The following is a 72,089-nucleotide window of genomic DNA, read 5'->3' as shown; positions in this document are numbered from 1 at the left end:
CGATAGTGTTGATATTAGGGCTGTCAAAGTTAACGCGTTAATAACCCGTTAACGCAAAATCATTTTAACGGCACTAAATTTATTAACGCGCATTAACGCAGCGCGCATTTTCTGTTTGATCTGTGTCGCCCATAGTTGGAAAAAGTGAGAGCAGTCATAGACGCATAGGATGCGCACTTGCGCAGCAAACATTAATAGGGAAAGAAAAGGGTTGACATTAACATTAATATTCTAAACCAAAAGTGCAGTTTTTGCCTACAAGCTACCATATTTTTTGTTTAACTTTTATCAGACTCCAGGTCTATAAGAAAGAAAAGTGCGTTTTTACACTGAGCACATTCTCTGCAGTCCGAGTGCTGCACTGAAGCTCACTCTCTCATATCTGAGGTAAGTCATTAACACCATCACTTACAGTAGGCCTTCATGTGTTTTATTGAACTAAATACATTACATTCCGCTACAAACGAATATGCAGGTTAGTTTTCTGAACAGCGCTCCCGAGTCCGTCTTCTTCACAATATCCAAAGCCCCTTTCACACTGCGATTCCGGCAAATACACGGATAATGCGACCCGGCATTTGTTCCCGGGTCGCTAGATTTGGTCCATTCACACTGCCAGGGAAATACCGTAATATGTGCGCTTTCACACACAACCCGTAACGGTCCCGGGTCGAGTTGACACGTGACATTCTGATGTGACGTATAATGGCGAGCGATCTCAGCTTCAGCGCGGATAGTAAGGAGCTCCGTGGTCTCGACTTGTGTCCAGTTTGCGCTCATTTCTGCTTGTTTAATTTTAGTTTCTTTTGTATACGAACACTCTCTGCGTTTAAAACACCGACTAGCTCTTCTGGCACTGCAGGGTTGTATTATTGAAAAAACAAGCTCTAGGAGTCGCACGATAACTATGTACACGTTGCGGCATTAGTTTCGGCTTTTGTTCACACAGCGCTCGTCCCGGGTCGAATACCGCAATATTACTAGGTCCCCGACCCGGGTCGAATTCGGTAATCAATCCCGGGACGTGGTTGCTTTCACACAGAAGGCGATCCGGCAATGTTCCGGGAATATTGCGGGTCCGACGTGCAGTGTGAAAGGGGCTCAAGTGAATCGCGGCACACACAAGCCCCTTTCACACTGCACGTCGGACCTTTTTTTATCTTAAAAAAACTTAATTTAAGATACATTTACAATTGCTAAAAATGTGCGATTAAATTGTGATTAATCGCGAGTTAACTCATGGCAATCATGCGATTAATATTTGAATCAATTGACAGCCCTAGTTGATATATAAAGAAGTATGCATTGCATTCTCCAGTTTCATCAAGGGGCTATAGTGGACATTCGCATAAACTGTTTTATGCTCATACAGTATGCATGTTGAAGTAGATAATGTGTCTGATCTAAATCTTATGCTATTAAAGTAATTGCAGAGATAGCAATTATGTAAACAACTCCCAGATGATATATGCATGACTGAATGCTATTTTTGATGTGGTCTGTGGCTATATATAGAGAAGAGGACAGGACCAAGTACTGAACCCTGGGGTACCCAAATGCTAGTTGATGTAACATTGCCCCCCTTACATGCATTTACAGACACCTCTCCACTGTAAGATACCCTGATATTTTTATTTTGTCTTGTCCACCTTCACCCAAATCTTTAAACCCAAAATGAACAACCATAATCAATCATTTTAACGTTTATGTATTCAAAATTAAAACATCTCTGCACAAGGTATATATATATATATATTTTTATCATATTCATTTAAAAAAAATACTGAAAAAAATAAACCATAAACTGATTCTGTCATTTCATTTCAACCAGATTTGACTTTTTTGCTCCTCTGTAGATTATACAGTGAAGGGAACATTTGCCCTAATGTGAAATACTTTTATGACAAGGACATCTGGATCACATACACCAGTCCCCTCTCAGGAGCATACTGTGTGAACTGACTGCTATTGTCATGTCATAAATCATGTTAATTTATACCCTCAATATACATGAAGGTAACATTCAATCACAATACAAGCAACGATGAGTGCAACAAGTGCAAATAGTGATAGATGCATGCAAATAGCAGGTCCTAGTAGTGCAAATAGTAGTATTTATACTTAATACTGTAAACTCTGTTCCTGGTGGCACACCAACAGTGCACATTTTGGATGTCTACGTCATCTGGCCTATCTATTTCTGGTTTTGGAGTTTCTACTAAGGACTGACGAGTTGAATCAGGTGTGTTTGATTAGGAAGAGTTCGAAAATGTGTAGTGTTAAGCCATATTCGGACTGGTTTATATTCACATGGGGACGTGGGGGTAAAGTAGGCTATTTATTACCAGAGGTTCTCTGTGATTTTAGTCCCATCCGAATGTGTCATCTTGGTAGTCATTACGGACAATGTCAGTATAGATTACCGAGACTTTTACTTTCTGTAAAAAGGTCCGGAAAAATGACCTGGGGTAATACTAATCCCGTTTCGAATAGACCCGCCGTAAAAATATGAGGTAAAATTCCGCCATTTCCTGTTTAAAAGTTTTTTAAAAAATGCATTTTGCGAGCTTTGAGGCGCTTGCATTCGGTTGCGTTGTAGGTGGTGGGTAGCCTAGAAATCTAGACGCACCCTAGCGGCAGCAAATCTAATCTGCCCGCGAGTGTCGTCTAGCAACTCTCAATACCCTTCTGAGCTGTAATCCCCTAACTCTTGCCGGACCAATCACATCGTGTATAGAGTCGGTGGGCGGGGCCATAATGACGACGGCCGAGTTGCGTTTGCGTGCTTCTAGTAAACACAGAAACTGGCGAACGGCGGCGGTCTTTCGAATCAGCTTTGACTGCGACTCTGGAAGACTTGGAGTTAAGCTTTCCTCTGAGAAAAGAACAAAGAACGGCACTGAAGTCATTCTTAAAAAGGGAAGATGTGTTCAGAGTTTTGCCGACCGGATGCGGCGAATGTTTAATCTATCAACAAGCTCTGTTTCACCTTCGTTGCTCCGGTTGGTGTAGCGCTATCCTATCGCGTGCAGAGGGAGTTTGAAAGACAACCGTTTATCCGCCCCTCGGATTGAGCTGTCTATGGTGAGTTTCCAGACCAAACATCTTGATGTGGGTCTGGCTTGTCAGGCTAGGTGGAGGGACGACTCTGTGGCAAACCTCCAGTATTTTCTGCATATCATTTAAATCAAAAAGAAAATCAAAAGCACTTATTAGAGGCACAACACTTATTTTAGCTCTAGGAAACCAACACAATCCAATCAGAATAGTTCGACTGGACAGAACTGTTTATTAAAACACACATTATATTGTAGACGGAGTTCAGACTGGCACTCATGTGTGTTTGCTCACGTGATAACAGCAACGTCATACACACATGACGACACGGAGGTTACCATGGTGCGTAAAGCGCGTTACTCCTCCCACTTCTGCTAGCTTTACTGAGATGTCTTATCTCGTGCGAATTGACCATTAATATTACAGACGTCCTGAGGTAAAATTACTTTACCCCCACGTCCCCATGTTAATCTAATCCCGTCCGAATAGGGCTTTAGAGTGCTTCCAGGAACAGGGTTGAGAAACACTGGTGTATCTAGAGGCAGATAGTATTTGCACCTCAGTGTATTGTAATACATTATAAAGCAGTATGCAATAATTACAGTGTCACATCACAAACCCCTTACTTTAAATGGATGGCTTATTGGAACCTTACTTATCCTAATCTCTAAAGCCCAACCCTACACCGACCTACCCATAACACTACTGAACCTTGCTGATCATTATCCAAAGATCCAAGAAAGGAGTCTTTTTTTCTTTTTTTTCAACGTGGTAACAATGTAAAAAAGTATTTTATTTACACGCCAAATAAACATCCTTTTGCAAATATTGTCTTCATTTTTATTTAAAACGGGATATGAATAGACAAGGATTCAAACTCACTGTCCATATTGCTGCTCCTATTACTGCAGGGTTTCTTTTGTAATTTTGTTAGTTCAACCAGATAGTGGTGGGTGGAATCGGTGTAAACAGCATATTCCATCAAAATGGACAATGTGACAGTTGGCAGATATTTTTATCTAATGCAACTTTGATTAATTTTTTGATTAATCCCAACCACATGATGAAAGTGTAATATAATAGGTATGCTAAAGCGATCAGTGGGATGATGTGGAAGATATTTTGGCAACTTGTTCATGTTCTACACTTAGTCAGTATAACATTGGCCAGATACATGGCATAAGTGGTTATTATGCCTACTTGGTTTTGTGAACTACAAAATATGACACTTATTTTCAGTGGAGCACATTTTCGCATGAATGATAGTTTTTTAGGAGTCACTCTGCCCATGGAAATGCAAGGCACTGATTAAGGAACTTCTTAAGAAAGACACACTCACATAATATAATGCTTAAGTGGAATGCTTGCAAACAGATTTGGTTATGACTGGTAGGATTAGATGAACCCACTCCTGCCAAACCTTTGTTTATAAGTCCATTTATTATTACTATATCATTAAGCATATAATGTGTTAATTTATTATTTAAAACAACCTTTCACTGAATCCAGATCCGGATCTGTGAAATAGTTTTTGTGCGTAAAAAAAGCTAAATAACGGCATGGCAGATTTCAAAACACCGCTTCATTAAGCCTCGGCGCATTTTGAATCATAGACAGTCCATGCAACTACCACTTTCAAGCCACAGAAATATATAAAGGTACATCATTAAAGTACTCCATGCAACTCCAGTGGTTTAACATACATTTTCATTAAACTATGCAAATGCCGTGCTTGCAAAAAAAAAAAAAATATATATATATATATATTTTATAAATGGAGTTGAGATTTTTTGAGCAAATAAAGCACTTGTTTCATAAAAATGAGGTTAAACCCATGGAGTCACATAGATCACTTATGATTTCCTTTGTACCTTTCTAGGCTTTGGAAGTGGAGGCTGAATAAGCTGTAAATGAAAGGACAGAAATTTCTTAGATATTATTAAAAATATGGAAAAAAAGATGAAAAAAAGTCTTACCGGTTAAGAACAACATGAGGGTGAGTAATTTAATAACAGAAGTAACTTGGATGAAGTAAGCCTTTAATGTACTTGGAAATCAGTCAATTCTAACCAAAATAGTTTATTGGCTGAGTCACCAAAGTCCAAGATGATTGAACTTTTTGCACCATAAACTTACTGTATTTATAAAATACAACTAGTATTAATTGTAATTGGTCTGGTATTGTGTTGTTTAGGGAACCAGGATTCCAGAGAGTTGGATCTACACAGCTTTTCCTGCTCTGCATATGAAACCACAACTGAACTGCACTGTTAGCAACTGGACACACCTGATCCACAGATATCCTGCGACTGTTTTTTTCATCTGCTGAATGTTGTGTTGACTCAAGTACTGCTGTTCTGTTGCAAAGTTGAAGGTACTGAACCAACTTCACTGACACAGGACATATATTCACTGACATGCAGGACTTGAAGTATTACACACTTATAAGTAGCTTTAATAGCTTATGAAAGAAATGCATATATTATGCCTTCATCATTTATTTTAAAAGTTAACCTTCTGTGATGTAAATGGACTTGCTCGTAAATAAAGAACTAGTTTAAAACAACTTTTTGCATTCTTTATTTTTTACTTTACAATGAACAGCGTGTGTGTGTGTGTGTGTGTGTGTGTGTGTGTGTGTGTGTATGTATGCATGTATGTGTGTATACATATATATTAGTTGAGTAGATTGATTTCCATTTTTCTGAAGTGTTAGGTCAACACCAGAACAGTGTAGAATTTTAACTCTGCCAGTGTTTTCTACAAAGCTGCACTTAACTCTGTAAGAGTGTTGTTGTTATCTGCATTGGTGTTAATATTTTACTCTATTAGAGTTTATTGTAACACCGAGTTGGGTGTTGTGAGAGGCAACACTTTTAAAAGTGTTGAATTAACACTTTGCGGGTGGTTCCCATATATACACTTTTAAAGTGTTGAAATTAACTCTATTGGTGTTGATTTCCGGATTTCAAATTTACTGTGTCAAACTGATTTTGAAATTATTTATCGATTTGTTTGAATGTATAGTAAATAATTGTAATTAAAAATAAAATCAATGCCCGGCCAAATATTTTAACCATTAATTAGTTGCCTGACGTCTTAGATTTGTGAGCTTTTTTCACACGGATCACAGTATTCCACTCCTCATATGTGTCATAATCAGCCATTTCAATATACAGATACGCAAGTTGACACTCGGTAAGTCAGTCCTGGTGAGAGCGGTCCCTTTGTTTTGACAACTCCACTGAGGCCTAGTGTTCCCTTACAACTGAACACACACCGGTCTATCGGCGGCCAAATGTCAGCCCGCTGACTTCCAGACATCCAGCAGAGGATCAGGTTTACCTTTCACTACATTGCCCATTAGCCAGGAATAGATCCGTCTAGAGCAACGCCATATGATCTCTTATGTTACCTTAAACAATAGTGGCGATAAAGACACGAGGCGCGTGTTGAGAACTAAATATAACAACATGTAAAGTTATCCAGGTACTATCACTAATGCACCATTTACAAATACATGCCCATGGGAGCCAGAATTCACCTTACAGATTGCCATTATTTAATCAAGTGTAGATGAAATAAAGATATATATTCAAAAACATCGAATGTCTTATTTAACTATTGTCGTATATGTTGTTACTCACTTAAAATGTGTTGGTAATTTTAAAATTGTTGGTCTTGTGAAGAAATGTTATTAGTTAAATGACTGGCCCTGGCCCTTGTATGGCTTTGACGTTTACTATAGGAATCACTGTTTAAAATGTTTAAAAAAATTTAAATAAATAAAGACTATTTGTAAGGTAGGGTGAGAGTCAAAGACCACAGGTAAGACTCAGGAGTAGAAAACCAAAAACAGTTTTTATTTAAATAAACAAAATGCAGCAGATTGCTGGAGAGTAAATAACAGGAACTTGGGAGATTGCATACCAGATAGGGATGCACGATATTATCGGCACGACATCGGAATCGGACGATAAACGCTTAAAATATAATATGAAAAAATTATGCCGATTTGCCTTGCCGATATGATAATATGTTGATATGCGCCTGCAATAACTCATGTGTGCAAGTCCCGTCCGAATGTGCCATCTCGGTAGCCATTACGGACAAATGTCAGTATCGATTACCGAGACCTTTACCTTCTGTAAAAAGGTCTTTCAAACTCCCTCTGCACGCGATAGGATAGCGCTACTACAACCAACCAGAGCAACGAAGGTGAAACAGAGCTTGTTGACTGATTAAACATTCACCGTATCCGGTCGGCTAAAATCCGAACACATCTTCCCTTTTTAAGAATGACTTCAGTGCCGTTCTTTGTTCTTTTCTCAGAGGAAAGCTTAACTCCAAGTCTTCCAGAGTCGCATTCAGAGCTGATTCGAAAGACCGCCGTTCGCCAGTTTCTGTGTTTACAAGAAGCACGCAAACGCAACTCGGCCGTCGTCATTATGGCCCCGCCCGCCGACTTTATAGACGATGTGATTGGCCCGCCCAGATTGAGAGGAATACAGCTCAGAATGGTATTGAGAGTTCCTAGACGACACTCGCGGGCAGATTAAATTTGCTGCCGCTAGGGTGCGTCTGGATTTCTAGGCTAGGTGGAGGGACATCTCTGTGGCAAACCTCCAGTATTTTCTGCATATCATTTAAAACAAAAAGGAAATCAAAAGCACTTATTAGAGGCACAACACTTATTTTAGCTCTAGGAAAGTGTCTATTTCAAACACAATCCAATCAGAATAGTTAGACTGGATCTAACTGTTTATTAAAACACACATTATATTGTAGACGGAGTTCAGACTGGTGCTCATGTGTGTTTGCTCACGTGATAACAGCAATGTCATACACACATGACGACACGGAGGTTACCGTGGGTGGTAAAGCGCGTTTCCATGGTCTGCAAGTTCACTTCGTCTCTAACAGTGAAGGCTTACAGTGCTGCTGGACTGGCCGTCCCCGCCCCGCCCTGCATGCCATAGCCATCCTGCAGGTTCATCAGGCCAAAGCTCTAAAAGAGCAGCACAAGGGTAGTTCTGAGCTGGTATTAATGCAGGAACGGCGCTTGGGACTGACTCCATTCTCCAAGTGATGAAGGTTACGGTGCAGGCTCTCGGACAGGCGATGTTTAGGTGTTTAGGGCTCCCAAGTGTAACCCCTTGTCAAGTCAAGTCAAGCCACCTTTATTTATATAGCACTATTTACAATGCAGATTGTTTCAAAGCAGCTTCACAGTGTTAACAGGAAGATAATGCAACAGAATTTGATTTGGGTTTACAGCTGCTCTGGTGAAAACGGTGATGTAATCAACTCATTCCATTTATCATATAGTGTCAATGTGAAATGTAAGTGTCCCCAACTGAGCAAGCCAAAAGCAAAAGGAGACATTGGCAAGGAACCAAAACTCCTTCAGGCCAGAATGGAGAAAAAACCTTGGGAGAAACCAGGCTTAGTCGAGGGGTCTCTGGCCAACAAACAAACAGTGTATGATTATGAATCTGGCAACATTACAGGTCAGAAGTCATATTAGATCAATAAATATTCACAAGATTATTCGAAAGATTGGAGTCGTCACGCCGGAGTGATAAGGATGTTGATGTAGATGTAGCATTTACAGGGGGGATTACTAGACACGATCTCAGCAGACACTTCAGGGATGTGTTGGTCATGTTTGGGCGTAGCTCCATCATCTGATCTGGACACGGCCCGGATCCGGCCGACTGCAGTAAACCTTGGGATAAACAGAGAGACTAACATTTTCATAGATGCCGTAGTGTCAGTTATTGACAGAGGTTACAGTAAACGAGACATTCTCATCACTTTTAGGTCAGTTAATCTGTAAATTGGGGTGGTAGCTAAAGTGCATGAAGAAGACTCAGTAGAAAAACAAAAACTTTTGAATATTTTTGTAATTTTGGAACCTTTTGTATTTATTTGAATAAAAAAACAGCAGAGCAGGAGATCACTGGAGAATAAATATGACTATATGAAATATGAGAATAAATATATCACTAATTTACAAAAAGGGTGTTTTGCTTTGTTTGCAATTTTGCATTAGTGGTTCTCAAACCTGTCTTGGGGACCCCTCACCACTGCACATTTTGTATGTTTCCCTCAACAGACACACCCAATTCAAGTCTTGCAGTCTCTACTAATGAGCTGATGATTTGAATCAGGTGTGTTAGATATGAGAGACATGCAAAATGTGCACTGGTAGGGGGTCCCCAAGACAGGTTTGAGAACAACTGTAGACTGATGATGGCCGTTTCTCAATATCAAGTACGCGAACTTCTGACTTGCATAGTTCAGACTTGCCAAGTTCAACTCTGGAGAATGAACTCCAGAGGACGGGAGGAATCGTCATCATTCTCAATTGTGGATCGTCATCAGTCGCTGGCCAAGTACTGTTCCAATTCAAAGTTCACATCTAGCCAAGTACAGTTCAAATCCCCGGATGTGTCCTTGATCTTGCCCTTCTTTTGATGATGCACCGAGAGGAGACTTGTGGACTTCAGACAGACCGGTATCCCAGAATGTATTTCGGCAAGTCAACGTGTCACCAAATGTAGTTTTAAGTCATTTTCAGGCGAGAACGTAGTTGTTTAAAGCTCAAATCTGTGGTTTATTTATAAAGAGAGCGGCTTTTTGAAAATTTGATCTGACATAAGAAGGTCTGGCCGAGGAAAGGCTGCTCTCGGCGGGTTAACGAGCGCTGAGCACCCGCTAATGGACTGGATCTCACAACTCTGAAAACGGCAGATACAATTTTCAAATAGGCGCTCTCTTTATAAATGAACCACATATTTAATCTTTAAACAAGTACATTCTCACCTGAAAAAGTCTCAAAACTACATTTTGTGATACATGAACAGTAGTATTTTTAAATTATGCGGGGTCGGTGCGAGATGCATTCTGGGGTACCGGTCTGTCGGCCACAAGTCTCCTCTCGATGCATCCTCGATAAAAGGGGAGGATCAAGGACACATCCGGGAAATGAACTGTAGCCTGCTTGGCTAGACGTGAACTTTTAATTGGAACAGTGCTTGGGCAGTGACTGAAGATGAGAACACAAGTACAAAGTAAGAACGCATATCGAGAAACGGCGGATGTCTTTTCTTTTTCATTGGTGGTGACATCACAAACCCTAAAATTCACATAAACCCTGCCCCCGGGAACACGCAACAAAAGGGCATGAGGCCATGTTGTTCTTTCTTCATGCAGCATATATTCGTTAGCTCTGTGCATTTTACAACAGTTCCCACATGAGCGATTTATAGATTATCATGACAGAATATGCTAACCAATAATTAACTTCACATCAGCTACATAAATTCATCAATTAACCATTCAGAAACGTTCTGTTGCATTCTACATGTTGTCACTTCTTTTTGAGTCTCTCCATCATTGTCCGACTACATTTTGAACAGAAAAGACAGTTTCTGACATTTTCAGTGTGTCTGCGTGAGGTATTCGAAGATGTTAACATGAGCTCTTGAAGCTTTGCCCTCTCCTTGACAGAGGGCCGGGAGCACCAGCTCATTTGCATTTAAAGCGACAGAGACAAAAAACTGTTTTTACTCACCCTCAAAGAGACAATTTTCACATGCTATAAAAAATGATCTGTGATGTATTTTGACCTAAACTTCACATACACACGCTGTGACTTATTTTACATAAAAGGGGCATAATAGGACCCATTTCAAAGAGTAAAGGCACCCTAGTATGCCATCCTATAATACCTGAACCATTGTCACCATATTTGTATGCAGAATTTCTGGCGATCAAAAAACTATCTTAATGAAATATTAGTATGTATTCATACAATAAATAATTTCACACTATAGCACTTAATTTACTAACACATTTGTCATATACCACCATTATAATGCAGGTAACATCTGCCTTTTGTTTTAATTTTATCTGACTTGATTAAACTGTAAACTGTATTTCACTGAGGTAATGAATGCTGACAAGATGACACCCATGCCAAAAACCGAAGAACATTTAAACTCACACAGAAAGGCCTCCCGTGTGAATAAGGGCGTTTCTTGAGGCAATAGAGGTATACCACTAACCTAGCCTGGATGCCAGCCGAACTTAGCCCCCCCCACAAACATTTTAGGACGGGCAGTTCGGTCTGGCCTCGCGCCATAGAGGAGTAATTATCTCTGAACAGAAACTGTTCAGACCAATGAAATCCTCAGGGCGGGCTTTAGACGATGACGGACAGCTGATCAACAGTAACGTAATCATCACGTCATCAAAGGGGCTTGGATTATATTTGTTCGATTCCTAAACGGAGAGCTTGTTTGTATCTGCGTTCACCTTCACAATTTCTCTCAGAAATGATGATCAAGTTGGGTAAGTACTCTGTGTATCAATAAATTATTTTATTTTTTTACAACACCGGCAAAGATCGTGTATTCCAGCCTGATTTCAGCGCGCGTGCAGACAGGGTTGCCAAGTTTTTACAACAAAACCCGCCAACTACTAGCCCTGAACAATAGCTTCTCATGGGGGTTCTCCGGGGGAACAATGGCGTTTGGAGGGTAAAATGTGTGTTATTTTGGCAAGGTTGCCTGCTAAAAATCACACTCATGGGTCTATATATCACATAATAGTCGCTTCAACACGCGGACATAGAAAACAACCCGCGGGGAAAAAAACGCGGACTTGGCAACACTGATTGGTTGTTGGTCTGTCCAATTGATTTCTTTCCTGGTTCGGTTGAAACACGCCCCATAATCACAGCCCAATGGAGCAGTTTCAGACTCATATTCTGAATAGAATTGAGTATGACCACGTCAGGCTACCACTAACCCGTATGTCCCACAGTTTATCAGAATTATTAATTATTAGAAATGCCTATTTCTAGTGTATAAATCATACTTTTTTTTTTAAAGATTGTTATATGGAAATGGGGCATAAAGAAATTATTGAGCCACATGAGGGTACATTTTGGTGTGAACTATTCCTTTAAGTCTTGCAGACGTGCTGTCTCTATCAGAGCGGAGTTGTGCTTGTAGGAGAGAGATGACCTTTGGGACAAGGGCAGATTGACTGAGCCTGACAGGACGGAGACAGTCTGTAACATTATTGAGCTAAAAGTCAGCTCAAAGTCTACTGTGATAAGATCATTTAATTGAGAAGGGTCTCTAAAATCTGACTTTGTCCTTTCATGAATAGGGAATAGGCATTTCATTAGAATAATTGGGAATATTGTTTTTAGTTAAAGGTGAAGTGTGTAATTTCTTTGCCACTGGAGGCACCAAAAAAAAACAGCAAAAAATATCTTGATTTCTATGATTTCTATAATTTCCTTAAAAAAAAACGTGAACATGCAGAATGCTAGGTTGATGCTGTGGCAAAAATACGTTCTTGTCCCAAGGCCATGTGATTTGAGATAAGTTATACATATCATTTATAATATTTTTGTTAGGGGGGTTGTTTAAATAAGCAATACTGTACAATAGTGATGCTTCTCGAGCACTCCTAATGCAAAATGTCCAGGTTGCATTCAGTTTAAAATATACACAATTGTGAATGATGTGCTGCAGTGGGAAAGATTTTTAGTAACAGCTTGATGGTTTTTACACAAAGTTATTTACAGTTTTACAAGAATTGAAAATAGTAGTATTGAATATAAGTCTTGTGGATTGTGTGTGTGTGTGTTTGGTGTCATAAAGAAAGCTATTATTCACCTTTGCTGTATAGAAAACAACAACCTTGACGTTTGTGACATACCGGTATATAATTTAATAAGGATTTAGTTTTTAATAGAATCACCTAGAATATAGCATATAATTTGGTAAACAGTGTTATTTTAGTATCATTAAGATACTTATTTAGTTTTTAATTAACATTTTGAATACATTAGTATTTTTATATTTGCCGTTTTCATTTTAATTGTAGTAGGTATTTTTGTCGTGTGTTTGTATCAAGTCAATATAAATGAAAAAAGAAAGTACAAGATTTTTTGTATTTTATTTCTCTTAATGAAAATGTGTTTTATGTTTTTAGTTTGAATTAACCCTGACAGTATAGCAATGGCTTTTAACGAGTGAGTTTCTTACAATATTCTTGAATGCATCCAGGCACTTTCCCTGCATGCTGAAGACGTACGATGAACCAGCCAGTCAATTTTCCGCTCTCAGCCTCTGTAATGTCTGTTCTCCGCACACATGCCGTCTATTCCTCTCAGGTTCTTCCCCGATGTGACCTGCCACAGTAAAACAAGCATCACACACCCGTGGCAACGACCACCATCCTCAAACACCCCAGCCCCTCGCCCCTCTCCTCCCACTGGCCACTCGCTGCACTGCTGTATGACACCACAGCCCCACCCTTCCACTGCAACCGCTGCTCGCCTGCCATTGGCTGGCCGTAAGGCATGGGGTAGAATATATGTGGCCAACCTTGAAGTACTAAACTAGGGCACTGAGAGGGTTAGAATGCTAGAATGAGGGGAGGAGAGAGAGAGAGAGGGAAATGTTGAGGGAGTGGTGGGAAGGCGGGGTTGGGTTGGGGGGACGAGAACAGAACAGGGCTGTTTGCTTTGTGTTTTTCCCAGTTTTAGCACACCAGCACACTTTAGCAGCATTACAGGGCAATAACTGAATCGCTGTGAATACAAAAACATTTTTTTTGAAACATCCACAGATACAAAAATATATATTTTTTGTAGTGAATTCAATGTAAAATTATCTTAAATATATCTGTTTGTACAGGGGGTTTGTGAGCTAATGATTAATTATATCAAAAATAAAATTTTAATAAATATTTGGGGCTGCCCAATAATCGTGATTCACCTTTTAAGAGCATCATGTTTACTTGATTTACTTATTCACATAATGTCCAACATTGCATACAATTCTAATACATTTACAGCATTTCACCGGTATTCTGCCAAATTAAAGGTTTGAGGATTTAAAATCTCGATGGTTTGAATTTTTAGAAGTGAAGAATTTAAGAAATAAATATTAGTATTTTAATTTGTAATGAAAAATAAAATCATTATATTATATATATATATATATATATATATATATATATATATATATATATAAATATATATTTTTTTACAATGTGATTGTGTTCTACAACAATATTATATAATATTTCTGTCTTAATTTTTATAATTAAAACATTATTATTCACATTATTATTATTATTATTATTATTATTGATAAAAATGATGATGGTGATGATGATAATTCATGAATAACAATACGTCTAAGGGGTTTGTCCAACAAAAAGGTTTGAGAACCCCTGGTTTAGTAAAATAATAAAAATGACTAACTCAAATAATTTAACTGCATACATTGCAAATACAGTGTGAGATATATTTCAGTGTATGTGGTGTTAAAGACTGTATATTACCAAGACGGTTCACTCCAGTTACTGCTGCCACATCAGATGAAACCTTGCCCTCCACAGCAGCCTATTCTGGTAAAATCCCAGTTTCCACAAGCCTATCACGCAGCACTTTCTTAATAGTTTTCTTCGCTGCCTCCCTAGGGACATTAACATAAAAAAGATATCTCACATTCAAAGATCTCTGTGGTAGGCTGGAGAGTGAATGCAAGCAAATCAAACTCCATCTACCACAGTTTCCTCACCCACCAAAAACTAACAAACAACACAAAAAGGAGACTTACCTCATATTAGATGAGTCTCTCGACAATTCCTTTTAAATGAAGAGACGAGCCCCCACTTGTTAAGGGAGCAACTGCACCATGCAATCGAAAAAAGTACGTCCCGGTTCCTCCGAAAGCACCAATCAGCAATTGGTAAAGTCATTACATTACTGCAGCTGCGGTTAGAAGCTCCGGTTCCTGTAGAAAGGCAACGTGTAGAAAGCATCCAGACCACTGGCTGGACCAACCTGAAAAACACTTTTTAATGCTTAAAGAGCATAATAAGATTTTTGAGATATCCGATTTTATTGCTGGTTTGAAAACGTTTTTTTCAGTAAATAAGAGTTGGTCTTGTATGACAGCTGCCAAGTGGCGATGCAATATGGCTGCCAAGAGAACAGACTTTTGAAAGGGATTTTGGTGGTGCATTCTGTTGAATACTTGACATTTTGGCAAAAGTATAGGTCATCAAGTATTCATTGCATAAAGAAAATTCACAAACATGCTGCAGAAATAGCAAGTAATATGTTAATATGCTAATATACTTTTTTTCTATGAAGGTTTCAGCATGAATTTCAAATCACCATGCCTAAATATCTAGAACAAATTAAAAAAGTGAATCTTAGACAAAAGCAAAGAAATACGGTACGTAATGACAACAATACAATATTTCTGTTTCTTGAAAAAGATAAGACATGGTTTCACGAAAGTTAATTTAAATCATCTAATTTACTTTACTGCCATTTTTATTTTTTTCTAAAAAAGTTCCAAATGATAATCTACAGTATGCTGCTGCCAGTAAATGACCAGATCAAGGCAACTCAGTTGACAGGTTCAGGGCTTGACATTAACACCCACCAACTGACTTTTCAAGATACTGAAATAGTTGAAACGCTTTCGATACAATTTTTTCACACAATAGACACACGATATCATCTTTCTCGTTCTCTCATCTCTCCAACAGCGTGAGTGACATCAACCTCACTCACTCGTGACTATTGTTACAGGGCTTGAATTTCGGTGTGGGACTGAACACATTGCACATCATTTTACTCATTCCCCAAACTGTGTGCACATGAAGCCGCCACTCAGCACTAAATTGAGCTTTTATTTGCTTCTTATTGCACTTAAACAGTCAAATACACACAAAATAATGTCAAAATGCCAAACTTGGCAAATTTTCAACTGAACTCAGTCAGTTCTGTTTTAAGTGAACGCAAACAGTTGAGAAGGAAAACACGTGTAACAGTATAATGATCCGTTCGTCTGCTCTTAAAGTGACAGCAGCCTAATATACCTACTGCTTAATTGTTAATAAAATTATGAGATAATTTAAAAAATAAATACATTCCCTATGGTATCAATGTCAAAATTATGGCCAGTGAAAATGCTGAATGGCTGTCAATGTGGGTGATTGCTATAGTGATCATCACTGAATGGGATTTCACCAAGTAGAACATGTTCCTGGATAAACATCCTTGTTGATCCTGGAGCAAAACCCCAATCAACCAATCAGATTTGAGACACAAGTTTATCCGTTTTTGTCAAGTTTAGGCTTACGACCAGGGTTAGGTGCTTCTACGCCATTCACATTCAGGAATGTTGTTCTAGGATTGACAAAAGATGTACATTATTTCGTTTTGAGTTTGGCAATTAGAATAAATGACCAGCAAGTGTGTCATTCAGCTCATGAGCAACTGTAAAACAAATAACATAATAAATAAATAAAAGATGAGTCCAATAAAGCTGGTGAATTTGACTGCTCAGCTTCACAACTCAATCCAATACCGGGTTGCAGTGTTGCCTAGTAACGATGGCACACAACTGACCTTATCTCGTGCGGTCATAAAAATGTATGAAGTCCCCCCTATTTTCCTTCCTCGGTTCTCTATTCCCTGCTCTCCATGCACAATCACTCGCACGCAGCCAAGGGCAAAGCACACTATGCATTTTCTGATTCCCTACTACAGCACTGCTATCGTGTGTGTGTGTGTGTGTGTGTGTGTGTGTGTGTGTGTGCGCGCGCTTTGCCTGGGAGCTCCCTTGTTTCATTACAGCGTTGTTATCTGAACCAGAACACTGTCTCACAACACACACTGGGTAGGAGGGAAGCAGATCACATGGTTTAAATTTAACACACACACACACACACATGCATCTATATGGGAGAGGAAAAGGGAAATGTCTGAAAGGGAGAGGCTTATAGAAGAGGCTGTACCTTTATTGGATTGGCCTTGACAGTGATAATTTCGGCAGAATCCATTCAGCCTCCGGGGGGAGGACAGACACCAGCGTTCAATAACACCTGACACTTTTTTCCCATCATCCACCACACTGAGGCTACAATGTAATTCCACTGTGTCTGTTGCAGCATTGCGCCAATTTCTTTGGAATATGATTTTACCTCTAAAGATTGAATAAATGTACAACTCTGAAACTGCAGGCAGCTTTAGGGGACACTGAAGAATATTTAATGAGGTTTTCAAAGACAAGCATCCATATTGCAGATTTGAACAAACCTCCATGTGTACGTTTTAAATTGTGGTGTAAGCCTTATACAATTGAATGCAGTTAATTAATTGAATATACTAAATTGATTATTAAATGTAAATCATTTTGTGAATCCAGAAGTTATGTTCTGTATTCATTATTGTACAACCATTATTGAAGGAGTATAAAAAGAAGTCAGCTTCAGTTTACATATTGATTTGTTTATATATATATATATATATATATATATATATATATATATATATATATATATATATATATATATATATATATATAAACAAATCAATATGTAAACTGAAGCTGACTTCTTATATATAATAGAATAATATTATATATTATATATATATAATAGATAATTAATTTATAACACACTTTTCATTACGGAGAATCTCAAACTGCAATTTATTTAAATACTTTTAAGTCATCCAGTTAATTATTTCATTTCAGTGAGTTGCCAAAGCTCATTTGAGTTTAATCTTATAAAAAACTGTACAAAAATTGAAAAAGCATAAAAAAAGAACTTAAAAAAATAAACTCTAAAATTAAGAAAATTATACACTCTAAAAATTTGTGAGTAAAAAACAACCCAATGTTGGGTCAAATATGGACTAACCCAGCAGTTGGGTTGTTTTAACCCAGCGATTGGGTTGTCTAAAGCAAATATTTAACCCAACCGCAGGATTAAAACAACCCAATTGCTGGGTTAGTCCATTTTTGACCCAACATTGGGTTAAAACAACCCAGCATTTTTTAGAGTGTATAGACATATTAAAAACAATTACTAATAAAAATGACATACAAAAACACTGAAAACATTTTCTAAAATTTAAATGAAAACAATATAGCCTACAAAAATAAAAACATTCAAAATACCTCGACTGCGCGAATACTGCTGCGAAGTTCATGTGCAGTGGAGACTGGTTTCAAATGGCACGTGTTTAACAATAATCTTAACGACTAATATTAAGGGCAAGGATATACACAAAAAGTGTAATCATTTTTGAACAATTTTATGGTGCTATGGTGAGAACTTAAGCGAGATTTTTAACATGTCTATTCTGATAGACATTTTTGAATAGCAATCAATCGAGAAAAATACTCCAATTATCAATTGCCATTCAAGAAAGTATTTTTTGCATGGTGATATTCCATCGTTTTTCTTTGTACTATGCATGCACTTTATCTGTCTTATTATTAGAGTAAGCAAAGTCATTTGTAAATTCAATGGGTCCGGCTTCTGGTCTCATATACACGTTATTTGTAGTTGTACAGAACAGCTTGTTTTGTTGCTTGATACTGCAAACTGGTATTTCTTACCATATTATTTGAATGCATTGTCTTAGTTATAAAAGCACTGGTTTGTATTGTCGCGTTTACAGCACTGATATTCTTCTTGTAATTTGGCGACCAATGAATCAGAAAATCTCCACACATTCACAGAAAACATCTTATTTCCATGTTGAAAAATAATGTGGATACGAATGTGTTTTACCGGTGCACTTGTGTCGGGCATCTCACGAATGACAAGGGACTCTGAAAACACACAGATCAAGCTATACACATATAGTTCAGCTTTATTTTCCTCTCTGCTGCCCTACGCCTCACATTTTTATAGCAAAAACGTGTTCTCTATGATTTGCCCTGGCTCCTAACTGTATATTTATACTGGCAGGGGTTAGCAGGGCTAACCAGAGACACACCTTCTTAATCCCTTGGGTCTAACATCTCATCCGCTCAACTGTCCATTTTCCTTGTCCTCCATCTTCTTCAAGGGTAAATCGTGTCAAGTCATGTTAGACTGAGCCAGATCAGAACTGGTCCAGAGTCAAAGTGCTGCACACACTGTCATCCGCGGCACATCTGTGTCACACAGGTCACATTCAACTGCAGTGTGAACACAGCCAAAAGTGGATTTAACTTTAATTGGTGATTCCAGCTCACCAAAACATTTCTCCTCTATGTCCTCTAGTTCCTTTTCAAATGAGCCGGTGATTAACACACCTCGCGGTCATATCACAGAAGGTGTTTGTGATGCCGAGTGCAGGACGGCTCCGGCCCCAGGGGGCAGCGAGGGTGGCAGCAAGACTTCACCACTCGACCTCCCGCTGTCCTGGGAACAGCTGCGGCGCAGTGTGGCGTACGAGCGTCTGTCGGGGCGCAGATGGCGGGCGAGGGTGATACCTCGGAGATGGCAAGCGGGCGATGCCCCTTAAGAGAGCAAGCTGGCAGGTACAGGGACGGTGAGCTTAACCCTGCCAGCTGAGCGGGTCGTCAGCAGCGTGCGTAGTGTGCAGCGATGCACACTGCGGTACGGAAAGTTACACACACCGCAACAGACCTGAGTGTGGAAAACCTAGTGTAGCTGAATGCTGTGGGGTTTAGAAAGCAAGAACTTCTGTTTCATAAGAAAATCTGGTGACACTTTAGTATGGGGAACACATATTCACTATTAACTACGACTTTTGCCTTAATAAACTCGTAATTTACTGCTTATTAATAGTTAATAAGGTCGTTTTTGTAGCATTTAAGTTTAGGTATTGGGTAGGATTAAGGGGTCTAGAATAAGGTCATGCAGAATAAAGCATTAATATGTGCTTTATAAGTACTAATAAACAGACAATATCCTAGTAATATTCATGCTAATAAGCAACTAATTAATAGTTAATAACTGAACCTTAAAATAAAGTGTTACCGAAAATCTAAAGAGATGAGATGAAAGCTTTAGCGTAAGATCTGCCAGGAAGATTCAATGTTATGTCACGCGTCACTCAGACCTAACCAATCACGTCCTAATCCACAGAGTATAAAGATGGTCGCTTACACATGTCTGAGTTTGCAGATGCTGACAGTTACCTCCAACCTCCCCACCACGACCATCCTGGTTTGAGTCCGGCCCTCAAAACGGAAGCTAAGGACAAAGAACTCTAATCTTGCTAGACTATCAATTAATTTGTTAATTTTTGCAATTCATCTGGCTTCCCAATCTTTCTGGTTGAACTTTAAAATGAATATGGATGAAATCATTATGAAGAATATCACAAGAAATCTTAAAGCAGCACTAGGTAACTTTTCAACCTTCATAATATATTTTCAAGACTCTTGTGATGATACATCGACTTACAATATGTTGAATGACATGTCTGCCATAGCCTGATGGGGTCTGTATCGTTTTTAATCGCACTTTTAAACTTCGGGTTTCGGGTAGTAACCCGAGAACAAAAAGAACTACAAAATTCGACTGCTTTACGGCATATACGTCACTTCCACCAACACCCACACTTCCTTACATTCGGACTTTGTTCGTCGGATAATATAGTCAAGCAGCACAGACAAATAAGAAAGAAAAGGTTTTGTTGGAGGAAAGCAATAAGAGGAAACGAAAAAGTGATGGGATTAAAGGCAGGACGAGGGTCAACATTGGACTAGCGTTTGCTCGTCGGCGTGAGCTGAAGAAGGCGTGCCCGACCGATGCTGTCCTGCTGGTTATGGTGATTACCTACCACTCAAACATTGAACTGAAGTATCATATAGATTCTGTAAAACGGTAACCAATAGACTAATATAATGACGCTGGCTTGTAAACGTGAGCATCGCGATTATTTGGCGTTTGAAAAAAATAAAACCCATTAAATTATATTCATATGACATGCTGAAACATATGCCACTGACGGTACCAGGGATGAAGACATTTCACATGCGCCGCCAGAAGAACACCTGCATGTGAACTCCTCCTGCAGTGTTAAGGGGAGTTCAGAGTTTATGACAGTCATGAGGACATTAATTTTTCCCAGCTGTAGGGGGACCCCAAGAGCAAAAGTTGCCAATTGCTGCTTTAAGTTTGGTTGTAGACTTTGATATCTTGGCAAGGCCAGTGGACATATCTAAAAACTGGCAATGGAGATTAGTGGTCTCTTTTTATCAGGATAAGCATGACAGTTGTGTAAAAGTCTCCAATTGTTCTCCATTTAATCTCTGGTGACTGACTGTGGTCATGGAGAAACAATTGAGAAAAGCTTATTTATTTTATATTATGGAATGAAGATGAACCCAGAAGAAAATTGTTCAGAGATTGGTGATAAATAGGATTTTTGCCTATAGTTTTAAATTATACCATATATGGTGCATCCCAATTTGCATACTTATGCACTATTCTATGACATTTTGTAGTATAAATAGTGTTAGTAGTGTGTTCACACTGAAAATGCCAAATAGAATAAGTGCACTTTCAATATCTGGATGAAGCACTTAATTACCAAGGAAAAAAAATAAGTGTGGAACGTTGGGCACTTCATGCACTCAAATGCATTTCTAAACAATAACAAACCCAATTTAATTTGTGTTAAATGAATATGGAAGGATGTGGGAATAGAGAAGGAAATAGTGCCAAAATGCATTACAATGGCTACATCTGAAATTGCATACTCTCTTGAGTGGGCCATTATTTTTGAATAAGTAATTCCTGCACGGCCACTAAAGACTATGTTCTATATATAATATGAATGTGTGTAGTATGAATGTAATCCGAACGTAGTGCTTCCACCATGCTGTCATAATCATGTGACCTACAGCGTCAGTTCACTACCAATTCATAAATCCTCTCCTGTGGCCTCATGGGATAAAAAAAGTAAAGCGTCCATCGTATACAAACTTCAGAATTCTTTTGGAAGTAGCAGGTCACCCCGGGACTTTTTGCTCACTGTGAATTAAGATATACACTATACTGCCAAAAGTATTGGGACACCCCTCCAAATCATTGAATTTAGGTGTTCCAATCCCTTCCATGGGTGTCCACAGGTGTATAAAATCAAGTATTTAGGAATGCAGACGCTTCTACAGACATTTGTGAAAGAATGGGTCGCTCTCAGGAGCTCAGCGAATTCAAGCGTGGTACCGTGATAGGTTGCCACCTGTGCAGTAAGTCCATTTGTGAACTGTCCTCTAAATATTTCGGCAATCGGGAACCACAGCAACTCAGCCACGAAGTGGTGGGCCACGTAAAATTACAGAGTCGATCATTGCATGCTGTGCGCAGTACGATTGATAGTCAGATGAGGGCGTAGTTGCCAAATTTCTGCAGTCAATAGCTACAGACCTCCAAACGTCATGTGGCCTTCAGATTAGCTCAAGAGCTTGAGAGTTTGTAGAGAGCTTCAAGTGCAATGCAAAGCGACAGATGGGTTTCCATGGCCAAGCAGCTCATCCAAGCCTTACATCACCAAGTGCAATACAAAGCGTGGGATGCAGTGGTGTAAAGCACAACGCCACTGGACTCCAGAGCAGGGGAGACGTGTTCTCTGGAGGGACCAATCACACTTCTCTGTCTGGCAATCCGATGGATGAGTCTGGGTTTGGCGGTTGCCAGGAGTTCAGTACTTGCCTGACTGCACTGTGCCAGGTGTAAAGTTTGGTGGTGGGGGGACTGTGGTATGGGGTTGTTTTTCAGAGTTTGGGCGTGGCCCCTTATTTCCAGTGAAAGGAACTTTTAATGCTTCAGTATACCAAAGCTGTGTCCCAAAGTGAAGGGTGCGCACTTCCAAGGCCATGCACTTCGAAGGCCAGACCAGACCACGCCTTCAAAGTGCACGAAGTGCACGAAGGGCGAACCGAGGGACAGGGTTGCCAGGTCTGAATAATAAAACCCCTCCAATTGTTATTCAAAAGTATCGGAATCACAGCCAGAATGGGCCAAAATATCCCAAAATGCGGGGCGCGGGCAGTAGAAATATTGCTCAAGTAAAGACAACTTAACCTGTGGACTATAGGCTACAAACACCCCAAAGCAACAGTAGCCTAAATGCAACCCCATTCCAGACTTGGCAACAATGAACCAAGCGTCGTTAATGGACTAGCAGGTTCTGACAACTGACAGCGGACGTTCGTGAGGAGATTTTAAAAAGAGAAATGGAGCATATACTACTACTTATATATATATATATATATATATATATATATATATATATATATATATATATATATATATATATATATATATATATATATATATATATATATATATTACAGAGTGCAAGCATACGCAAGAAGCTATATATATATTTATATATATATACTTTTTTTGAGCTTTCTATTGGGTTTTGAGTTTTGACATGCTTCAAAGCCTGCGACGATGGGCTAGACCATAAGCATGTAAATCTGTAGCCGGTTAAATATTGTCAAATTGCAAATATTAGTTAATAGTTTATTTCTTATGTTAAATGTAACTGTTACAATATATTTTAAACATTTAGCCTATATACGTCCAAGTTTTCTTTTTTTTTTTTAAGTAGGCCTACTTATTTTTATTCAACTCATCATTTTTTTATGGCATGCCATGCAGCCGTCGACCGATTCGGCCCCGCAGAGCTGCGGACAGTGGAAATATGCACTCATCCCAGAAGATGATGTCCCGCAGGAATTACCAGAGTCTCTATTGTGCATTATTTCCCATCCCGGTCCAGCTCCAGCTTCTCCCGCTCAGCGCAATGAAAGTGTTGAAAAGTGTTTTCTTCTGGTTTGGCTGATAATACAAATTTGTTGTTTCTAATGTTAAACTTAAGTTATTTTATTGGTCTATAAATAGGCTGTAGTTGTAAAAAGCCTACGTAGGCTAATAGACCAATTTATTTTCATTTACACATTTTAAATTACATGACAAGAAAATATATGTATAAATATAAATGTGTTTAATGTAGCTACAAATTATAACGTGCATTAATAAACAATAGCTAGGCTATAGAAAAAACACCTCTTTAATTTAGCCTACGTTTGAAGTTAACGAAAATGAACAATAGAAAGCAGTTCATTTAATTTACAAATAACTTGCATAACAAATAATAAGCTAGCCAGTTAAATTGTTCTGTGTCGGCCACGCATTCAGTCTTTGGAGGATCGATGTTTCGTTGACCGTCGTCAGTGAACATTCATTCATATATATATATATATATATATATATATATATATATATATATATATATATATATATATATATATATATATATATATATACTTTATTTTAGTAGATAAGTCAGCAGTTTTCGTTTGTTTGTATTTTTTCTTATAATTCTGAGTGACAGATGTCACATTTGATTTAGCCTATTTTTCTGTGATATTTGTTTTAGTTACGGTGTTGACATAGGCTACAGCAGGCTGTAAGAAAAATAAATGATTGCACGGACAATTCCTATCCAGTGTCTCTCTTTCTGTAAGGGAAATTTAAGATAGACTCTGGAAACAAATCTAAATTTAGCTGGATCAGTCGGGTCGGTAATAGCGGGTGAGCACAGAGTGAATTTTGCGCGAGCGGAATGGTGCGGTGCGGAATAGCGGGAGCAGGACGAAAATACAGCGCCGCTCAGATTATATTTTGAAGGCTATTTAAAGAAAGTTTATGGGAAAAAAAGAAACAGCGAAAAGGGTGATAATGGACTGATTCCTCTTCTTGAGATAATGGTTGAGAAAAAAATAGCATTTAAAAATTGGGGAAATTAAAGTTCATCTTGCTCAGGGCAGGGAACTGGGAACTGTTGAACGTTTTATTTACTTCTAGCGCTTGCGCTGTTGTGTTCAATAGTACCCAGGCTACACTTGAGTTACCGACTGCTACCGTCTTTAACTGGAATCTGATCGAGTGCCGCGGGAATGCGGACCAGTCAAAACCTGTAGTCACCAGTGTGCTATGAATTCTGGGATAGGGAAGGCTGCGAAGTTATATGAAGGTCCCATCTGCTGTACCCTTCCTTTGCCTGAGAACCAAAGGGCGCATTTTGAAGTCGCTCATAAATTGCGGCAGCCTTCGTCGCACCGCTGTGACGCAATCGCACTTCAAATGCGGCCTTCAGAGGTGCAGCTCTCCCTTTGGGACAGCCTACGTAGTGCCGCTGTGACGTAATCGCACTTCAAATGCGGCCTTCAGAGGGTGCAGCCTTCACATTGGGACAGTCTTCGTAGTGCAGGTATGACGTAATCGCACTTCAAATGCGGCCTTCGAAGTGCGTGCACTTCACTTTGGGACACAGCTCAAGACATTTTGGAGACACTTCATGCTCCCAACTTGGCCCCTTCCTGTTCCAACATGACTGTGCTCCAGTGCACAAAGCAAGGTCCACAAAGACATGGATGGGCAAGTTTGGTGTGGAGGAACTTGACTGGCCTGTGCAGAACCCTGACCTTAAGCCGCTAGGGATGAATTAGAGCGGAGACTCAGAGTCAGGCCTTCTCTTCCAACATCAGGGCCTGACCTCACAAATGCGCTTCTGGAAGAATGGTCAAAAAATGCCATAAACACACTTTCACACCTTGTGGAAAGCCTTCCCAGAGAGTTGAAGCTCTGTTAAAACCCTACAGATTAAGAATAGGTTGTCATTAAAGTTCATGTGCATATAAAGGCAGGTGTCCCAAAATATAGTATACTGATTTTGTTTCATACTGTTTTTTGCGTATTATATAGTAGGTAAACTTGTATGCAATTTTGGATGCAGCCATTGTCTTTTACACAACAAGGGAGGACATTTCTTTGGTTTAAACATGTTCTTCTTGTGCAATATGTAGTAATACAGCTAGCAGGTTTGGTGTAATCAAATAACACATGCCTATTTTGAAAAGTTTGACTGAAAATAAAAATGCCCCCTTGATAGATGATCTGTACTGTAACATCAACACCAGCTGCTCTTCAAAGTAAACTCCTTTTAGAGTAAATGTGTGATTCTCAGTTATCAAGGACATTGTAGAATGTAGTTATTTTCTAATCAACTAGATCATGTGTTTATTGCTCAGGGACTCTTCTTCAAATACATACAGCCAGTGAGAGTTTACCAGTTACTAATGATGAATCTTTAAACAAGCTTTTAGCAGAAACACTGCCTGATTCAATTTAGCAGATACGCAAGTAATACACACTGGAGATATAAAAACAACATAAAACTAGCCGTAAACATTCAGAGGGCAAATTAATACATGTAAAGCAGAGAGGATTTAGGATGGGGGAAAAAATACAAAGAAGAGGTAAATGAGGATAGATAAATAATGTTGCCTTTCGTCATGTATATAAAAAAATAAAAAGTCAGTTTTGTTTATCTAAATTTTAAATATAATTTCATAGTATATATTTTCTTTTTCACACTTTTAGCCTATTTTATTTTACACTATTCTTTTAACTTGTTACTTTTATCCATTAGCACCATGTCCTGCACTGCTTTGTAAATATCCTGTAAATATAGGCCTACAGTTTATGTCATGCCAATTAAGTACACCGAACTGAAACTAAAAAGTACATTTGAGAGAAATTTCTCATGGCCCAGTCATTTGGGCAGGGTCTAAATGGCTCCTGATGTTTTGGCACTTCCTCTCTCACAGGAAATGTAATCGCACTCTACCCACTTTTGGAACTGGATCATTGCTTTAATAACAAACCAACAAAAGCTGCCCCATCACCTGCACACTAAATGGTCCAGGGTGAATGGGACAGGGTTGGGGCAAAATCATGTGGACAGGTCATTACTAAACACATCCCCCCCTTAATCCCAGATTGTCCAGCTCCTCTTCCCTGCCTGTAATTACACAATATCACCATGCAAGATGCCAACAGATGCACTGCGTCTAAGACAAGCATTATGGACTTAGAGATGCTTCAGTAAATCGGCCTGCGCAAGGCATGCAGATTATTCTATTGAGGAGCGCGTCCAGGTCTTAGGTCGAGCGGCAGAAATGTACAACAGGTGGTCGGTTTCATGGTGGACGTGGCATATGAGACTACGGGGGATATTATGAGGAAACTAGCATATGCTGGTAATAACCTTAATTAACTAGTAGTTTTTAATAGGAAATATTAGGAGACTCCACTTGAATTGGTATACATACGCGTAATGTTTTTACTGTTTGCCAAGGATGTTTTTTTTAATAATAAAATTCCTATTTTCCTACATATTCCTATTTATATTCGTTTTAAAATAGTTTTACAGTAATTATTTTCATAATGCAATTTATTTTCTTTAAAAAAATATGGTGACTGCACCATACAATGCTATATAACCCACCATCTTTCCACACAAAGGTGTTTGAACGAGATGTGTTAAAATGGCAGTGGTTCTGTGGAAGATGGGTGTTGTCTTGAGGTAAAAGGACGCTGGTGCATTTACCTCTGACTGGTTCTCTTTCTTGCTCCTCAAATCTTGTTCCAATAAGGGTTCGTGGAAGATTAGGGAGCAATGTTCTAGCAAAGGCGATTTGGACTGTAAACTGTTAGCCTGCTCACTCTGATAATCTCCCTCATTTACCGCACAGCTTGTTAGATTGTGTTAGTATTGGGGAGTGTGCGGTGTACTATGCCCTCATCTGACTATCAACGGTACTGCAAGACAATGGCCCGCATGCAGGGCGATTTATTGACATCTAGCCTTTTTCATAATATGCTACTTTTTTATTCGCTTTGGTACTATTTTCACAAGCAAAGTGTACATTTTCAAAACCCACAGTAATAATATCACAACAGATCATCAAGTGCCCTTTTTTTTCAAACATTTCATCATTTTCAGTTTTGTTAGGCTAAACCTAAACAAAACTGAACAATTTTCACTACACAAAATAATGGTTTCATCTAAATGTTTAATTCACAGTAACTACATTTCATAAAGCTCTTACTAATAAACTTTTGACTTGCATCTATTTTTATTCAGTTGAATACATTTGTCAGTTATTTAATCCAACTGATTTTAATGGTTAGTCAATGAATCATTTGGCACGCCAATAGATTTCTATGATTCTACATAGTTTTTCTGGTAACTCTTCATTATGGGGACAACATCATAAAGATGGCAATATCCTAAATCCTTGTCCTCCCTAAATCCTTGAGGAATAAATCATACAGAATTAGTTTTTTGAAAATGTAAAAATGTCAAAGTTTTGTGTGATGGGTAGGGTTTATGGGGTAGGGGTATGGGGAGAGACTATATAGAGTTTTTACGGTTTAAAAAGAGTCCCCGCAGAGATAGTGAACCAGATAGGCAGAGGAAATAGTCAATGATGGTGTAACATAAGACTGATCAGAAATGCGCAGAAGAAGGGAGACAGATGGCATCAAATACAGCATTTTACAGTACAGTAGCCTATGCCATGCGATACTGTAAACAGATTACCATAGTAGAGCCACATTACTGTAACTCAGCCTTATAAAGGTCAACTACAGTATTGATTCAGTCACATATGGCACAGTGAGAATTACATATTGGCAGCAAATAGTTCTAGCACAGCTTCACACCTTTTGATAACATAGATATACTATTACAAACATTATGAATTCAATGTATTTTATAATGTGGCATATAGCCTAAATTACTGTAATTCATTCCAAAACAATGGTTAGCCTATTTAAATGTATCAATGCCAATGTTGAGGATAGTTACTTTGAAAAGTAATACATTACAATATTGCGTTACTCCCTTAAAAAGTAACGAATTGAGTTACTTATTTACTTTTTAAGAAAAGTAATTTATGTAACTTTTGCGCTACTATTTCTCACCTGGGCTAGCCTTGTTTTTTGTTTTTGTTTTTTTCATAACCAAAAAGGTTATATTTTTGTGCTAATAAAAAGACCTCTTCATAACAAAATTGAAATAATAAGTCCGGCTGAGTAAAAAAAAAAACAACAACAACAAAAAAAGCACTTCACACATTGACTTCTGTGCTGCACTGCCATTCTCAATAATGGAAGAAATGGACATAGGAGAAATAAAAGTTTTAAAAAAAAAAAAAGTAATTTTTGCTCATGGTTTAACTGAATCATCAAAGGTCTGCTGCAAATTGGTCAATAAAGGTAGATTAAATGCTTAAAAATATTTGTTTTATTTAACATTAATTATTGGAGGTTTGCAAAGTCTGATTTTGCATTTGACTGATTTTCTTCATTTTGAAGAGTAGGTCTACTGAATCTTTATGCAAGTGAGATGAATAAATGCTCCAGTTTAGTTGAGAACTAATTATCATGTTCACACACAAAGCCTCTGGCACTTACTCTTGATTTCTCTCAACATGGGGACAGGAGAGCTGTCAGTCAAATAAATGTGAAAAGGTAACGTGCGTTACTTTTTCGAAAAAATTAACTCAGATATTTTGTTGTAAATTTGAAAAGTAATGCATTACTTTACTAGTTACTTGAAAAATTAGCCTTATTACGTAACTCAAGTTACTTGTAATGCGTGCGATACCCCCAACACTTATTGCAGACTGACTCACAAAACGCAATGAGCTTAACAGTTTAACAGTCACGGTCGCGTCCCGATAGCGGTCTCAGCCTGGCCGTCCACAAATGCTGCCTAGGCAGCCGCATTCACTAACATTTTAGACACAGCCCAGTATCTCCCCCTCTCCCGCGCCTCTGGCCCTGATTAAACGCTGGAATGTTTGGTAATGCTCGTCATATCCGTCATATGCTCTTTCAGGAAGTTATCAACTGAACAAATTACACACACACACTTTATTTCCCTGCGGCATCTGTCCGGTTCACATACTCTCTGCTGAAGATTATTCCCATAACTAATAATCAGAATGGACCTTCAGCTGTCAATGACAGAGTTCTGCACTTTGAAGCAAAGCTGAGAGTCTGTCAAGGTGAAGGTTGGCGAGATGTGGCTCTACGGTCTTCTGCTACTCTCTCTTTCCTTCTGGACTTCTCATTCAGTGTTTACAATACCTTTAAAAATATTTGCTGGGAAGTTCGACCCGTCTGTGCAGCTGGACCTCAGGCCTTTGCGACAGAACGAGGGCGCAGTCGAGAGCGGACTGTCCCTGGCATCAGATCCAGCGGGCATTGTCAACTTTCTGGACATGATCAATAATTTAAACGGAGACTCTGGTAGGGGATATTACATGCAGATGGTCATTGGGACTCCGGGACAAGCGGTACGTAACATACACATTTTGAAACCCCAATATTTTCATCTTTTCCTTTGTTGACGTGTCATGTGTTCCGTTACAAAACATTTCCTAACAATTTCCAGTTAACTGCGTAACTTAGACTCTTCAGAAGTATTTGACGCACGAGGAGTTGAATTGCAATATTAGGTAACAAAATATCAAACCGACCATTGTTTATTTGAAAGAAAAATAGCACAAGCACACGTTTCACAACAAGAAGTGTGTGCAAACAACTGTTTGGACACTTTCTGGCTGTCAAATAATTCTGGAAAAGGGCCATATTCTGATGAACTTCACCTGTGGATACTCTTGAGAGGAACTGACTTCATAAAACAATTTGGGACCGGTTAAAAGACATTGCACAAGAAAAATTAACTTACTGTAGTTCAGAGAAAGGAGGAACTAGCATGACAAATTCAATATTTGTACAGTGTTCGGTAACACTTTTCAATAAGGTCTCATTTATTAAACATCAGTTAATGTAAACTAACAATGAGCAATACACTGGTACTGTATTAATCTTTGTTAATGTTATTTTTTTAAAGTTAGTTAACAATGCATTAATTAATGTTAACAAATACAACGTCTGATGTTAACAATATATTAGTAAATGTTGAAACTAACATTAAATAAGATTAATAAAGCTGTAGAAGTATTGTTTATTATTAGTTCATGTTATGTTAACTATAGCAGTATATGGTTTGCCCTCCACTGTCTTGTTCAAAACTCTGATTAGCTGTTACTGTGCTTCAGAAACATTAGATTGGATGGGTACTATGGCTAGGCTGATCTCAGAGCAGTGTTTCAGCCTTTAAGAGCAGATCAGTTCAAGAAGCATGTGATGTGAAAGTCTCTATAAGACGCCTTGGGCACAGGAGGGAGACCAAAGAGCCCTTGATCTTTGTGCTGAGAATATGTAAGAGCCAACTCACATGGGTTCACATGATAGCGGCCCCTCAATGAGAGCAGCTGACTCAGATTAGGGCCTGAAGGAGATGCGTGTGTCCACTTGTCTGTACAGGCTTTATGGCCAGTTGGTTATGCCGTTGTCCGTTTCTCTTTCATATAAGAAAATACTGCAATACTCCAAGTGTTTGATTAATATTAGATGTGTTGTATGTCTGGATGGTAGAAGGTTTTAAGTGGATCTTACAACCCATTGATCGGACTGTACCGTCTGCCTCTCAAAGCCTCGTGTTCTAACCTATTTAATCAAGTCAAAACACCTTTATTCATATAGGACTTTATACAATACTTGTTTCAAGGCAGCTTTACAATAACAGGAAAATAATGCATTTGGACTTTTGTTCAGTGTTGATTCAATTCTGTTGTGTAAAGATCATCAATTACTAAATTAGTTCATTTCATCTAGAAAGCAGTTCTGCTAAAAAAAAAAAAAAAATGTAATCGTCCAGTATTTTGAAATATGAAATCTGGACAGTTATGTGATTCATTTGTTTTGGGATGATAATTAAAGCACACACACAAACTGGAGTGAAAATTGCATGAATCTCTTACAAAAATTAACTGAATGATCTACAGCAAAAATTGGTAAAGGTCTTGGACTAAAAGGAACGATATTGTTGTAGTTATTTTAATCAGTGTCTAGCTTTCTACATTATCTGATGGAAATGTGAATGGTCATTGTTTGTGAAAAAAGTCACTACCACAATAGAAAGGTGAAATGGTAGGTTGGTTATTAAGTATTAAGTTTAAGGCTATGTGGTTATCAAGGTGTTGCTAAAATGTGTTTTATTGTTTTAAAAAAATTATTTGGCTTTCAGTTCACCTCCAGTTCTCTGTGAAATTCTGGTTTCTAGAAATGGCGCAAGTTAAGTTATACTTCAGCTTAAATCATTATTTTAAAAAAGGCAGTACAGTTTTTATTATTATTAATTTATTAAAATTAATTCAAATCATTCAGAAAAATCCTTACTTTTTTAGAAGTTAGACTAAATGACATTTTGCATATTTTATATTGCAGTGCAATACTGAGGTCAAATTATTGTTTTTGAGAAAATTGTTGAAAATTGAACCTTTATTTGTCTGGATTTTGGTTGCACCACATGACTTTGATTTGGCATTTTTCAAATATTAACATAAAAAGTGGTGAAGAAAGAAGTAATAAATATAGCTGCAAGCAGCGATGATGGGCTTAAGCCCCAGTGCCACTGCCACCCCAGTGACTTTAGGGCAGCTGTGCATGATGGGAAATATGGATTTAAAGGTGCACTATGCAACTTTTCATCCACTGGAGGGCGCCTATTCTAAACGGCTCACGAGTACAGGGACTTTTATTATGACGGGACACAGTCGCCGGGCGCCCGCACTTCTGCTTTTTCCGGTCAGGTAAAAACAGCTATTTTTATCATATCAGACACATTTAAGGAGCCATGGGCTTCGGCCATCCGTCCGCTCTCTTCCCTGAACTGAAATGAAGTAGTGGGCTGTACTTACCACACGATTGACATCAGGTTCAAGTACGCCAGGTTGGCTGGTGGTTATGTTGCCCGCATACCGCCTCCCATGGCCGAGACTGGTATTACGACACCTGTCGGGCCGGGGCTAGTAATGCTACTGCTAATTAAGGTTGATATCTCTGCAGCACTATAACTTGACATTTTTTTAATGACGTCATTGCCCTTATTTATTCTCATTCTTTTGATGTCATTTTTTGGATATTTTTACCTCAATTTTTACACATGGCACCTTTAAACTGGGTAAATGTAAAATGATTAGACTCTTCCAGCAACACCGTTTGAAATATCCAAGAATTATTCACAATTTAGCATCTTCAATGTCTTGCCACCATGTCCAGAACGTTTTGGTGTGAATCATAAGAATCCCCTAAGGATTCAGAGCCTGATAATTACAAACATTTACATTCAAGACAAAATAACTGACTTCCTGTTGGTCGGAGCTAATGATTGTAAATTAAAGTTGTCTGACTCTTTGACAACAATATATGTACTGAGTTTGGTCAAAAGGTGGCACTACTGAACTCCCTCTCCACGCCTGAGATCTATGTGTTTGTGTAATAAAAAATGATGCCAAACTACTTAAAAACTATTTCATTCTTCACATGTCATCAGGACAGTCTTTATCAAAATTATCAAAATTAATTTTGATTTAGGTTTGTGAAATCCATAACCCTAAGAATGAGAAGTTAAACCAGCAAAAACCAACTGATGCTTCAAATTAAATTAAAACTGATGCATCAAATTTTCATTGTCTGGTAGAAGCATTTTTACATCCCTACTATAACTGTTATTGCAATCCCCTCTCTTTAGAAAATCAAGCTTGAACGTAAGTGATCATAAATCCTTCAGATAGTATGTCTCTCTGGAAATATTGTAATGAATTCTCCAGTGTCATTGAACATCATGTTTATTCTCTCATCTCATCTCATCACAAACGAACGAGTGAGGTGAACTGCGAAAGGCCAGGATCTTCCCGCATCCTCTGCGAATATGTAATTAAGGGTACTCATGTTAATTGAGGCGCTCTTTCTAAACGAGCCACTAATTGCAGAATCTGTCGTATGTGCGGAGGCGTCGGACTGGAGTGGCTCACATCTGCTAATTGGTACAAACAGGTAGCAGATGCGTTCCCAGTGACAGAGCGCCTGCCAATTAGCTAAGCCACCTCGATAGGGGCGATTAGAGCCCGCTTCACCATTAGAGGAGCCATGGGAGCGATGAGAGGAGGAGTGCAGGGACAGGCGAGCACAGGAAGGGGCAGTATTCCTGGAGCTAGCGGGAGTATGTGTGTGCCAGGGCCCTGCTGCGGACAGACTTTATGTTTACTGAAAGAAGCCCGTAGTCATGACTGAAGCACGGCTGGACAGGGAGTAGCAGGAACTTGCCAAAGTGAGGATTTTGCCCTTAATGCCTCCTTCAGACTTATTAGTGTTTAGGCAGGAATCACTGTTAGTACTGAATGACCCCTGTGGTTTTAGGAACTTTTTATTGTATTTGTTTTGCCCCTCTCCACCAAAGAATGAGACTGCAACTGAAAACAACGGGTGAAAAACAGCGGTTGCACTTTGTGCTGTTTGCCTGAAAATCTCGACTTAATAATCATCTTGAGTTAAAGCCGAGAAGGAATGAGGAATAAGACACAATAACTGGGAACTCTGATCAAGTTTCTGCTTACTTAGAAAGGTCTAGTTAAACACAAAAAGGCGATTGTTCCTCTTGGCATTTCTTTCACACCCTGCACAAACAGAGGCTATTCTCAGAAAGACAAACTGTTCATTCTAGTTCTGAAATGCTGTACAAAGCAAATACAAAGCAGACACATTATTGGCCAATGCTTGTTCTTATCAGTTTACTTACTAATGTGAATAACAATAGCTGTTTCCATCCACATTTTATGGGCAGCAACATTTTTTATGGGATATTATATAAAAATACAGCTGAATGGAAATGCCAAGATGCACATAGATACTAAAAATGTGCATAAAAAATGTAGCTCAAAGTTTGTATCCATTAAGAAAACTTGCACATAAACTATGATTGAAATACATTTACTGAATAAATCTTTCAGTGGGTAAAAAAAACAAAAAACACCACATGACTTTGCCTCAACAGAGGATGTGATTGGATAACTGAACTAACTGAACAAGACACCACTTGATACACACTTGTGAACACTTATACTTGTTTTGTGTATCAAGTAGTGTCTATTGTAGTGTGTCTTATTATTAGATGTGAATGTGTATTGGATGTGAATTAATGTTAGAAATGCGATACAAGACAATTTTTGGAAGAAATTCCATTAATAAAGTAAAAATTCAATTGAATAACCAGCGGACCAATCAGACCAAATGCCTGAGCCGAAGTCTGTCATCAAAATGATTTGGTTTAATTCCCTCCCAGAAGTGTCTCGCATGACTGCGTTCCCAAACATGAGGCATCCAAACACAAGATAAAATGACAATGACAGCGGTTATTGCGTTTAATTTACCGCTCGGAGACGCAAGTCATTTATGATGGAGGAAAAAGAGCCACAGTGGTTTCCCTGATTACAGCAACTTCCATTTTTATTACAGTTGTTTTGCGCCAAATTACCAGGAAGTTGCTGATTTTGTCCTCTTAAACACATTGGATGAAAACAGGTTAAATTCTCAACTTAGGATGGTAACAGCTAATGTACATTTCTTTTTAATTGTAACCTATTTGGATACAAGTATGTGCAGGAGGATGAAGTAATGATGATCAGCCAATGTGTTAAGGGAAATAAATAGAATTCTCTTAGCACTAAGGTCTAATTAGATTTACTTTATAAATATAAAAACATTAATGTGCCCTTCCGTATAATAGACACAACAACTTTTAATATTAAAATTAATGGACCACTATTTTCCACAGACTCAATTAGATCAGTTATCCTCAAAATCTCAAATATCCAGATATTCATAAACTACAAAATTAAGAAGAGCATACACTTTAAGAAATGCTGGGTTAAAAACTACCCAAGTTGGGTTGAAAATGGACTAAAACAAATATTGGGTTGTTTTAAGGAAACATTTAACCCAACCATTTGGTTAAAACAGCCCGTTCACTGGGTTAAAATAACCCAAGCTGAGTTTGTCTAACCCAACATTTTTTTTTGAGTGTAGCCATTTACTGCATCAAATGTGTTGAGATGATATTGAGACATTTATGGTCAAGTCACCTTCATTTACAGTATACAGTGCTTTTTACAACACAGATTGCTTCAATGCAGCTTTACAGTGATAACAGAAAATGAATTTTGTTGTAGAAGAAAAGTTTTTTGATTGATTAATATGTATAAAAAACATTGTGCTCTGGGGTTTCTCACCCCACATAAGATATACATAACAGGGAGGGAGAAGAAATGAACTTTGCCTCCTTCTGTATAGCCGAGTGGTTATTTATAAATAGTGTGCAAATTTCTTGTATTTTCTTTTTTGAATACTATATATTATTTCCCACATTGTCTCTAAACGCAGTAGACACTTGTAAACTTGGCAGTAAGCAGTACAGTAGCATTCTGTTTCAAACATAGCCGGGGCCTTTCATTCTCACTTTTTCTCCTCCTTAGACTAAAAATCATTACTTAATAACAACTCAAGATTTTCGATAATGTTTAATTCAAATGCGGCATTAAAATGTGTTCGTAGGTTTAAGGGTTTAAGTGTTTTTAAATGAAGCTGTTAGGATCAGTGCAGTGGAGCAGATCTGTGTGTATATTATGATGGCGTTAACGATGAGGAATGCCCATAATGGCCTCTTTGGCAACTGGGTGAGATGGCACAGCTCTGTTATCTCATTAGTTCCCCCTCGTTGAACCAGCGCTCCAACAACATTATTCCAACTGCCGTGACCGCCTCGCAAGCGCCTGGCATAGAGAAACATATGTGTGTGGAGGCTAAATTGGAGGGTTCAGTGCCAGCAGGGTTTGATGGTTTTTAGGTGGTTGACATTTAAGAATTAAAATATATATTTGATATAACCTATAAAAAAAACTATATAGTTGTTTGTATATTTGCACATGTGAATTCTTTTCAATTTATATACATTTTTTCCAAAAGTTTAAAGGAACAGCATTACAATTACAATTGAAATTCTATTAAAATGTTCATTATTGAATTTTGATTAATCACAGAAAACCATACGATTAATGTGATTAAACATTTTAATCGTTGCTATATATATATATATATATATATATATATATATATATATATATATATATATAGCTAGCAACGATTAAAATGTTTAATCACATTAATCGCATGGTTTTCTGTGATTAATCAAAATTCAATAATGAACAAAAGTGCAATAACATATGGTTTGCAAACACTTTAAACAAATAAGGTGCTTTTTACAGCCGTTAAAAGTTAGTAACAGTTACAATATTTCTTGTAAATATCAACTTAAACATTAATTTAATCAAATTAAATTAAATTGGTGGTATACATATATTGATTCTATAGTAATATTCTCATCAGTGTTCAGTCAGCTTTTACATTGGCCTACTTAAATCTGCGTATTTGTGATATTCACCCCAGGGCGTTATTTAATTTTATAAAGGCCATTTTTTGAAATTGTATTAAATGTATGCATCATCTTTCATGTTAAATTCTTACATTTGATTAATAAATTCAGTTATAATAGTAAAAACACTATAGGCTGTTACCAATCAAATTAAATAATTTAAACTGCAAAAAATACAGCTGCAATAAATAATGTTATAAGATTGATGTTCTAAATAAAACATGCAATCATACTTTTAAACATAACCCCCAATAGGGTTGTAACCCCCAAAACAGTCTCGACTCGTTGGTCCGTTATTTCCGGAAGAAAGCACTAAACGCAACACTTATTGTGTATTGGTAATACACTAAGACATCATGGTTTGAAATCATGCATGGTACGGAAGGTTCCCCTGCTTAAACCAGCACATGTCCAACCCATCTTAAGTTTGCCAATGACCATTTGGATGATCCAGAGGAGTCATGGGAGAAAGTCATGTGGTTAGATGAGACCAAAATATAACTTTTTGGTCATAATTTCACTTAACGTGTTTGGAGGAAGAACAATGATGAGTACCATCCCAAGAATACCTATATCAATAAATATATATATATGCTTATTACCATCCCAATAAATATATATAATATATATATATATATATATATATATATATATATATATATATATATATATATATATATATATATATATATATATATATATATATATATATATTTATTTATATATATATATTTATATATATATATATATATATATATATATATATATATATATGCTTATTTTGCAATAAAATAAAAGGTCACTGTCTTGTACCTTTTGTATTTTTGTCTGATTTCAATTTCTTTTTTTTTCCAATGAAAGTTTGTGTTATGATTCACCTAGTATCTGGTTGGCTTGTTTCATCAATATGGGTCAACATTTTAAAGAATGCTTTCAGCACCTTGTTAAATCAATGCCACGTAGAATTAAGGCAGTTCTGACAGCAAAAGGGGGTCAAACACAGGGGGTACACTCACCTAAAGGATTATTAGAAACACCATACTAATACTGTGTTTGAGGCCCTTTTGCCTTCAGAACTGCCTTAATTCTACGTGTCATAACAAGGTGCGGAACTTTTCAACTTGCACGAATCACACGTTTCATGCATCAAATGCCCAATTCGTGCCGCAGAATGGCTATTCACATCTTTGCATTGACTTAACATGTAAATCACTCGCGCTTATCGATTCATTCGCGTCTGGTGTGAACGCACCATAAAAGGCTGGATCAAGACTGGAGCTGACAGACTCTCTAGTTCCCACGGCGTAAACCAAGCAGAGAGCAACCATTGATTGCCTTAGTAGGAGAAAATACTAGTCAGTGGTTGCTTTGTTACATTTTTCAAAATATCTGAACAAAGAAACCTACACAGGTTAGGACAACTTGAGGGAGAGTAAACTATCTTTTAATATTAGTTATCTCCGACTGGCGAAGTCGGACATCATTAGGTGATGGTCACAGGTGAAGGTCATCTGAAGTCCTCCAAGAGTCAAGGTACCTCTTCACAGGTGATGGCCACATGAGATGGTCATCTGAAGTTAGTGTCCCCAACTGAGCAAGCCAAAGCGTCGGTGGCAAGGAACTAAAATGAAGTCTTCATGATAGGCTGGATCCAGACTGGAGCTGACAGACTCTCTAGTTCCCTCGGGATGGCCAGGAAAACAGGAAAATAATTAGCGTAGCTGCTGTTCAAAGCATTAAGCAAAGGCAATCATGTGCGCTGATATAACTGGAGTGCAAGATGATGAGATGCATTATGTGAATGCTTGGCTAAAGAGATGCGGCTTTAATCTAGATTTTGGTGAGTCAACTGGGGGAGTCAACCCTTGGGGGAGTTAACTGGGGGAGTCAACCCTTGGGGGAGTTAACTGGGGGAGTCAACCCTTGGGGGAGTTAACTGGGGGAGTCAACCCTGGGTGAGTTAACTGGGGGAGTCAACCCTGGGGGAGTTAACTGGGGGAGTCAACCCTTGGGGAGTGGGGGAATAAATCTGACCCCATTGGCTATGGCCGGATGGCAGTGCTTTTTGGGAACAGGACAATGTCTTCTTTTCCTCTCTCCCCTCTCACGTCTCTGTTGCTCCTCATGCTTCCGTCTCCTTCTCTCACCTCACCTGTCCAAACCCCCGAATGCTGCGGACGCCATGACTGGGAGTGTAGAGCGCCGTCCCATAAGCACCTCCGGCCTGTGAGCGGGTGAGGGTGTGAGAGTTGGGGGTTCCCCACAAACACCCAGCACCCTCTCCACACACAAACACCCCACAAACACCACCTAACCACCCACCCCAACACCACCCACAACACCGCCTAACCACAACACTGCCCACACCCACCCAATCCCAACACCACTCACAACACTGCCCACACCCACTCCCACCCCAACACCACCCACAACACTGCCTAACCACTCCAACCACAACACTGCCCACTCCCACCCCAACACCACCCACAACACTGCCTAACCACTCCAACCACAACACTGCCCACTCCCACCCCAACACCACCCACAACACTGCCTAACAACTCCAACCACAACACCGCCCCCTCCCATCCCCAACTCTCACAACCCCTCCTGAATTATAACGCGACGAAACCCCTCCACCCACAAACTTTGACTTACACCTGCAACACCCCCCCCACCACACACACACACACACAAAAAAAAAAACCCGAATTACACCACAACGGATCCCAACCCCCCCCCCCCCCCATGAACGTGACTAACCCGAAAACGCCCCCCCCCCCCAAAAAAAAAACCTGAATTACACCACAACGGATTCCAAACACCCCCCCCCCACGAACGTGACTAACCCCGAACTCCCAAGTCCCCCCCGCCCAAAAAAACAAACAATCAAGACGAATTACACTGCAACAGATCCCCCAGCACCCACCCCCCAACGAATGTAACTAACCTTCACACCTCCCACAGGTCAAGGGCACTCATGAGAAGTAGCTCCACACCGCTCCAGTCACGGCATCTGCAACACCTGTGAGTCAGAACAGACGAGGCGAGAGAAAGGAGACTGAAGCACGAGGAGTGACAGAGAAGAGAGAGAAGAGAGAGGAAAATAAAAAAGGAAATGCACTGCCATCCGGGCACTTTTTTTTACATTCCCCCTTAACTGATGCCACTCCCCCTTAATTGACACCACTCCCCCTTAACTGACGCCACTCCCCCTTAACTGATGCCACTCCCCCTTAATTGACACCACTCCCCCTTAACTGACGCCACTCCCCCTTAACTGATGCCACTCCCCCTTAATTGACACCACTCCCCCTTAATTGACGCCACTCCCCCTTAACTGACGCCATTCCCTCTTAACTGATGCCATTCCCCCTTAACTGATGCCACTCCCCCTTAACTGACGCCACTCCCCCTTAACTGATGCCATTCCCCCTTAACTGATGCCACTCCCCCTTAACTGATGCCACTCCCCCTTAACTCCCCCATCTAACAGTGTTCCCATTTAGAGATAAAGTGCTAGCTAGTTCTCTTTCGCTAGCATTTTCAAGATTTGTTTAATGTGTCTGAGTCTGCTTGAACGCTTCACAAGAGCACACTGTGTTTGTGGTGGTTTGGAAATTTTGTTTCACCACCTTCCTCACGGTCCGTAGGACTTTCCTCCATTTAGTGTATTTTTCTGCAAGTTTAGAAACATGTATTATTAGCACAGATTACAGCTTAATGATTAATGTAACACTTCAGTCATGAGTTATTATAAACAGTGATGGAGGAAGTACTGAATCTCAGTACTTAAGTAAAAGTACAAATAACCAGAGCCATATTTACTTAAGTAAAATTAGAAGTACTACAACGACAATCCTACTTAAGTACTTGATTTTAAATGTACTTTTAGTATTAAAAGTAAAAGTACTTGTATAACAATTTATTCTCTTACTGTCTATATTCTAATAATTAAAAAGAAGAAAACAGTATGGGCGGTTGCATTTTAATTCAGTTAGTTTTGGGTTAATGTAGGCTAACTGTGCTTATCATCTGTTGCCCAGTTTACATTCTGACTCACAATATCAGGGCGATCTGCAGAGTTAAAAATCAATGTTCAGAATAGGGCTGCACGTTTTCAAGTTTTTCATTAACCGTTAACCGAGGCCCTTAGCGGTTAATACTCGGTTAACCATAGTGTGCGTCAGGGTTATTATTTTTAGTTTATTAATTTGACGACCGCCATCTCCGTATAGTGAACGCGCCTATAGAGAGAAATGCACATCATGGATTACATAATCAGAGAGTAGCCTATTTCTTTTCGTTTTAAATTGTTAAAAGACATTTCAAGCTTTCTTAAGATATATTTCATGTCTGCGAGGCCTATGCTGAGTTTCGTTAAATGAGGATGAGATGCGCTCCAGTTCACGAGCAATGCAAGTGGCCGCGAGGGCGCAGCCTGCATGATTAGGGCATGTAGTAAAATATGCAGCCGAGAATGATTCACACAGCGTTTGATTCACGCGGCTGAGCCTCTCCCGGCAGAGAGTTCAAGCATCTGTGGACTCGTTCCTTCAGCTCTCTTCTGCCCTAATGCGACTTATAGTCCAGTGCGACTTATGTTATTTTCCTCTTCATGACGCATTTTTTGACTGATGCGACTCATAGTCCGGAGCAACTTATAGCCTGAAAAATGTGGTACGCACTGCATTCCAATACTTGCATTTAGCCCCGTCACTCTCAATTCTAAAGTGCTTCCACGCTGTATTTTTCTTTGCCCGCTTCATGTTAGAAACAAGGGGGTAATCTAGCGCTCGGAAAGCGTTCCACCCCTAGGGGCTGCCATTGCTAACCAAGCCATCACCTGCTGTTAGCATCCCATTGACTCCCATTCATTTTTGAGTCACTTTGACAGTGAATAACTTTACATCTGAGACATTTAAAGACTCCATTTGTCCATTGTTTATTTCTAAAGAAACACGACAATGCATAAAAGGCTCCGTTACTTTGTATCTTACACTATCGCCCCGTAGAAGCTGTTTTTGTAAAAATAGGCTAACTATTGCGTCATAACCAACGCGACTCTGTCGCACAGTTGAGAAATTACCGTATAGACCTGAAGAGACCCTCGCAGGCAATCTTCTACTGTCTATGAGACAGTCGGGGGGACATGGAGACATAAAGTCTGATAAAGTCAAGGGGGAAGAATGGGGAGAAGCCCGTAGTGAGCCAAAAGCAACGGGAGAAAATATTAAAAACAACGTGATTCAGCTTTCACTTTCCACAACTACTAGAAGACCTACAGCTGTCAGACAGGAGGCTCACGTCACATCTACGTCGTCAAGCTCCGTCTGAGCCTGCGCAGTTCGCTCAGCCATCAGGAAGTGAGTGCTCCTATACTGACATCACTTAACGCCGTAGAAGGCAATGGGATCCCTCCGTCCATTTCTTTTACTGTCTATGGTTAGAAAGCTGGTCATGACTTCTTCTTGTGGATATTACAAATGTCTGGGAGAGCTCTGGCGGTCTCTAGTGGTGCAAAAATATATTACAACTAAATTCAAAGCACGTCATTGACGCCACTTAACCGAGCAAAATGTTTCACTCGGTTACGCAATTTTTATCGGTTAATCGGTTAACCATGGACACCCCTAGTTCAGAAGTAACATTTTCATCAGCTTTGATGTATTTAAATCTTCATATTTATGAGGATTAATCTTAAATATAGGATATGCTTCAGCTTTCCTTTTATTTTCTTAAATTTGATCAATAAATTAAATTAGAATAAAGCTAGCCTATATGGTTGTTAAAATTAAATAATTTACACTGACAAAGTACAACTGCATTAAATAATGTTATGAGATTGTTTAAACTAGGCCTATATATTTTTCATACAATAAGAAACGTTGGAAAGAATGTTTAAAGCTACACTGTGTAACTTTTTTTTTTTAGTTTATTCTTAGCTAAAAACACTTAGTTCTTTCAAAACTATATGTGCTCATTAATGTATATTCACTTCTTTCAAGTAATAAAGTTTTATAGTAAGTTTATAATATGCCATTGAAAACACATACGGGTGAGGGGTTCGGATGGCGTCGCCATGTTGCCTCTCCATCTTGAAAGTACATTAGCCAAAGAGGGACATACCCGTAAATTCAAGCTTCGCCTTTCGCGTTTTAACACTTGATGGCACAGTGTCGAATGTGAAGAGGGGCATTGCCATGTTAATCTTGGACTAAATCGGCCACCGTAGGCGTTAAAACGAAATCCGAATTGAGAGGAACAGAAATTATTATTCGCTGGATGGTCATATACCTTTTCACCGCTAGATGGGGGAAAATATCACACAGTGTAGCTTTAAACCTGAAACTAAACTACCAGTAGGTGGCAACAGGTCTTAATGAGTGAGTCATTGAGTCGGTTCATTCAAACGGCTGATTCGTTCATGAACGAGGCAGTCGTTTGCGAACGGGTCATTGAATCTTTGATTCAACCGATTCATTCAAACGCTGAATCATTCATTACCACACTATTGCTGTGAGACGCGTTGTGGTTCTGATGTGGAAATATGATCTGATCTTGGAAAAATGTTCGCTGCTGTAATAGAACAAAAGCAGTTTATATTGCATCTAAAATGTAAGTGACTAATTTTAATGTATTGTTTATGGAACTGTCATGAAATCAGTGTCACATTTTCAGTCGTGATGGTATTCAGGAAAACAGCACTCTTGGTCATGTCGTGATGTTTTTTAACTGTATTATACATTATCAAATATAAAAACCTTCACATTTTGAATATTTACTGAAGTATGTAACTGAGTTTCTCTGCACGAGCGGCTTTGGTTTGTTTCCATTTCTCCTCGAGACAATGCTAGTTTTGTCAACAGCGCAACCGTCAGTTCATACATTAGCCTATTATTATCTGAACAAACGTTAATCTCGAGCCCTGAAACTGATCAGAAAATGTAGAAAGTAAAATATTTGCTGCAAAATGTAACGATGTAAAAAGTAAAAAGTATGCACTATTGATTCTACTTAAGTAAAGTACAGATACGTGAAAAATGTACTTAAAAGGGATAGTTCACTTTGAAATTAAATTTTGATATGTTTTAGCTTACCTCATGGGCATCCGAGATGTAGGAGTATTTGTTAGGGCGATCGAGGCGCGAAAGCTTCAGTATCTGAGAGGGAGACTGCAGGCTCGGTCGTTATGTGTCAATCAGTCAATCAACTTTATTTATATAGCGCTTTTACAATCACGATTGTGTCAAAGCAGCTTCACAGTGTCAAACAGGATAATATTGCAACAAAATTAGATTTGGCTGTACAGTCGTACTGGAGAAAACGTACTCGGTTACTTTCGTAACCTCGGTTCCCTGAGAGAGAGGGAACGAGTATTGCGTATGGGAAAAACTCCTTTTCTCGAGAATGTGAAGCAAAACTTTATTAATAAAGGTATCTATGTAAAGCGCAGTGCAGCTGCACGGCCATAGCCCGGCGCGAGGAGCGCTCTGATTGGCCGGGCCGCGGCAACTGCAGGAACCTATGGTGAGGCTGCTGAGAGGAGCGAACCAATGGGGGCGCTCCAGAGAGACCGCCAAAAAAGGGGGCTTATATTAGCATACAGGAGGCTATATAAGACCCTGATTCATCATAGGTGTCAGGTTTTAAAATCGACTGAAGCGACACCTGAGAAGCACGAACACGGCACGGAACGCAATACTCGTTCCCTCTCAGGGAACCGAGGTTACGAAAGTAACCTAATACGTTCCCTTTCGAGAGAGGTTCCTCGTATTGCGTATGGGAACACAATGTAAAACGCTGCGTGTGCTGACTGACCCAAAATCCCCAACTGAATGATGGAAAGTCAAAAACCTTTAGAGAGACCGACACAGGCGGGCTGTGATGAAGAGTGAAATAACCGGATAAGTCAGTTCGTTTGAACACCTGACCGAACATAGTCGGATCTATGGTAGAGTGTAAAGGTGCTATGAACGATTGAGTATAAGCGGAACGCAATGAGCAATCGTGTTGCCAGGGCTGCAGAAAGAGCCCTAGACGGAGAAAGCACTGCTTGTAAAGCTGGGACCTCCAATTGTAGAATCTGATAAAAGTGGGCGGAGAGGCCAAGCCTGCCGCCGCACAAATATCTTCCATGGAAGTGCGACATGACCAAGCCCAAGACGAGGCCATGCCTCTAGTGGAGTGGGCTTTAATGGCTGTAGGACAGGTTACGTTCTTAGACCTATATGCTAGTGGGATTGCATCCACTATCCAGTGTGAGAGTCTGTTTCATGACAGCACAAACTTTAGTGCGGCCACTGATGCAATGAAGAGCTGATCCGACTGCCTGAAGGGGGCGGAGCGCTCTAGATACAATCTCAATGCTCTGACTGGGCAGAATAGGTTTGCGTCTATTGTCTCTGAGACACGGGTAAAGGAAGCAGTGTAAAGACCTGCATACTGAAGGGGTTGATAGCACTTTGAGTATAAAACCATGCCTCGGTTTGAGCACAACCTTGTTGTTGGACCCAAACTCAAGACAGGAAGGGCTCACGGAGAGTGTGTGTAAGCCACCCACTCGCTTAGCCGAGGCCAAAGCCAGCAGAAAAGCAGTTTTGAGTGATACGTGCTTCAAGCTCGTGGTCTGAAGTGGTTAGGAGGGGGGACCCTTCACGGCTTCTAAAACCACGGCGAGGTTCTAATAGGGACTGAGGAAGGGGCAAGACGGGTTAAATCTCCTGGCCCCTTTAAGAAAACCTACAATAAGATCACTTTTCCCTAGTGAATGTGCTGTGATCGGAGCGTGGTTAGCTGCTATGGCGGAGACATATACTTTGAGCGTGGAGGGGGAACGACCCGCGTCCATTAGCTCTTGGAGAAAGCGAGCAGTTCCGCCAGTTCGCATGAGTGTGCATCGATGTTTCGCGCAGCACACTGATTAGAAAACCGCTGACCACTTCAAAGCAGAGCTGCTAGATAGCGGGGGCTCTAGCTTCCGAAATAGTGTTCATAACTTGTCAGAGAGGTTCCCGGATACTCGTTGATGGGCCATACGTGGAGGGCCCACAGCTCGGGACTGGGATGCCAGATCTTCCCTTTCGCCGGCGTAAGGAGGCATTTCCTCAGCGGAATGGGCCATGGAGGTGTGTCTGACAGCTGAATCAGTTCGGAGAACCATGTGCGATTCTTCCAAAGTGGGGCTATTAAAAGCACTGTGGATACTGTCTCCCTGATCTTTTTTGATGGTTTGTAGCAGCATTGCGATCGGAGGGAGCATATAGAGGGAGTCTGGGCCAAACATGGGCCAGGGCGTCCCTGCGTTTGCAGAAAAATATTGGGCAGCGTGTGCTGTGCGAGCTGAATCGTTTGCGGGTGAAGGGACCATTCCCCTGGGGGAATGGGTCCTCTGGATAACATGTCCGGACCCTGATTCAGAATACCCTGGCACGTGAGCCACACTTAGGGCACTCAGATTGTGCTCTGCCCATAAAAGGAGATGCTTAGCCATGCAGTGAAGAGAGTCTGATCTCGGCTGCCCTGGCGATTTTTATGTACGTTACCAAGACGTGGTGGTTCTTATGACGTAAGCCCCTCGTTGAGTCTTGAGTCTATGATAGTGACTGTACTGATAAGCCTGCCCCTCGAAGGCGAATCTCAAAAATGGCCTGTAGTGGGGGGGGCTATCTGAACGTGAAAGTATGCGTTTTTCAGATCTATTGTGAAAAACCAATCCCCGGGGCGAATGTGCGCGAGGATTTGTTTCACCGTCAGTATCTTGAAACGAGCATGTCATAAGTGCTTCGTTTAGATGTCTGGAAAATGGGCCTGAGACCGCCATCCATTTTCGGGACGAGGAATTATCGACAGTAAAAACCTGACTCGCTAGCGTTGGGTGCACTGTTTCCACCGCTCTCTCCTTTACAGTTTTAACACCTCAGCGAGAAGCACGTGACTGACACTGCTTCTTACTGAGGGCTCGACCCCTTGAATCGCGGGGGTCTGCAAGCAAAACTGTAGCGAGAATCTCGTTTTATATGTTCAACACCCAATATTATATACCAGGAATCGCCTGCCAGGCCTGGGCTCGTGAAGCCAGGGGTTGAATTAGATTCAGGGGTGGGCCGCTTAGTAATAGGGGCCTGTTAACCCGGTTGCTTGTGCTGTAACACTGGCGATGCATCCATCCATCCATCATCTTCTGCTTATCCGGGGCCAGGTCGCGGGGGCAACAGTCTAAGCAGAGATGCCCAGACTTCCTTCTGTCTGGAACTCCTCCACTTGAGACAAGAACTCTCCACCAACCTGAAGTGAGCAAGCTACCCTTTTCCGACTGAGAACCATGGCTTCGGACTTGGCACAAACCATTCTCATCCCAGCCGCTTCACACTCGGCTGCAAACCGTCCCAGTGCATGTTGAAGGTCCCGGTCTGAGGTTGCCAACACGACAACATCATCTGCAAAAAGCAGTGATGAAATCGCGTGGTCCCCAAACCGGACACTCTCCGGCCCTTGGCTGCGTCTAGAAATTCTGTCCATAAAAATTATGAACAGAATCGGTGACAAAGGGCAGCCCTGCCGGAGACCAACATGCACCGGGAACAAATTTGACACCGGGAACAAATTTGGCGGTGCAGGCTTTGCAAAAAGTGCTTGGGTGCAGGAGTGCAGACTGTAAAGTGGGCACATTTCCTACATAGAAAAGCTCTTTTGTCCAGGTGGATGCTGCACATTGGTGGTGGTTGAGGAGATTCCCCCCTTCAATGTAAAGCTCTTTGAGTACCTTGAAAAGCGCTATATAAATCGAACACACAAATTATTTGTGTGTAGTTGTAAACAATGTGCAGTGGCGCGCACTGTGTAGTGGGCGCAACCTATGTAGAATACCCACGGTGCAAACCAGTGAGCGAGTCCACAGGGGTAAACACACACAGCATTAGTGTGCAGACGAGCGTGTTTAACACAGGCTAGTTGACTGCAATATTTCATCTCCAGTCACTTAACTAAGGGAACTGGGAGAATGTAAGGAAGTGCAGGTGGTATGGGAGCCATTCCACAATGCCGTTATGCTCTAGTCTAGACTGAAAGAGCGTGTGCAGACAAGCGTGTTTGACCACAGGCTAGTTGACTGCAATAAGGCTAGTTGACTTTACATGGTGTAATCCGGCAGCTGCGGGATTTATTTGTGATTTTTGTGGGGCTGAATTAACAGCGCTTATGTAGGTGCACACTGTGTAGTGGACACTTTGTCTACAGTGTAAAAACCTTTCCAGCCACCTGAATAAAGGGGACTGGAAGTGATAGAGTGAAACGAGGCTTAGCTTGGCAGCCATATTCCGACGCCCTTATGCTCTGACAGTGAGCGTGTGCTATGACGTAAGTCGCGCTCTAGTCAGCAAATGCGCCGTTTAAGGGGCGCGTGCTATCATGACAAGGCAGCCATTACAACTTCCTTGGCAGTAAGCGCGCGCTGTAGGGAGAACGTTCTTGACATACCCAACAGCCCGAGCTCGCTCGCTTGGAAGAGTGAGAACAGCTGGGTCTGCCCGCGGCGCTTCAGCACTGCGGTGGCAAAATTTGACGAGAGCTTTGGTTCGAGTTGGTTTATACACTCTAGTATTCTCTGTCCGCAGCGGTAGCGCGACTGAACGAGAGAAGAGGAAGAGTGAGAAAAACACTGTCCGCAGCGCTTCTTCAGCACGGCGTTTCTTCAGCATGGCGAGAGCTTCGGCTCGAGTTTGTTTATACACTCTAGTATTCTCTGTCCGCGGCGGTAGCGCGACTGAACGAGAGAAGAGGAAGAGTGAGAAACTCTGTCCGCGGCGCTTCTTCAGCACGGCGAGAGCTTCGGCTCGAGTTAGTTTATTTACTCTAGTATTCTCTGTCCGCGGTGATAGCACGACTGAACGAGAGAAGAGGAAGAGTGAGGAAAAGCGGAGCCTCCCCAGCACGGCGATATAGTGACGAGAGCTTCGGCTCGAGTTCGCCTATTCACTCTAGTATCCTCTGTCCGCGGCGTTAGCGCGACGGAACGAGAAAAGAGTAAAAGTGAGGAAAAACTCCGTCTGTCCGCGGCGCTTCTTCAGCACGGCGAGACCTTCGACTCGAGTTAGTTTATTTACTCTAGTATTTTCTGTCCGCGGCGGTAGCGCGACGGAACGAGAAGAGTAAACGTGAGGAAAAACTCCGTCTGTCCGCGGCTTCTCCTCAGCACGGCAGCATAGTGATGAGAGCTTCGGCTTGAGTTCGCCTATTCACTCTAGTATTCCCTGTCCGCGGCGGTAGCGCGACGGAACGAGAGAAGAGGGAGAGTGAGGAAAAAAACTCTGTCTGTCCGCAGCGCCTCCTCAGCACGGCAGCATAGTGATGAGAGCTTCGGCTCGAGTTCGCCTATTAATCTCTGTCCGCGGCGGTAGCGCGACGGAACGAGAGAAGAAGGAAGAGTGTGGAAGAGCCGCGGCGACGGCAGAGTGAAGAGAGCTTCGGCTTGAGTTTGCTCATGTCCTCTAACATTCTCTCTCTCCGCGGCGCTATTCAGCGCCACGGAACGAGAGAAGAGGGAGAGAGAAGAGCTCTGTTTTTCCACGGCACTATACGGCACGGCGGAACGAGAGAGTCCTCGCATTGAACAAGCCTGTAAGCTCTAGAAGTGGCGTTGCAGCGGCAACACACACACATAACACTCAACATAGACACATAGAATAAAGGATATTTAACGCCGGATGGCGCAGCTGGAACGCAGGTGGCTGAAGGCGGAGACCCGGAGGGAATCCGGCATCCTCAGGGCTGCAGGAATGTTCCGCTGGTTGCTTTTCGACGGCGGTTTGCTTGATTCCGGAGGTCAGCGACAGTGTTGCTAAAGGAGATAAAATCTGAACACCTATGATGAATCAGGGTCTTATATAGCCTCCTGTATGCTAATATAAGCCCCCTTTTTCGGCGGTCTCTCTGGAGCGCCCCCATTGGTTCGCTCCTCTCAGCCGCCTCACCATAGGTTCCTGCAGTTGCCGCGGCCCGGCCAATCAGAGCGCTCCTCGCGACAAAGGATTTATCATCGAAGATCTCCTTTCTGGTGTTTGGGGCAAAACTTATCATTCCACCCTTCAAGCGTTCAGCCCAATTTACAAGAGAGGATACTGAGAAGACACAAGCCATAGCGCGTCTCAGGATAGTGGTCGAAAGGGTCATAGGCAGAATTAAGTCCAATCACATCTGGGACTCACCTGTACCTCTCACACTTATGGGCACTGTCAGCCAGATCTGGCACAACTGTTGTGTTATGGTGAATTTTCAAGGACCTTTGTCTTTTGAAGAAGATTGAGATCTGGAGAGTATATTGCATGTGATGTTGCATACTTATCCTGGTTTTAGGTTTGCTCTTTTTTTGTCATTGATGTATATCTGTAAATAACTGTATTCTATAATAACTATATTCTGTGTACCAGAAGCGATTATTTTGACATTAAAGCCATTAACTGAATAAACAACTTTTTGTTTTTTTAAAAACTAATGTCACAGTTTTTTACATTAACATAATAACTTTGCATTTTATAGTACCAGTAAGTGAGGCAAGAAGGAACATTAGTGAGGTAATGTGATAATTTATTTGACTTATTTAACTGATTAATAAATTAACTATACGGGTTAATTCAGGAACCTAAAAATTTTTAAATAAGTAAGCACAACTGATTAATAATAAAACATTCCCATTACAGCATTGCAGCAAATATTTTAAAAGACATGTGAGAGTCAAAAGATAGTGAGAAACAAGAAACTGATTGATTGATTGATTCATTAACATGAAACCTGTAAATATCTAATGAAAGTTAAGGACAGTTCGGTCTTCAGTGCGAGTTCAAGTACACATCCATGTATGTGTTGTAGTAAAACAGGTCTAATTTGTCCTTCATTTTGTGTATGAATGAATCATCTCTCCAAATTCTTTCAACATATACATTTGTTTGAGTGTCCGTGACAAAGTCACACCACTCAAGGCCAGTTACGGCTAATTGTCCCTGAACCTGCCAGTAGTATCGGTGTGACTGCCTCAGGCTGACATAGCCATTTTCCCTCTTAAGGTGCGCAACCTGTGAAGCATCATGTTTTGTAGTGCTCTTCACTTCTACAAGTCCAAACGGCGGTGACTCTGAAGGGTCATAGACCCTACCGTCTGGACTAGCCCCAAGATGTGGTGCTTCTGGGGGAATGACAAATCCGACAGACAGTACATTAACTACCCTGAATTTAGCATAATTGTTAAGGACTTCTGACTCCATTTGAAGACCTCGCATCATTGCAGCAGTTTGCTTTTTGGAGCCTCTTATCATTTGCCCAGCAAGGGCCTTTGCTGCAGCCTCTGGATCTGCATTTCCCTCCCAGGAAGAGCAGGCCTCTCAAAAGCGACTGGCAGTTAACCGTGGTTGACGTAACTGCGCCCACGCAGGACATATGAACAGGGAACTTGAGTACTCAGTGGTCAAACCTCTAGTTTGTGAGGCTCCTCGTTTTTCCTCTGTGATGGGTAGCATCTAGCCCTCACAAAAATCTGCCCGTTTACTACATTTGATACTGACACGCAAACACACGGACATAAATACAGACATTGCCAGAGAAAAATGTTAACTGATGATGATACCATTCGGGTAACATTATTGTCGCTAACATACACACAAGACGTTCACTTGGACAACCATAAACAGAACAAATTGATACCATAATGCCTAATTAAAAGCAGACTTTAATGTTTTAGTAATATAGTATATGTCCTACTATACATACATAATGTCTAAGTGGACACGCAAATAATTTGTCACTCAGTAAAAGTTAACGTTAGCCAGATCGCTCTCTACTTACCTTGATAATTATGAACAAATTCCTCGTGGAAAAATTTGTATCCTTTATTAATTTTTTTATTTTTGGTGATTGAGTTTTCCTCCACGAGTCTTGAAACATCCGCAAATGTTATAATTGGCAGGTTAGTTAGTGCGGTTGTGTAAACTATTCTCTGGTCCATTTTGCCGATTTTGCCGAGTGATGTATTGGTTTGTTGACGCTTGACAGGAACTCCGCCTCCACAACGGTTACGTATTTCCGGTTTTTGTGAGAAAGGTCTATTCGCCGAACTCAACTTGCTGAGCGCGATCGGCTTATATAAGCACTGTCCGTCGGTGACGTCACGATCAGAACTGCCGCGCCTGTGACGTCGCACATCATGGCCAGTCGAGCGCGAAGCTGAGACCAATGACGCGAATTTATCATAGACTGTAAAAAAGTTAATATAAAGAGATTGTTAATCCACATCAAGCGTGAAGCTGAGTGAGATTGTGCTAATTTATCCATCTTTTGTATATTTCTGTCTTAAATGTATGTTTCACCTTTATATTTGTGTCAATATTGCATGTTGCGTTTACTCGTTTCATTGAAGAGGATATCGAATTTGCAAATATTTTCCTCAGTTTAATGTATTTAAAGAATCATTTAATCACACAAATGGAGATATTTTGATTAAATCTTCCCTCGACAGTCAAACTAGCCTACCAGCTTTGTCAAAAAGTTCTTATAAAGAGATTGTTAATCCACATCAAGCGTGAAGCTGAGTGAGATTGTGCTAATTTATCCATCTTTTGTATATTTCTGTCTTAAATGTGTTTCACCTTTATATTTGTGTCAATATTGCATGTTATTAAGCGTTTATTGATCGTTTCTTTGAAGAGGATGTCGAATTAGCAAATATTTTCCTCAGTTTAATATATTTAAAGAGTCATTTAATCAGACAAATGGAGATATTTTGAATAAAATCTTCCCTTGACAGTCAAACTAGCCAACCAGCTTTGTCAAAAAGTTCATATAAAGAGATTGTAGTAAATCCACATTTTCTGACTATTAGTACTATTAGTACTACAGCCTTAACAATGACACTCCCAATGGATGAGGAATAATTTAATAGCATTTAATAGAGCCGTGTAATGACGTATAAATAATGAATATCAAAAAAATTGTCTGATAGACTGTTTAATATACAACATAACCAAAGACTGGGCTATGTAAAATGTGAATTAACTTTTATTAATAACTTTGGTAAGTTGGAGGGGGGCCCAAAAAATGCAGCCTGCCTAGTGTAGTCCATTTATTTAATCCGGCTCTGTTCATGAATTATTACACTTTAACAAATACTTTTTTGAAATTCCTATGAAATGAATGTAAAAAATACTTCCTTAACCAACTCCATTGAAAAAGTGGACTGGCACTGTTGCACTCTATTTCTGTAATTTCTCTGAGGACAAATCTTAATGCTACGCCATACAATGGCAATTCTAGATAGCTGTGTGTCTTCAACTTTGTTCCAAAAGCTTGAGAATGGCCCTTTTCTATTCCAGCATGGCAATAATCCTGTGATCATGAGTCTGAAAGAATATGACTGCCTGCAAAAAAGCCTGTACATAAACCCCACTGAACACATTCAGTATCAAAGGGAATGGGAACATTTAAAGGAAGACCTTTCCAGAACAGTATAAGCTGTTATATGGCTCCTTTTCACATTCACACCGACAGGAATTAAATCACTTTTTCAAGTGGGAAATGTATTCCTACTTGAAAAACAAATAATAACTTTATACATCAAAAGTTTTTAACCAAAACAAAAAAGACTTTTTATTGCTGTTGTTTTTACATTTTACATTACTTTTATGCATTTTGGCAGACACTTTTATTCAAAGTTACTTGCATTCAAGAAAAATACTTTTCATGGAGTGTTGTTGTTTATTTTCTGTGGTAATCAATATCATGTCACAGGTGACGATTTGTATTTAATTAGTTTTTTTAATAAAGAGTAATCATCTGAAATGTCACTATAACAGAGTAATGGATAAAAAATGTGATATTAATAGACATCATTGTTTTCTGTCTTTGCAGCTGAACATCCTGGTTGATACTGGAAGCAGCAACTTTGCTGTAGCGGCAGCAGCACATCCCTACATCACACACTACTATAACAGAGCACTGTAAGATCACATCCCTACATCACACACTACTATAACAGAGCACTGTAAGATCACATCCCTACATCACACACTACTATAACAGAGCACTGTAAGATCACATCCCTACATCACACACTACTATAACAGAGCGGTGTAAGATCACATCCCTACATCACACACTAGTATAACAGAGCACTGTAAGATCACATCCCTACATCACACACTACTATAACAGAGCACTGTAAGATCACATCCCTTCATCACACACTACTATAACAGAGCACTGTAAGATCACATCCCTACATCACACACTACTATAACAGAGCACTGTAAGATCACATCCCTACATCACACACTACTATAACAGAGCACTGTAAGATCACATCCCTACATCACACACTACTATAACAGAGCACTGTAAGATCACATCCCTACATCACACACTAGTATAACAGAGCACTGTAAGATCACATCCCTACATCACACACTACTATAACAGAGCACTGTAAGATCACATCCCTACATCACACACTACTATAACAGAGCGGTGTAAGATCACATCCCTACATCACACACTACTATAACAGAGCACTGTAAGATCACATCCCTACATCACACACTACTATAACAGAGCACTGTAAGATCACATCCCTACATCACACACTACTATAACAGAGCACTGTAAGATCACATCCCTACATCACACACTACTATAACAGAGCACTGTAAGATCACATCCCTACATCACACACTACTATAACAGAGCACTGTAAGATCACATCCCTTCATCACACACTACTATAACAGAGCGCTGTAAGATCACATCCCAACATCACACACTACTATAACAGAGCACTGTAAGATCACATCCCTTCATCACACACTACTATAACAGAGCGCTGTAAGATCACATCCCTTCATCACACACTACTATAACAGAGTACTGTAAGATCACATCCCTAATCACACACTACTATAACAGAGCACTGTAAAATCACATCCCTTTATCACACACTACTATAGCAGAGCACTGTAAGATCACATCCCTTCATCACACACTACTATAACAGAGCACTGTAATATCACATCCCAAGATCACACACTACTATAAAAGAGCATTGTAAGATCACATCCCTACATCACACACTACTATAACGGAGCACTGTAAGATCACATCCCTACATCACACACTACTATAACGGAGCACTGTAAGATCACATCCCTACATCACACACTACTATAACAGAGCACTGTAAGATCACATCCCTTCATCACACACTACTATAACAGAGCGCTGTAAGATCACATCCCAACATCACACACTACTATAACAGAGCACTGTAAGATCACATCCCTTCATCAGACACTACTATAACAGAGCACTGTAAGATCACATCCCTTCATCACACACTACTATAACAGATTACTGTAAGATCACATCCCTTCATCACACACTACTATAACAGAGCACTGTAAGATCACATCCCTTCATCACACTACTATAACAGAGCGCTATAAGATCACATCCCTACATCACACACTACTATAACAGAGCACTGTAAGATCACATCCCTACATCACACACTGCTATAACAGATTACTGTAAGATCACATCCCTTCATCACACACGACTATATCAGAGCACTGTAAGATCACATCCCTACATCACACACTACTATAACAGAGCACTGTAAGATCACATCCCTTCATCACACACTACTATAACAGAGCACTGTAAGATCACATCCCTACATCACACACTAATATAACAGAGCGGTGTAAGATCACATCCCTACATCACACACTAATATAACAGAGCACTGTAAGATCACATCCCTACATCACACACTACTATAACAGAGCACTGTAAGATCACATCCCTACATCACACACTACTATAACAGAGCACTGTAAGATCACATCCCTACATCACACACTAATATAACAGAGCGGTGTAAGATCACATCCCTACATCACACACTAATATAACAGAGCACTGTAAGATCACATCCCTACATCACACACTACTATAACAGAGCGGTGTAAGATCACATCCCTACATCACACACTAATATAACAGAGCGGTGTAAGATCACATCCCTACATCACACACTAATATAACAGAGCACTGTAAGATCACATCCCTACATCACACACTACTATAACAGAGCACTGTAAGATCACATCCCTACATCACACACTACTATAACAGAGCACTGTAAGATCACATCCCTACATCACACACTACTATAACAGAGCACTGTAAGATCACATCCCTACATCACACACTACTATAACAGAGCGGTGTAAGATCACATCCCTACATCACACACTAATATAACAGAGCACTGTAAGATCACATCCCTACATCACACACTACTATAATAGAGTACTGTAAGATCACATCCCTTCATCACACACTACTATAACAGAGCACTGTAAGATCACATCCCTACATCACACACTACTATAACAGAGCACTGTAAGATCACATCCCTTCATCACACACTACTATAACAGAGCACTGTAAGATCACATCCCTACATCACACACTACTATAACAGAGTACTGTAAGATCACATCCCTTCATCACACACTACTATAACAGAGCACTGTAAGATCACATCCCTTCATCACACACTACTATAACAGAGCACTGTAAGATCACATCCCTACATCACACACTACTATAACAGAGCACTGTAAGATCACATCCCTACATCACACACTACTATAACAGAGTACTGTAAGATCACATCCCTTCATCACACACTACTATAACAGAGCACTGTAAGATCACATCCCTACATCACACACTACTATAACAGAGCGGTGTAAGATCACATCCCTTCATCACACACTACTATAACAGAGCACTGTAAGATCACATCCCTACATCACACACTACTATAATAGAGTACTGTAAGATCACATCCCTACATCACACACTACTATAACAGAGCACTGTAAGATCACATCCCTACATCACACACTACTATAATAGAGTACTGTAAGATCACATCCCTACATCACACACTACTATAATAGAGTACTGTAAGATCACATCCCTTCATCACACACTACTATAACAGAGCACTGTAAGATCACATCCCTTCATCACACACTACTATAACAGAGCACTGTAAGATCACATCCCTACATCACACACTACTATAACAGAGCACTGTAAGATCACATCCCTACATCACACACTACTATAACAGAGTACTGTAAGATCACATCCCTTCATCACACACTACTATAACAGAGCACTGTAAGATCACATCCCTTCATCACACACTACTATAACAGAGCACTGTAAGATCACATCCCTTCATCACACACTACTATAACAGATTACTGTAAGATCACATCCCTTCATCACACACTACTATAACAGAGCACTGTAAGATCACATCCCTTCATCACACACTACTATAACAGATTACTGTAAGATCACATCCCTTCATCACACACTACTATAACAGCATTGTAAGATCACATCCCTACATCACACACTACTATAACAGAGCACTGTAAGATCACATCCCTACATCACACACTACTATAACAGATTACTGTAAGATCACATCCCTACATCACACACTACTATAACAGATTACTGTAAGATCACATCCCTTCATCACACACTACTATGCCACTCCTCACCACTATATGCAGACAAAACTTACAATCATTAATTCCAGCCTTTTAATGTATGTGAGTGAATTATATTTGTAATTTCTGTTCAGTTCCAGTACTTATCAGAGCACTGGGAAAGCAGTTGCAGTAAAATACACACAGGGAGAATGGGAGGGGGAACTGGGAACTGACCACATCACCATTCCTCAAGGGCCCAGTGGTACCATCACCATCAACATAGCCGCGATCCTCACCTCAGAAGGCTTCTTCCTGCCTGGAATCAATTGGCAGGGAATTCTTGGACTTGCATATCCTTTACTGGTTCGGGTAAGTCACATGATGATGTTACATAGGTGTTTTATTTATAAAAGGTGTGTTACGTTAGAGATGGTCGAACATGTTTGATTTAGCTCAGCTATGGTGTCACAAAGGTGCGGCTCAGATTCTCAAACATCAGTGCACTCTACTAGTAAACTCAGTGATATGGTAGGTGTATATTTGCTTTTAGGTGGCATTCTTCAGAAAAAAATTGACAATGAACTGAAATGTTTTCCCCTTCTAAATAGAATATTTGTGTTTGTTTCAAAACACCAAATAGTACCATGCTAACAGGTACTTTTTTGAAATACCATACAAAATACAGTGGTAAATGATTATGGTAAGTATTCAGTGTCTGAGTAATTTCTAATATCACAAATGTACCAGTATAATTAGTACTATTTTTTACATCAGAAATGTTATCTTAAAGGTGCAGTGTGTGAATTTTAGCAGAGTGAATTTAGGTGAATTGCATCACCAACCGCTCACCCCCTTCCTTCCGGAGCGCACAGAGAAGCTACGGTGGCCGACACAGGACAAAGATGATGTTGTTTGAGACAGCAAGGAGTAGCTAATTTGTCCATTTAGGGCTTCTGTAGAAACATGGCGGTGCAAAATGGTGGTTTCACTGTAAGAGTGTGTGTACTGTGTAGATAGAAATGGCTCATTCTAAGGTAATAAAAACAACGGTTCATTATGAAAGGTTTTTATACAACACTAAAAACATAGTTATGTATATTATATTGCATTTCTGTCAATAGATCCTCATAAGTACTACACACTGAACCTTTAAGGGCTAGTATTTGCCCCCTGGATTTTACTTTTAAAGGATAATTTTGTGTCCTTGTCAAACTTTTTATCAGTTATTTCTAAATACTAAACGCATACCAATTTGCATTTAGGCTATTGATATTGTATGATCTGAAAATACAAAGTTTTCTTTTAGCATTTTGTCTTTCTCTCCTCTCAGCCTGACCCATCAGTGGAGCCCTTCTTTAACTCTGTTGTGCGGCAGACTGGGATTCCAGATGTGTTCTCTCTCCAGATGTGTGGAGCTGGAGTCTCTGCCAGCACTGCAGCTGACCCAGCGGGCGGCAGCCTGGTGCGTACCAAACCTGAAACCTGAAGCAGTCTTACAATCCAAATTAATACAAACGAATCCAACTACTAGGAGTAAACTGCTACAGTGTGTACACCAATTTGTTAATCTTAACAGGAAATCTATTTATTTACTATATAATTAATATTTATTAATGCAGTCACAGAACATTCTTTAAATAACTTTCTTTTTTTTTCAATAATTTTTTAATTCGTCTAAAGAAATGTTAGCATGTCTTCAGTCATATCATACAAAAAAAAGTATGGCAAGAGCTGTTTTTTTAACATAGTTTTTACTTTCTTTATTAGCATACTTTTTGTGGTATTGTTTCTAAATTATGTAAACTTATTATTTGTTAAAATATTAGACTGAAAAGTGTATTTAAACCAGAAGCTGCAATCCCTATGGACAATTTGAACAAAACCCAGTTTCGCCCAAAACTGAGACCCTGATCACAAGTGGCCTTTGGTAAAAGATTTGAGAACATTGCTATTAACAGATAAAAAGGATTTCAACCATACAAGTTGGTGCCATAGGTAGCATTCAGGATTCAGGTAGCAAATTAGATCTATTAACACCTCTCAAGGACAGATGAGATTGGGTTTCTCAGTGCTACTCAAGAAACATAATAGCTCAGTGCGTCTCTGTGTCTCACACCTCCATTGCCTCATATAGGATTGCGCGTCTCGTTAGTGAGAAGCTAATTAAGCTAAAGAGAGCCCCCTGCTGCCGGCACATTCTGTTAGCAATGCGGGAGAGCTGGAAGAAGAGACGGCCATGTGTCCCGCAGAGTGGAGCAGATGGGAAGCGCAGTGGGACGGGTGTGTCCTGTGTCCACCGCTCAACAACGGCCAAAGCCTTCTGGAAATATTTGAATAGCCTCTTAATTAGATGCTATTTGCTGAAGACAAAGAGCCAAATCTTGTCATTTAGATTTTTTTATTGTCTTAATTTGAATGTATTTTTTGCTTTATACAAGGAAAAATAGATGTTGTACTGTAAGATCTATCATTATATTAGTGTTACTTAAAAAAGAGAACCTGCTGATTCAGATAATACTAGTTCTGGCAGACTTTTGTTTTTCTGTCAAAATATTTTTCCCTGTGTAAATGTTTTATTTATAAATAAATACAATTATTTATCATTTTATTATTTATATAGAACATTTTTACAACTTTTGCTGTCAAGTAGACAGGCAGCATTGAAAGAGTTGAAAGCGTCGTAATTAAGACCAGAATTTAACTAAATATTTCAATACTTTAAGGGAATTGTGTGAAAATGATTTGACACAACTGACAAAAGATATATATTTTTTTCCTCAATATGTTTTATTTCTTACTGTTTGTTGACAGTATTTTCTGATTTATGGAGTGATAAACCTTAAAAGATAACCTTTTAATTTGAACCTGGCTTTATTCACTGTTCGGATTTTTGTTCTCAAAATGTATGCAAATATGTGCATATTTAATTCGATAATGTCACATTTGCATATTAAACAACATTTCAGAAAACTTGCAATATAAGACAGTTGTCTTAATGTATTGTGACTAATCAACTGGGGAATTCACCTGTAGTGTCTTGCCTTCATTTAGCTCAAGTGTATCCATTTGTCAATATCTTGGAAGATTTTTACAATAAACAACAGAAAGATTATATGCCTCAGATGACATGCTTTGATGTCTTCGTGTTGCATTTCAGATCATGGGAGGAGTTGAGCCAACCTTGTACCGGGGTTCAGTTTGGTACACGCCGATCCTGGAAGAGTGGTACTATCAAGTGGAAGTCTTGAAGCTTGAAGTTGGAGACCAAAATTTAAACTTGGATTGCAAAGAGGTACATACATATGGGGAAAAACAATGATTATTTGACCTTGTGTTGCAACTGGAATTGGTCCAAGGCTGAGCTAAAATTGTACCTTTAAAGGCTGCCAGTGGAGGAACTACAGCATTCGATGAGAAACGAATATAGTGATCTTGTTTATAAAATCCTGAGCAGAGCAGAGCTAGTATTTCTCTTGATTGATGGAGGCCTTGATTGATCTTAATCTACCTTTTTTTTTTGTTCAGTACAACTCAGATAAAGCCATTGTGGATAGTGGGACGACTCTACTGCGACTTCCTGGAAATGTGTTTAGTGCTGTGGTGGAGGCTATTATGCAAACATCATTGGTATGAGCTTCCGTTCTGGCAAATGATTGACCTCAGAAACAATTTAAAGGGTTTCATTACTCAGTCTATTCTAAAACAGCTCCTCAGTTACAATTGATTGGATGCAATTCTGCTTTCTCCTGCTCTCATAGATTGAGGATTTCTCTGCTGGATTTTTTGACGGCACCAAGCTTGCATGTTGGATGAGAGGAGAATCGCCATGGAGGCTTTTTCCGAAACTCTCAATCTACCTCAGAGCCACGAACACCAGCCAGTCCTTCCGCATCACCATCCACCCTCAGGTCAGGACTACCCCTTACACCCCTTTTTACCAGCATGAACCGGGTGCTAGTTCAGAGCTAGTGCTACTTCGGTGTTCGACTGACGAGCCTTCTAAGAAACGGTTTGCCTTTTCACAGGATAGAAAGCAACCACAGAGCTAAGTCTGATAGTATACGTGTAGAGAGGCAGCGGGAAACACAAACACTCCAGCCTTGTTCAAGATGCATCGCCGCTGCACAGACCGATCCGCGTATGACATCAAAGTATCGCAAGAGCGATTCAAAAGCATAAGGAGTCGTTTGCTCTCGCTGTACTTTGATGTTGCACGGCGATCAGCCCGCATAGCGCCGATGCGTCCCGAACAAGGCTTCCATCAACAATGGCGAACATTGCGTTACTATTGATGCACATAGGGAATCCAATGCATTTGCGTTGCTCGATGTAATGTGTATACGGTTGTTAAGGCTGACGTCACGCGGCAGCGCTTCCGGGTCCAAACGCTCTATCTTATACCATAAGAAAAACTACAAACGGTGCTAATATACACACACAATGTGGTGTAATACTACAAAAAAGCTATAATCATAACCTTTTTCTCCATAGCAAAATTACAGATGGCCAGACAGTGATTCATCTTTTTTAAATCGTTAAAATATTATTGTATGTGACGCTGTGAGCTCAGAGACTGTTGTGTAGACTGTAAGTATTTAAAATGTTAAACTTTTTTAAATGTTTGATATTTAATATGAACAAATAGCGCTCATAAACGGGCGTCAATGGCATTCTCAAGTGAAACGAGTTAAGGCTTGGACCCAGAAAAGGTGTTCCTTACGTCACGACTTAACAAGCGGATATACAGAGATTCCAATCAAGCAGCTATTAGCTCGATTAGCTGCTATTTCAAAAATGCCGGTCACAAGTTTGTGTTTGTCTAGGCTCTGGCTCCAAACCAGCAGCAGCACTGCCTTGGTGGAAAAGGAGTATTAGAGAAACATGGAACGAACTCAGCGTTTGTTGAATCAATGTGGTCAACTCTAGCCTGACAAGCCAGACCCACATCAAGATGTTTGGTCTGGAAACTCACCATAGACAGGGCTCAATCCGAGGGGCGGGATAAACGGTTGTCTTTCAAACTCCCTCTGCACGCGATAGGATAGCGCTACCACCAACCAGAGCAACGAAGGTGAAACAGAGCTCGTTGATAGATTAAACATTCACCGTATCCGGTCGGCTAAACTCTGAACACATCTTCCCTTTTTAAGAATGACTTCAGTGCCGTTCTTTGTTCTTTTCTCAGAGAAAAGCTTAACTCAAAGTCTTCCAGAGTCGCGGTCAGAGCTGATTCGAAAGACCGCCGCCGTTCGCCAGTTTCTGTGTTTACTAGAAGCACGCAAGCGCAACTCGGCCGTCGTCATTATGGCCCCGCCCGCCGACTCTATACACGATGTGATTGGCCCGGCAAGAGTTAGGGGAATACAGCTCAGTATGGTACTGAGAGTTGCTAGACGGCACTCGCGGCAGATTAGATTTTTAAGTCTAGATTTCTAGGCTAGGTAAACTCCCCAATTGTGGGAATGGGCCTCCAGGGGCCGTATAATTGTCCTAAACCAAGATTGTATATACCTTACAGATCTTCTTTTGACATCAGTTTTTGTCTCGGCAGCTGTTTGTCCAGCCAGTCACGGATATTGACGGCACATTGGACTGTTTCCGTTTCGGAATCTCCCCTTCAGCCAACGGCTTAGTCATTGGAGCCACTGTGATGGAGGGATTCTATGTCATCTTTGACCGCGCACAAAAGAGGGTGGGCTTTGCTGTCAGCACATGTGCAGGTAGGTGGGTCACTAGTAGACACAAGGGCCGTCTTCTATGAGACAATTTAACTCAGTGTTAAAGAGAGAGTAGTCTCTAGCGCCCAGTAGGCCATTAAAAGTGTATAATTTATCCATAGGCAATCCAGCGGGCAAAAACATTTTCGTTTTGTGTTTGGTTTGGCCTTTAATGTCGCTAATTTTAGTCCTTATATATTTGCTTTTTTAGAGCTACAGGGATAACATATTCATCCCAGAAACAAGTTTGCATTTTAGCTCTTATGGTTCAGTTGTCCTGAAGTCTATTAACTTTTTGTTACAAATGTTTTTTTATGAAACTTATTTATATTCAATTGTTGATAAAGAAATAATTCATGAAGCTTTTAATAAGCAGAGGCTTTATTTTTTATTTTGATATATTGCATGTTCAGATATTCATACAACAAAATTAAAATTATTCAAAAATGGTGGCATGGAGTTAAATGTCATCATATCGCACTTGAAAACACATCTACACATTACTCCGCTTTCACCGCCTCTTTGTGTTTATAATCACACTCTTGCAAACCACTCACCGCGGTGCAGATCGTACATTTAGCTTTTAACTTCTGACAAATGTATTTAGTCTTCAAAATTCATACGTTGTTAATTGATAAGGACTATCATGATGGACAAAATGTGTAAGAATCATAAGCTTTTGTTGGTCACAGAGAAATCTGGAAAATTGCAAGGGGAACCAGGGAGACGCAACCTTCTGGGTTGGCCTACAAAAATACATCAAGTAACTTAATTGTACAGCCTTATAGGTCTTTTTTTATGAGCGTTAGTATACACGCCCAGCCTTTCAAAGTATACTCTATTTGATAGTGTGTGCAGTGTGCAAGCAGGCTTTCTACACATACGCATTAGAAAAACTCAAAGCACATATGCAGGCTGCACATTCAAAAAATAAGGCTACATATGATGAAATTCGCATCACGCACAGTGGGTCCCGGCTGTGGACCTGGAGTCCTGGTCCATTGGTTGCAACAACCAAAGGATACTGGTTGGGTATGGCATTATTTTCCTGTCAAATGTCGAGAGTGGGGCATACTGGGGCATTTTGCCCCTTTATCTCAAAATTAGAGGGCGTTTTGTTCAGATTTTAATAATTTTAGATAGTCAGAATGTCAGTAACCAAACAGTTAACTGGAGCCATTGACTTCCATAGAAGGAAAAAAAAATACTATGGAAGTCAATGGCTCCAGGTAACTGTTTGGTTACTGACATTCTTCCAAATATCTTTCCTTGTGTTCAACTGAAGAAAAAAATTAATGCAGGTTTGAAACAACTTGAGGGTGAGTAAAGGATGACAGAATTTTCATTTTAAAGTGAACTATCCCTTTAAGAGAAGAGGCGAGATTGCATTGGACACGTTTTAAGTGAAGGCATATTCTCTGAGTGAGCCCAGAGAAAACTCTTACAAGAGCAGCAGTGTGTATCGGAGAGCACATTCACAGTGGGATAAATGAACCTTTATGAGGGACTCCTTCCTAAGATCTATTTTTATGTTAAAAAAATATATAAATATTTAAACTGTTAAATAGTAATCGTGAGTGACATTATAAATACAACATATTGTTTCCAACCTTAAATTGGCTATTAATGCAACTGTCACAATAAATGTATGTAAGCAGCTTGTGTAAGAATACTGCCTTACAACCCCAGTGAGCGAGATAAAGGGGACTATGGAGAGTAAAACCCACTAAAGATACAGAGCAAACATTTACAATTCTCGAATGTATACGGCAGAGAAACATTTAGAAATGTAACCCATTTAGAAAATTCAGTTCAGTTTTTCTCTGTCGTTTTATCCTCTGAAAGTTTGAAACCCCCTGGTCTAGAGTGTAAATGCAGCTTCTTTTTGTATACTCTCGTCCTTCAAACAGAAAACGGCGGCGTACCCTTCGCGGAGATCGCAGGGCCTTTCCTAGCTGAGGGCGTAGCGTCAGACTGCACAAGCGGCTCGTCTCTCAGGGAGCCTATGATGTGGGGGATCGCATACGCTCTGATGGGCATATGCGGAGTGGTTCTGATCATACTCGTCATCTTGCTCATACTGCCGTGCCGATGCCACGGAGACGGGGAGATTACGGACGAGTCCTCACTGGTGCGCCATCGCATCAAGTGACGTCAGGCGCCGATGGAAGACGAGGAGACGCCATCTCAGCCAAATGGGGCTGAAGGGAACTCAGGGCAGGTAACGGGTGAACACACTGCATTGAGCTTGACCCCGAGGTCACAGATTCCTCTTCTGGACACTTGTGGACATTTACGGTAGATTTGTAGATGGGACAAAACTACTGAAGGATGAAGGAATAATTATTATATGTGTGCCTTTTTAATAAGATATCATAAAGTGCCAAAATATGAGTATCAAGACAAGAAATCATGGAGCATCAACATTACGCTATTCTCCACTTATAAATATGCTGCTCTTTTTATTCAGTCTTTAATACAATTGTCAATAAAGCTACTGTAAATCAGCAATGGTCTCTCAGGGGCCTATATGGTCCAATGAAGTACTGTATATGTACTGTTCACATCGATAACAAATCTGTCAATGTAATCACCTTTATGTTTGAAACCTGTGTAATGGAAGATGTTTGGCAGAAAACTATGCTGCTCTTTTTCGTACGATGAAAGTAAATGGGGAGGGATGCTGGTCAAAAATGACAAACAAATTGCCATTGTTTTGGCTTTAGAAGACTTGTTATATAGCACACATCTGTGTGGACTACGATTATAATCTTTTTGTAAGGCATTTTTCTGCCGTGGGCTGTATTCAGGAACTTTCGCAGAAACCGAACAACGTATGATTAAATAACAAAGTTGGTTTCACGTTCCACTGGGCAAAGACTGCAGGAGAGTTTCATGTTCTGACATCAAACGTTCACTCTGAATGTCTGCGCGCCACACATATAGTAACTTGAGTTCATTTTGTACTATTTTAAAAGTGTCTGAGTGATTGATACCAGCAGAGCAGATCATGATAAAGATTAAAAACAGGGAAACTCTTGACTGCTCTGAGGGTTGTGCCTTTCTTGTGTAAAATACCCTTAATTAAAAATGACCTTTTGCCACAGATAATTAATGGTATTGTGTTCAGTTCAAATTTGATTTGGTCATTAATTTCCTCAGACTGAAGATTTCTTTAATTTCTAATCTGGGTATTTAAGAAGGACTGCCAAAAGAGCCAGACTCCTTAACATGTGCTGTCTTTTTATTGGCTTGTATGCTTTTATGCTCTGTGTAATTGATCTTTTGTTTCCTAATTCTTTAATTTACATGTGCAGGTCTACCTGGCAAATAAATTGTTAGACTGGAATCTTGTGAAATGATTATTTCTAGTAGATTATAGGGCTTTTCGCACTTAAAATAATCAAGCCAATTATTATCTGACTGAGCAATTTGCATGTACATGACTAAAAGGAATTACTGTAAAGTTATGACGGGTTTTTGATGGTGAGATCGTGAAGGTGAAGCTTGGTGTGAGACTATGACTAATTCATGATATGCAAATACACAGAATCAAATATCTGAAATGATGGACAATATTTAGTGAGAATATCAGTCTAATTGTATAGTATCAGTACACAGTTCTAGTGTATCTAAAGAGTCTCTTTAGAGTTGGATAAAAGTAGTTTTTTATTTGTATTATGTTTTATTAGATTTTTGTTGTCTTAACAGAAGCACATAAAAGGAAAGCACATTACGATTGCATTGTGGGACGTTTTTTTTAGGTCCATCCCCTTTCATTGTATGAAAAAGAGCAGCATAAACATTCACTAAACACCATAAGATGATCTCACATAAAGAAAATAATGCGAATCTGTGAAGATGGGCTGGAAACACCTGGGCCTTGAGTTTTTCCAAACTTTTAACTGACGTATATCTATGTCATATGTGAATCAGGGTCATATTTACTAACAGCTTGCATCAGAACAAACCCTGTTTTAGTGTTAAAATACTACTGTCAGGATTTACTAAAGACACGCAGAGAGAAATTAGCACTGAAAAAGAGTTTCCCTTTCAGACACGACATTTATGGGAGGAGAGTATTGAAATTAATCATGCAAGGTGATTTTCTGATTTGTGCCATTGTTTAACACCCCCCAAAAAAGAATGTTTTAAAAGCCCTTTGTCATTTGACATGCTGTGATAGTTGGTCCCTGTCCCAAAGGGCACACTTGCGGTCTTCCTACGAGTCCGCACTTTCATTTTTGAAAGTATACATAACAATATTATTGTCTCTGAATTGTTATGCGTTATACTACTTTTGAACTACGACTAGGCATACTAAAATGCTAAAACTGGGTGGACACTTGTCTTGTCTTCACTTCTTGGGGTTCATGCAGCATGACAGACCGAGATAAACTTAATTTCTGTAGCTTTGTCATGCCCGCGCTCTCGTCCACTTCATTCCGTCTCTTTGACCCCGCAGCTCTCCTTTGGTTAGCTTAGTGTTAGAGTGGCACCGGTCGAAGTGCTTCTTCGAGTGTGCCATTTCTCGATGTAGAGAGTTCCCTCTGTGTTGCACATAGATTGCGCTTGACTATTGGGTTCTTGTCCTTTTCTCGGATGAACTTAAATGAATGGGAGTGTGTCCATCTCAAAAATGTAGAATCCGTCTCAAAAATGTAGAATCCGTCTCTACAGTCATCTCAACCATCGAATCCCAGCAACAGGAAATAGATGTCTGGCGGTGACCGTCTTTAAAAGAATGCCAATGTTACTGAGATTTTAATGAGTAGAACATTCCCAAATTTTTATTTTGCATTAAAGGTGCACAATGGAGTATTTTTGCAGTAAAATATCCAAAAACCACAAGGCCAGTGTTATATATTATGTTCTGTTGAGTTCTTACAATACCCCAAATTTTGCCAACTATATGTAAATTGTGAGAAAACTGCTATTTTACCCAAGGAACCGGGACATCTGAGGGAGTCGCCTGTGAGGAGTTTAAATCTGTTTGAAAAATAATTGCCTGAAATAAACCGTTTTAAATTAATAGCGAATAAAAGCGATAGTGTTCTAGTGGACAGATATCATTGATTTTTTTTTTAAGAAACATTTGAAAAATATCACTATTTACAACAACAGCCAGAAAGGTGACAAAGCAATTTCGTTCAGAATTACTGTAGCCTAATCGGTCCACCATTGAGTCAGTTTAAAAAATGTAAAATGTTTATTCCACGCTTCATTTTTATATAGTTTGCACGTGCGCTAGCCTACTAACCCGACTCAGTGCTTTCTATGGTTGCACATGAGGGGAAAAAAGCTTCCTTCCACTTAAGAGTTGTGTACATTTAAACACTTTTTAGTTTAATATCTCTCTTTACATCAATATTTTTTGTACTTTAAAAAATATATACAATTTCGTTATTTGTTCTAACCCAATTAATGACTCCACGTTTTCTATATATCATTGCACGTGAGGGAAAAAAGCTTCCTTTCACTTAAGAAGAGTTGTGCACTTTTAAGCACTTTATTTTAATAGCCTATGTATTCTTGTAAAAAATAAAATATTTTAAGTTAAATGCAGAGTAAGACACAAAAAAGACAAGAGGCTAATATTGTGAATACCAATATATTTGTGTAGCCTGCCTGACACTGTATTTTCACAGGCGTCGAATGAGACTACAGTCTATTTAGTCTACAGTCTATTTAGTCTACAGTCTAAATGGCATAAATGCATCAGTTATATTCTCAATTGAATTTACAGAGCAATCCCTGCAAAGTTTTTAGGTTAACTATAGAAGAGGCTATAAGATTAGTGTGTGTTGCACTCGGTTCCAGTTTTATTCTGCAGAGTGGCTTTGTTTTTTTTCTAGGGTTTTCTGGTTTGTTTTTGAGGAGTTGACAGGTGGTTTCTAGGGTGTTCTGGGTTGTTACACACGCACACACAGTCTTTTTGTGAAATAAGTAACAGCCTCTCCGCTAGTGTTGTAAGTAGGTTTGCCTCATGAAGCCACTAATGAACCTAAAGCAGCTGAACTCCAGTCCTTCCACTGACTCGTATGCTCTTTATAACTTCATTAACTGCACCACCACACTGATTAATGAAGCAGAGATTATACAGTATGTGGTTAACAGTCCCATGGGATACTGTAGTAAGCAGAGATGTACCATAGAAACAGGGCTACAAATCTGCTTCTATGGCCAGACATACCAAAAGTTTGGAAACACTCTAGGTTATACAAAGTGGACAATATCAGCATGATTTCTTATTTCTTGGCATGAATGCATTAAAGTAACCTACAATTAACATTGTGAAGGGTATTTAGGAGCTATGAAGAACGGCATTCGTGTGAATTACTTTACAACTTTTATTGTGATTGTTTGTTCTTTTTTTGTGTGCTTTTCATTTTTTAACCCTCAACCTTCCCTCAAGTCATTTTGACCTGAAACTATTTTTATTATTATTATTTTTATTATTAAAAAAATGAGAGCTCATCAGAGTGGTCCAAGACACTGGGACTTTTGTCGCACCTGAACCACAAACACAAAGAAAAAATGGACTGGATTTAAAGAGTTTTGTGGTTTAAATTTTAAAAAAAGTAACAAAATCATGGATTAATTTGACCCCCGAACGAATGCAATGCAAGGAATGCTTCAGTATACATAGAAAACTGCTGCTGCTGCTAAAAATAAAAAGCTTAAACTACCAAAACATTTTTTTAATAAGGTGTACATGTGTATCTGAATGGATGCTGAGGAGAAACTGACTTTAGGACTCAGCAGAACAGTTCATTTTATTTCATATTAAGCCATGTTAAGCCCAAGTAGTGGCAAGAGCCATGAAATATCAAGTTATAGGCGAGAGCGGGGCACAACCCCGCTATTTGACTTTCTCAGTTTGGGTAAATCCATTTGGGGTTCAGAGAATTTGTTTCCACATTCATTTCCCACATTTAGTACAATTATGTGGATTTGTTTCATTAATACAGCGTATACTTTTTTTAAAATAAAGAATGGCTGTGAAATCTGACAAAATGTTCACATTGTCCACATGGCCAAATGACAGCTTAAAATGTTTTCTGATACAATCAAAAAAATATACAAAAACCGATTCCAAAAAAGTTGGGACACTGTACAAATTGTGAACAGATTTTTAATCTCATAAAATTATGTTTTATTCACAGTATAATACAGATAACATATCACATGTTGAAAGTGAGACATTTTGAAATGTCATGCCAAATATTCATGCCACATTCCAAAAAAAGTTAGAACAGGTAGCAATAACAGGCTGGAAAAGTTAAATGTTCATATAAGCAACAGCTGAAGGACCAATTAGCAACATATTAGGTCAATTGGCAACATGATTGGGTGTAAAAAGAGTCTCTCAGAGTGGCAGTGTCTCTCAGAAGTCAAGATGGGCAGATGATCACCAATTCCCACATGCTGCGGCGAAAAATAGTACAGCAATATCAGAAAGGAGTTTTTCGGAGAAAAATTGCAAAGAGTTTGAAGTTATCATCCTCTACAATGCATAATATCATCCAAAGATTTAGAGAATCTGGAACAATGTCTGTGCGTAAGGGTCAAGGCCGGAAAACCATACTGGATGCCGTGATCTTCGGGCCCTTAGACGCAGGGCCGGATTGAGACTCATTTTCAGCCCTGGAGTTTCATGCCTTAGACCGGCCCATTTTAGTTCACGACAGACTATATTCAAATAATGTGATTCCAACCTCAGAATATAAGTCTGCATAAGGTACACTATTCTCTAGAGCCTTATAATTCTTTGTATTTTTGAAAAATATAATTTTCAATACAGTGCAAAAACAGTAGCTTAAGTTTTGTTTCACAGTGAAGATTTATTAGAACAGTAAATAACAGGACAGTATCAGAATCACATTTTTAAAGAATTAGTATTCATAAATATCCAAAAATTGAAATGAAAAGATTATTATTATTTTCTTCTTCTTCAGAAAACAATTTCTTCAATTTCTTATGTCATTTCACTTGTCTAGTAAATGTACCTTGAATTAAGAATATTTAGATATTTGAACTGGAAACAAGTAAGATACTAAGTAAGAAAAAAAAAAAATCAGTGATAATGTTTGCTTATTCACACACTATGGTCCAATAGCAGTTTACCTGTTTCACAGTAAGAGCTAATCTCTTCACAACTGGGTCCTCGCTCGCTTTCTGACACTAAATGAAATTTGTTACATTTATTTCTCACCACAAATACCCCCTTTTTACAAAGCTTTTAAATCAAGTCACTCAGTTTCATTAATGTTTTGCTGAATCATCAGGTATCATTATCTCAGGCCAGGGTATTTTTCATTGAGCAGGGCTCTTCCTATTAGTTCTTCTGAATGACAATCCTACCTGATCATTCTGGTGTGTTGGGCTCATGACTGGAGCTTGGTAACGTTACTGGGCCTTGCTCTTCACTATTAGCAGCAAAACGGACTAGAGGCTGCTGCTGCTGAAGAGCTAAGAAAAAGTTTGATACATGAACGTGGTTTGCAGACAGCATTGTTTTGCGCGGTCACATCTTGCACTGCAAGATGCGACCGCAGTGCAACTACCTTAACGGGATAATTACTTACCGTCTTCGTCATTAGTTTTTTTGAGTAACAATGTGCACAGCTTAGAACATTTGGCCGCGTCAGTTTCCAGCCTTCTTATTTTTTTTATTCTGGC

At 39.7% G+C, this 72,089-nt stretch overlaps 1 protein-coding gene and 2 long non-coding RNA genes across 3 annotated transcripts in view; 2 read left to right on the top strand and 1 right to left on the bottom strand.

Moving 5' to 3' along the window:
- The window catches only part of LOC137084119 (uncharacterized), a 9,384-nt gene extending 3,799 nt beyond the window's left edge, over nt 1-5,585 (top strand). Inside the window, exon 3 of the long non-coding RNA XR_010906701.1 lies at nt 5,252-5,585. This is a non-coding gene — a long non-coding RNA (uncharacterized lncRNA). The remainder of the gene's footprint in view (nt 1-5,251) is intronic.
- Nucleotides 5,586-8,221: 2,636 nt separating this feature from the next.
- On the bottom strand, nt 8,222-16,386 carry LOC137085011 (uncharacterized). Its single transcript, XR_010906878.1, has 4 exons — nt 14,712-16,386; nt 14,434-14,567; nt 13,128-13,273; nt 8,222-8,785 (listed from the first exon to the last, which is right to left on the bottom strand). It is a non-coding gene; the product is annotated as an uncharacterized lncRNA (long non-coding RNA).
- A 13,228-nt stretch (nt 16,387-29,614) lies between these two features.
- On the top strand, nt 29,615-67,628 carry bace2 (beta-secretase 2). The gene is made up of 9 exons (XM_067450075.1): nt 29,615-30,089; nt 54,023-54,111; nt 57,843-58,059; nt 59,021-59,152; nt 60,848-60,982; nt 61,216-61,317; nt 61,449-61,598; nt 63,242-63,410; nt 65,318-67,628. Exons 1-9 carry the CDS (start codon nt 29,814-29,816, stop codon nt 65,557-65,559), a joined length of 1,512 nt encoding a protein of 503 aa, XP_067306176.1. The 5' UTR covers nt 29,615-29,813; the 3' UTR covers nt 65,560-67,628.
- Nucleotides 67,629-72,089: the final 4,461 nt, after the last annotated feature.

Source organism: Pseudorasbora parva, chromosome 8 (genome assembly GCF_024679245.1).
Source record: "Pseudorasbora parva isolate DD20220531a chromosome 8, ASM2467924v1, whole genome shotgun sequence".
NCBI classification, from domain to species: Eukaryota; Metazoa; Chordata; class Actinopteri; order Cypriniformes; family Gobionidae; genus Pseudorasbora; species Pseudorasbora parva.
This window is presented reverse-complemented; position numbering and strand designations above follow the sequence as displayed.

Excerpts from the sequence above, each read along its gene's own strand:
- bace2 (XM_067450075.1), top strand. The coding sequence starts at position 29,814 with ATGTGGCTCTACGGTCTTCTGCTACTCTCTCTTTCCTTCTGGACTTCT. Across the intron at positions 54,112-57,842 it reads CACTACTATAACAGAGCACT|TTCCAGTACTTATCAGAGCA; the intron begins GTAAGATCACAT and ends ATTTCTGTTCAG. Across the intron at positions 59,153-60,847 it reads ACCCAGCGGGCGGCAGCCTG|ATCATGGGAGGAGTTGAGCC; the intron begins GTGCGTACCAAA and ends GTTGCATTTCAG.